This window comes from Rattus norvegicus, chromosome 12, assembly GCF_021556685.1.
Source record: "Rattus norvegicus strain SHRSP/BbbUtx chromosome 12, alternate assembly SHRSP_T2T, whole genome shotgun sequence".
Lineage (NCBI taxonomy): Eukaryota > Metazoa > Chordata > Mammalia > Rodentia > Muridae > Rattus > Rattus norvegicus.
In genome coordinates, this window is record NC_141545.1 from 15,929,664 (window position 1) to 16,001,752 (window position 72,089).

At 43.0% G+C, this 72,089-nt stretch overlaps 2 protein-coding genes and 2 pseudogenes across 2 annotated transcripts; 3 read left to right on the forward strand and 1 right to left on the reverse strand.

The window, feature by feature from the left end:
* Window positions 1-4,624: 4,624 nt before the first annotated feature.
* Window positions 4,625-33,406, reverse strand: Cyp3a23-3a1 (cytochrome P450, family 3, subfamily a, polypeptide 23-polypeptide 1). Its single transcript, NM_013105.2, has 13 exons — window positions 33,257-33,406; window positions 31,211-31,304; window positions 28,595-28,647; window positions 25,430-25,529; window positions 23,693-23,806; window positions 23,531-23,613; window positions 23,102-23,250; window positions 21,421-21,548; window positions 20,472-20,541; window positions 15,283-15,443; window positions 13,329-13,555; window positions 11,759-11,921; window positions 4,625-4,821 (listed from the first exon to the last, which is right to left on the reverse strand). Exons 1-13 carry the CDS (start codon window positions 33,325-33,327, stop codon window positions 4,726-4,728), a joined length of 1,509 nt encoding a protein of 502 aa, NP_037237.2. The 5' UTR covers window positions 33,328-33,406; the 3' UTR covers window positions 4,625-4,725.
* LOC108352421 (60S ribosomal protein L29 pseudogene) lies at window positions 26,256-26,770 on the forward strand (annotated as a pseudogene).
* A 1,108-nt stretch (window positions 33,407-34,514) lies between the features above and the next one.
* Dppa4l1 (developmental pluripotency associated 4 like 1) lies at window positions 34,515-35,460 on the forward strand (annotated as a pseudogene).
* Window positions 35,461-41,468: 6,008 nt separating this feature from the next.
* On the forward strand, window positions 41,469-42,173 carry LOC148002189 (serine/arginine-rich splicing factor 3-like). The gene has a single exon (XM_087579656.1). It carries the CDS (start codon window positions 41,589-41,591, stop codon window positions 42,081-42,083), a length of 495 nt encoding a protein of 164 aa, XP_087435782.1. The 5' UTR covers window positions 41,469-41,588; the 3' UTR covers window positions 42,084-42,173.
* The last annotated feature ends 29,916 nt before the right edge of the window (window positions 42,174-72,089 follow it).

The window sequence follows — 72,089 nt, forward strand, 5'->3', positions numbered from 1 at the left end:
CATGCCATTCTTGCAGAGGAACTGATATGACTCCTAGAATCCAAAATGGTGGCTCATAACCATATACAACTCCAGTTCCAGAGAACCCAATGTCCTGCTAGTTCTGTGGACAGACATGATGCACGTACATATGTACAAGTGAAACATTCATCCACGCATTTTTTTCCTCAGACACAGTTTCTCTGTAGCCTTGGCTGTTCTGGAACTCACTCTGTACTCCAGGCTGGCCTTGAACTCAAAGATCAACCTGCCTCTGCCTACTGAGTGCCGGGATTAAAGGTGTGCGCCACCACTGTCTGGCTATATTTTTATATAAAGGAAGAGGAGATAATGCAGGAGACACAACCAGATATAACTCCTGCTTAGCCCACTGGTGCTCATGATGTTCTACACCTCACACACACATCAGCAGTTGATACAGATGCAGGGTTAGGATGAGAGTTGATTCCTGGTTAGCTACACAGATGCATGGAAAGGATCATAGGGCTTCAGACAGGGTTGTAGCTCCAGTAATTCCAATGGTATCTGAGGATGATAACCATATCTGACTCTGGGTGAAGCCCACAGAAGAGAAGAGAGGGAAAGCTGCAGACCCAGGCAAGTGTCAACAAATTCATGAAACTGAAATCACACCCACAATCTATCTGACCACCCCAGAATAAAAGTGGATATCAGTAAAGGCAGAAACTACAAGACAGCACTCAGCCACATGGAAACTAAAAAGCACATGTTTGAGTGGCAGTTGGGCCAAAGAAGAAAGCAAGAAGGAAACATTTGAATTAATACAAATAAATAACAATGAAAACATAACACATCCAAATAGACAAAATGAAAAGACAACATGCCCAAAGTTATGAAACACAATCCAGTCATCCTATAAACACTGAAGTATATGCAACAAAATAAGGAGATCCAAAGAGCCATGTTTTCAACAATGGGTGCATACATCAATACACTGAATACATATAATATTAACAATTAAATGATGCACTGGAAGTCCTGGAAAGAATAACAAATTTGACCCAAGGACAAAGAAGAGTAGACAGAAAGAGATCATCAAAATCAGGGCTGGACTTAAAGAAATAGTAATATATGTGCACAAACTAGAAGTTTAGAGAAGAAAGTTACTAGTAGCCAATCTTGTCTGCAGGGTCATGCACCTGACAAGCTTTAATAAGCAGAGTAAATCATAAAGATGAACCTACACACAGCCTTTGCTTTGAAAAGACAAATGTAGACATAGGGAAATGCTAAGATTGAGGTGGTAGGATATGACTGTAACCCCAGGACTCAGGAGCTAGAGGCTGATGGAGCTTAGTGAGTTCAAAGCGAACCTAGTTTTCATAACAAGTTCTAGGCCAACCAGGGCTAAATGAGGAGATCTTGTCTTAGTGAGAAAGAGGAGTGGGGTGGATGTATTGAGATTTATTGCAAAGCAAAGATATGGTCTATCACATGCACTTACAGCCTTTTGAAGGCTTTTTAGAAAAAAATTATACATATTATATATTGAAACATAAAGTGCTATACTTTGGTTGTACTTTGTTCCATGAGAGTTGGTATATTGGAAGTTTAATTCCAAATCTGATAATCTCAAGATATAGTGAGACCTTGAGGGCAGGAGAGCCTAAGTAGAAGCCATTCCTGGAAGTCCCTCAGCTATGGCCTCCTGCCTTACCCAGTGAACACCATAAGATAGCTTCCTGCTATCCAGCTGATCAATTCTCAGCTGCATCCACAGTTCCCATGGCCTCAAGCAGAGATGATGTGGGTGGCAGGACAAAGCATCTGCATGGTGTTTGCTTTTTTCAGACACACAGACCAAGATTGTTGGAGTTGGAGGGGAGGCTTCCATCAAGATTTCCAAGTTATCTGGTAGGTCAGAGATGTTTGCTGTACAATTAAATATAAATTATATGCATATAATATACACATTGTAAAATATATACATATAATATATTCATATTCTAAGTCCTGTGAAGTCCATTTACTGATGCTTGTGTGTAATGCTTCTTATATGACCACTTGTAGGTGAGTCAACTCATGACCCACAAAACACATGTACCCAGAGTAATTCTGAATGTAGCCCAACACAAAACCATAAACTTATTTAAAGACGTTATAAGCTCAGGGGTTAGAAAGGAAATCAAGGGGTTGGGGATTTAGCTCAGTGGTAGAGCGCTTGCCTAGGAAGCACAAGGCCCTGGGTTCGGTCCCCAGCTCCGAAAAAAAGAACCAAAAAATAAATAAATAAATAGAAAGGAAATCAAACTTCTTGTCATTCAATATATGGTCTGTGGCATGAGTTTTATAAATGACAACATTTTGTCACAAGATCAAACAATTCAATGCACTGTTAAGGCAATTTTAACGTTAGCATTTTCAACTCTTTTCTTTATGAAATCTCCAGGGACACAATTAAAGTCCTTAGGTTTGGCAGCAAGTATATTTACCCTCAGAGCCACTATTCTCATACTTTTGTTTGTTTAGGTGGTTGGTTTGGTCTGGTTTGGTTTAGGTCTTTCCAGACAGGGTTTCTCTCTGTAGCCTTCACTGTTGGAACTCACTCTGTAGAACATAATGGCCTTGTACTCAAAGACTACCCTGCCAGTTTTCTTATGACTTCCACACAGGCACTGTGGTGGATCTGCATGTGTGCACACACCAAAATGTAAATTTAAATGCTAATAATAAAATGGAGAACCACTGAGGAAAACATACTGATGTCAACCTCTGGCCTCTATACATATCCACACACATAAACATGAAACACACACACACACACACACACACACACACACACACACACACTTCATGGTGAAATGAGTGTATATATTTCCAAGCAATTGGAAAAGTCAAGGACGATTAGATCTCTTCTGTCCTAACAATAGAGACCAGAACTAAACTAGATTCATACAACCACTGACTATAAAGGCCAGAAATATTTAGCTCTTTATTTCTGATAGACATGACACCATTACACCCATATAGTCACAGAAGCTCTGCTTACTGACATAAGACCCACCCAAGATCAAGCCAGTCAACATCCCAGCAGGGGCTGCCCAGACACATGAACCCTCACCATATAGCTGAGGAGTTTGTGATAGTTGATGACTGTCAGAGGATGGAGAATCGATCTTTCCTCCAGGCATGTAGCCCTCTGCTGAACTGGATGGTCCCAAGCTATGCATATAGGGGCAGCACTAATTAAACTCAGTGGGTTATAAGCAGAAAGAACAAATAAAGCTGGGTGGAAGATTTTGGAGGTCATTCAAAGGAATTTGAGTGGAGAGTAGGTGATATATATAAATGTGTACATAAAATACATTGTATGCACACATGAAATTCTCCAAGAATAAAACTTTTTATTATATTTTGTAAAACTATTTTGTTTCCTAGTCCCCTTGATTCATACCTCTTGATATACGTCAAACCCTTAGGTCACTGGGTCATGTTCACAGTACTGGAAAGTGTTGTGCACAATACTGGATGGAAAAAGTAATTATCACTCTCATCCATCTGTGGTCCTTTGAGCTAGAGTAATGACCTGCCTAAAGGCCATGCCCACTAGAAATATTATGGGAATAAACAATGATGTTGTAAGTTGGATTTTAGACCCACTCTATGAGGTGGAACTTAAAACTGATAGGCCACAAACCTAAGACTAGATATATCATGTGTCCTAAGAAAAACCTACTGGTATTGATCTATTAAATGGATGTAGCAATAAAAAGATTCTCCTGAAATACTGCCATATCCATAGAATAGTGCATTACTCATTAGAAAAGCTTCTTCGTGCTGTAGTCAACAGTTAACAAAAAAACAACTTGTCGACATGAAGAGACTTTGAAATGCACAACTCTAAGTTGTATGATCTAAGTAGATCATATATCTCTCCTCAAAGCTAAGAGATCTATACAAAATGGAAAGAAGAAAGATTGTAAGAGCCAGAGATAGTGGATGAACTCCTACTTGAAAGGAGTTCAAGGTCCTATCCCTAGCCAAGGGGATATTGTCAGTTGAGAGCTCCTGTGAGAAGAAAGGGGATTTTTCTTCAATAGGAAGACACTGGGTATATGAACTACACTCCAAGGTAGGCCTCACACCCAGGAATAGCTATCTAACACAAACTGGACTCCATTGTTTTTGTATTGTTTTGAAATAGTGTGAGAGATTATAAAGTAGGTGGGAAATGAGATGGGATAGAATCTCAGAATAGTTAGGGGAAAGGAATTAATATCAAAATACATTCTATAAAGCTCTCAAAGAATGTGAAAGCACTTTTAAAATGGGGATTTTTAAAGAAGTGTTTATTCACATTTTTTCCATGTAACATTTAGTGTAGAATAATGCATCTAAAACATCTGATACCAAATCTACAATTAAAGTTGTCACAATAGTTCACATTTTCATGAAAAATTCTTGATCAAATTACAGAGACAAGGTTACTATCAAAAGAAATTAACAGAGACAACCAGATGTGGATGGAGGTAGTCCCATGAGAATCACCAAAGGTTAAGTTCCTGTTCTGTCACTGACTTGTCATTTCCTTTATATTAGATGGGTACATTGTAGACACTGAGAAAGAGCAAAGATGTACCAAATCAAAACAAAGTCGATTAAGCCCTAATTTCATCTGAATTTTATTCATGACATAAATTAAAGGGTCTGGTGTTCTTAGACACCACATTTCTGAAGAATTCAGCAGAACTCCTTGAGGGAAAATCATGATCCAGTTATGATTTCATCCCGTGGCACAACCTTTAGAATAATGGGTTTTGTTGGTTGAAGAAGTCCTTGTCTGCTTAATTTCAGAGGTATCTGCAACAGGGGACAAAGAATATTAAGAACTAGTGAATAAACCAACAACATCACCAAAAGAAAAGTAAAAAAAAAAAAAAAAGTGTTTGGGATAATATGCTATGCAGGGGGTGGGGGGCTGCATTTAAAGTCATATGTTCTCACTTCCTTATCCTCCAAGCTGTCTCACTTGAATGGTAAGAGTATGTATTCAAACATACATTATGTAAAATGGTGACTGAGAATTTAATGTATCCAGGACCCAAAACACCTTCATGCTGATTTATACAACGTATGTTCTGTGCTGATTTAGGATAAAACAGGTAAGTTTCTCATGTCTACCTTTTTCTTAGTCTTTATTTCCTATTAATTTTTTAAGTCATGAAAACTTATTTTGGTTTTCAAATGTGGGAAATAACCATATGAGGATACATTCCAATTCTATTAACAATCCTCAGCTCCAAGATCATGTATCACCAATACGGTTCAACATATTCAGGGAAATTCTTCTGGAGGAGACATATGTTACTTGCTTTTCTAGCATCTATTCTTGGCTTCAAGGATGTGTGTGGTGCATAGGAATTTCTGACCCCACAGGGTTTTCTGTAATGCATTGTACACTTCAGTAATGAATGTGGAAAACTTCCAATAGATAAATCTTATAATCATAAGAAAGGGTAGGGAGCAATTTTTCATGGAAGCAGAGACATGTCAATCTTAAGATGAGTGGAACCTGAAAGAGTATCTGCCCCAGGCCAAGCGTGACATGGAGTCTCAAAACAAGAACTGTGTTTTGTCTCTCTAAATCCCTGTGCATACTTTAAATGCTTTACTGATAACGTCTGAAAATAAGTGAGGTTTGGTGTAGATAAAGCTATATAACTGCCTTAAGGAACAGATGAAAGAATAAACACATCCGTCCATCTGTCAAAAAAATTCCCATCAATACAGAGGAGCCACATTCTAATTGTCCAAGTCCTATAATTTCAGCAAAGCCTTTACATGAAACAAGGACAAGTTATTCAGGAAAATACAATGTAAGTGCTTTTTCTAAATGTCTGGTTTTACTCTTTTATAATTTTAAGTACTACAGACATGTTTTTGATGGAGGCATACAAAAAATATATACATATAAATATTTACATGAATGCTCCTGTTAAACTTTAAATTACTGTTTTTATGAAGTAAAATTTTAACTGTAAGCCATACTTTCAAACATTCCCTCTATTTTCAATGTGAAAATTGAATGAAACCAAAAGAGAGAGACACACAAACATAATTCCACCTCTAACAACAAAAATACTGGAAGCAACACTGACTATTCCTTAATATCTCTTAACATCAATGAACTTAATTCCCCAATAAAAAGACATAGACTAACAGGCTGGATATGTAAAGAGGAACCAGCATTTTGCCTCATACAAGAAACACACTTCAGAGACAAAGACAGAAACTACCTCGGAGTAAAAGACTGGAAAACAACTTTCCAAGCAAATGGTCCAAAGAAACAAGGTGGAGTAGCCATTTTAATATCGAATAAAATTGACTTTCAACCAAAAGTTATCAAAAAAAGATAAGGAAGGACACTTCATATTCATCAAAGGAAAAATCCACCAAGATGAATTCTCAATCCTAAATATCTATGCTCCAAATGCAAGGGCACCTACATTCATAAAAGAAACCTTACTAAAGCTCTAAAACACATATTGCACCTCACACAATAATAGTAGGAGATTTCAACACACCACTCTCATCAATAGACAGATCATGGAAACAGACACTAAACAAAAACATAGGGAAACTAATAGAAGTTATAAACCAAATGGACTTAACAGATATTTACAGAACATTTCATCCTAAAACAAAAGAATATACCTTCTTTTCAGCACCTCATGGAACCTTCTCTAAAATTGACCATATAATTAGCCAAAACAAGCCTCAACAGATACAAGAAGATAGAAATAATCCCATGCATCCTATCAGATCACCACGGACTAAAGCTGGTCTTCAATAACAACAAAAATGAGAGAAAACCCACATACACATGGAAGTTGAACAACGCTCTACCAATGATAACTTTGTCAATGAAGAAATGAAGAAAACAAGTAAAGACTTTTTAGAATTTAATGAAAATGAAGACACAACGTACCCAAACTTATAGGACACAATGAAAACAGTGCTAAAAGGAAAACTCATAGCTCTGAGTGCCTCCAAAAAGAAACAGGAGAGAGCATACATGAGCAGCTTGACAGCACAACTGAAAGCTCTAGAACAAAAAGAAGCAAATACACCCAAGAGGAGTAGAAGGCAGGAAATAATCAAACTCAGAGCTGAAATCAACCAAGTAGAAACGAAAAGGACTATACAAAAAAAATCAACAAAACCAAGAGCTGGTTCTTTGAGAAAATCAACAAGATACATAAACCCTTAGCCAGACTAACAGAGGACACAGACAGTGGATTCAAATTAACAAAAACAGAAATAAAAAGGGAGACATAACAACAGAATCTGAGGAAATTCAAAAAATTATCAGATCCTACTACAAAAGCCTATATTCAACAAAACTGGAAAATTTGGAGGAAATGGACAATTTTCTGTACAAATATGAGTTACCAAAGTTAAATCAGGAACATATACACCATATAAACAACCTCATAACTGCTAGAGAAATAGAAGCAGTTATTAAAAGTCTCCCAACAAAAAAGAACCCAGGATCAGATGGCTTTAGTGCAGAATTCTATCAGACCTACAGGAAGACCTCATACCAATGCTATCCAAACTATTCCACAAAATAGAAACAGAGCACTTCATTCTATGAAGCCACAATTACACTCATACCTAAACCACATAAAGACCCAACAAAGGAAAAGAACTTGAGACCAATTTCCCCAATGAATATTGACGTAAAAATATTCAATAAAATTCTGGCAACCTGAATCCAAGAATACATAAAAATCATCATCCATCATGATCAAATAAGGTTCATCCTAGAGATGCAGGGATGGTTCAACATACAGAAATCCATCAACGTAATCTACTATGTAAACAAACTCAAAGGAAAAAAACACATGATCATTTCATTAGATGCTGAGAAAGCATTGACAAAATTCAACACCTCTTCATGATAAAAGCCCTGGAAAAATCAGGAATTCAAGGCCCAAATGTAAACATAGTAAAACCAATATACAGCTAACCAGTAGCTAACATTAAACTAAATGGAGGGAAACTTGAAGCAATCCCACTAAAATCAGGGACTAGACAAGGCTGCCCACTCTCTCCCTACTTATTCAACATAGTACTCAAAGACCTAGCCAGAGCAATCAGACAAGGAAAAGAGGTGAAATGGATAAAAATTGGAAAAGAAGAAGTCAAAACATCACTATTTGCAGATGATATGGTAGTGTACTTAAGTGACCCCAAAAGTTCCACCAGAGAACTACTAATCCTCATAAACAATGTCACCAAAGTAAATGGGTATAAAATTAACTCAAACAAATCAGTAGCCTTCCTCTACTCAAAGGATAAACAGGCTGAGAAAGAAATGAGGGAAATGGCACCCTTCACAATACTCCCAAAACCATAAAATACCTCGGTGTGACTTTAACCAAGCAAATGAAAGATCTGTATGACAAGAACTTCAAGTCTTTGAAGAAAGAAATTAAAGATCTCAGAAGATGGAAAGATCTCCCATGCTCATGGATTGGCATGATTAATATAGTAAAAATGTCCAGTTTGCCAAAAGCAAAATGCAATACAGATTCAATCCAATCCCAATCAAAATTCCAACTCAATTCTTCATAGAGTTAGAAAGAGCAATTTGAAAATTCATTTGAATAACACAAAATCCAAGATAGCAAAACTATACTCAACAATAAAAGAACTACTGGGGGAATCAACATCCCTGACTCAAGCAGTATTACAGAGAAATAGTGATAAAAAACAGTATGGTATTGGTACAGAGACAGGCAGGTAGATCAGTGGAATAAAATTGAAGACCCAGAAATGAACTCACACATCTATGATCAAGTGATCTTGGACAAAGGAGTTAAAATCATCCAATGGGGGAAAAGATAGAATTTTCAACAAATGGGCACTGGGGAAATTTTCCTGAACAAAACATCAATGGCTTATGCTCTAAGATCAAGAATCAACAAATGGGATCTCATAAAACTGCAAAGCTTCTGTAAGGCAAAGGATACGATCATTAGGACAAAACAACAACCAACAGACTGGGAAAAGCTCTTAACCAATCCTACATTGGATAGAGGCCCAATATTCAAAATATACAGAAAAACTCAAAAAGATAGACTCTAGAGAACCAAATAACCCTATTTTAAAATGAGGTGCAGAATTAAACAAAGAATTCTCAGCTGAGGAATATCGAATGGCTGAGAAGTACATAAATAAATGTTCAACATCCTTAGTCATAAGGTAAATGCAAATCAAAACAACCCTGAGATTCTACCTCATACCAGTCAGAATGCCTAAGATCAAAAACTCAGGTGAGAACACATGCTGGTGAGGATGTGGAGAAAGAGGAACACTCCTCCATTGTTGGTGGGATTGCAACCTCTCTGGAAATCAGTCTGGAGGTTCCTCAGAAAATTGGACACTGTACTACCTGACGACCTAGGTATACCACTCCTGGGTATATACCCGAAAGATGCTCCAACATATAACAAAGACACATGCTCCACTATGTTCATAGCAGCCTTATTTATAATAACCAGAAGCTGGAAAGAACCCAGATACCATTCAAAAGAAGAATGGATAAAGAAATTGTGGTACATTTACATAAAGGAGTAATATTTAGCTATCAAAAACAATGACTCCAAGAAATTCATAGGCTAATGGATGGAACTAAAAAATATCATCGTGAGTGAGGTAAACCAATCACAGAAAAATACGCATTCACTCACTGATAAGTGGATATTAGCCCAAAATCTTGGATACCCCAAGATACAATCCACAGACAACATGAAGCTCAAGAAGAAGGATGACAAAGTGCGGATGCTTCACTCCTTAAAAGGGGAACAAAAATATTCACAGGAAAGGATATAGAGGCAAAGTTTGGAGCAGCCATTCAGAGCCTGCACCATATGTGGCCCCACCAAAACTAGATAAGATTGATGAAGCTAAGAAGTGCATGCTAACAGGAGCCGGATATAGATGTCTTCTGAGAGACACAGTCAGAGCATGTCAAATATAGAGGCAAATGCTAGCAGCAGACTATTAAACTGAGAATGGGACCCCCATTGGAGGAATTAGAGAAAGGATTGAAAGAGCTAAAGAAGCTTGCAATCCCATAAGAACAACAATTCCAACCAACCAGAACTCTGAGGGACTAAACCACTACCCAAAGAATATACATGGACTGACCCATGGCTCCAGCTGCATATATAGCAGAGGAGGACCTGGTTGAACACCAATGGAAGGAGAAGTCCTTGATCCTGGCAAGGTTGCACCCCCAATGTAGGAGAATGTCGGGGGGTAGGGTATGAGAAGAAGGGTGGATTGGGAGGGGAACACCATTATAGAAGAAGGGGAGTGGGATGGGTTAGGGGGCTTATGTCCAGGAAACCAGGAAAGGAAATAACATTTGAAATGTAAATTTAAAAATATCCAATAAAAGAAAAAATGTTTTAAAAGAACCATTTGGAGTATGTGGACAGAATAATATGAGGTGATATGCAAAAGAGAGGGAATATCCTTCGATGCAGAGAAACAAACATTAAAAAACTGGAGGTTTAATGACATATGTGTGATGAAAACAGTGTTCAAAACCCAAAAGTTGAATATGGAGTAAATAAGGAGAGAAACCTAAGAGGAAGACTAATTTACAGAGTGAACAAGAACTTGAAGCATGAGAGCAGAATAAAAGATACATAATTTATGGAAATACAATGACTACCTATTTTCTAGAGCAGCTATCCTGAGAAATCAGTCAAAATCATTAAGATGTCCCATTAAGTTAAAGTTCATCATAACATGCAACGTTTTTAAAAACTAATTATATGTATAGAAGCATTTTGCCTGCACATTGCATATGTCGCAAGTGGGAAATGTCAAGAGAAGCCAGAGTAGGCCAACAGACACCCTGGAACTAAACTTACAAATGGTTATGAGCCACCATGAGGGTACTGGAAACTAAATTCAAGTCACTTCAAAGAGCAGCAAGTGCTCTTATCAACTGAGCCATCTCATGAGACCCAGCAAATGTCTTTTAAAATATTGATTCTCAACTTGTCATCACATGGGAAATCAGAGGTGAACTTTTAAAGCCACACTCTGGGTAAATTATATTAGAATTTCAAAAAAAATCAGACATCTTGAGTTTCTGGTTTCTTTTGGAGACACATAGCCCATGTTGGCTTCAAATATGCTAAGTGGATAAGGGCTTCTTGAAATTCTGATCCTCTAGCCTCTAACTCCTGACTGCAGGGTTTACAGGTATATAATATCATAGCTTGTTCATGACATTAGATTAGAAACATAGATTTGTTTATGACAGGTAAGCATTTTGCCAACAGAGAAACATCTCAGATACCATGTTTTAAATAGATTCTAATCTACATAGACTGGTTGAAAAGACTGTGAGAAGGGGGTTTCTGTGAGCTCTGAAAGAAGAGTGCAACATGCAACAAACATTGAAGATATGAGCATTGCACCTATGAATATTACATGACATACCATTCTCCAATGGACATGACTAGAATTTCAAATATAATGCATAGAATCCTGTCCCACTGACCTACACTAACTCTTTGTAATATTAAGTTCTATTCTATACAGACATAGGACCAAAGGCTCCTTAGTTAATACCTGGATACAATAGCCCATTTGGCCAGAAAACAAATTATTAAACCTCAAACATACATTATCATTTTTATGCACAGAACATTCTGTTGGAAAACTTCCTACCATAAAACACTATTTGTAGAAATAGTTTTGCCCTCACCTGTGTTTCCTTACAAGGCTGGAAGGAGAAGTTTTGCAGAACTTTAGTGAGAGCGAGTTTCATATTCATGAGAGCAAACCTCATGCCAATGCAGTTCCTGGGTCCATTTCCAAAGGGCAGATATACATAAGGATCAATGCTGCCCTTGTTCTCCTTGCTGAACCTGGAAACATAACAATAGAAGACAAGTTGATATAGGATAAAAGCATAAGAGCTACACATGTGAAGTTACCTTTTGGCATCTAATCAGTAACACGCAGGTGGCTTGGGAAAGGTTCATTGAACGTCTGCTTGCAGATATTTGGCACTGAGAATTTTACACTAAATACCCTTTCCATTCCAGTTATCTTAAAAGTGTCTCCATATGGTTGAGATAAGATAAATGCTGTTTGAAAACAATGCATCCTTGTATGGGCACACACTAGTAGAATAGGGGTATTATGGGGTAGGGGGAACCAACCATTTTCTGGTTCTTTAGAGGGTCAATTAATGCCTAGCACTGAAAATCTAGTCAAAATCCCATGGCTCCAGACATTATAGAAAAGAATGTAGTACTATTGTTTTGCTAAATGGACATGGGACCAAAATGCCTTCTAAATATTTATCTTTACACACAAAACTTAGTGCTGATCTCAGCCTTTGCCAGAAAAGCTTCAGTTTGCAATGAGATGCAGTGAACACAGAAACTCTTGACTGGTCATACTGCTGAGAAGTGGTGGTGGAGTGCTCACCCCCTCCAAAGCTCAGGAAACATCACAGAGGGAGGGGCAGACAGAATGTTAGCGCCAGGACAGGAAATGGGTGTTGTGAAGTACTGCCTTTCAGACATGACACACCTATTGCACTCATCAACTCACAGCAGCTGTGGGTGCCTACATAAGACTAGACATATCATCAATTCCAGCATGGGTGGGAAAGGGAGCCCATGAGATGCCACCTCCCTCAGGAGCTGTTTAAAATAAATGCTTGGTGGGTGAGGGATTTTTCCTTCACTAGTGCAGCCACTGGTGAGTTGACCATTCTCCTTAATAGAACTCCAACACATATGCTTATGTAAGCAACCATAAGTAAACTCAAAAGTTACAATAAATCACAAGAAAGAAAAACCAGCAGGAGGACTGGTTGAAGACAGACAGGGATTCCAAATGAATGGGAGGGAGAAAAGACAGGGCAGTGTGAGGTGAAAATGACCAGAATCCATTATCCATTCATGTAATTGTCAGAAAGTAAAAAGAAACAAGAAAGGAACCACATCTTTAAACACTAAAAATCCATTTAGGATGATGTTCTGTCACAACCCTGAGAAGCGCATTTCATTTCCACTACAAGAAAAGTGAGTCCCTGCTTCACATTGAAGTTGTTCATTAACTACTTAAGGAAGAAGGCAGAAAACATCCTGTATTTAATTGGTCTTATTTCCTTCCCATCTCACTTCCCCTCTTCTCTCTCTCTTTCCCTCTCTCTGCCATTCTCCTCACAGAGTGGATGCAAAATCAAACTTGGATCATCTTCCTGTAAGAGACATCATAGCATACACAGGCCTGCATAGTGCAGAATGCGGTTCTGGTACCTTTCTGGGCGAAATTCCTCAGGCTCTGGCCAGTGCTGTGGATCACGGTGAAGAGCATAAGATGGAATCATGACCACTGACCCTTTGGGCATAAACACACCATTGATTTCAACATCTTTTTTACAGACTCTCTCAAGTCTATTACCAATTGGATACAATCTGAGGGTTTCATTCAACACCATATCCAGGTATTCCATTTCCATCACAGTATCATAGGTGGGAGGTGCCTGGGAAAAAGAAAAAGACTTGTGCTGAGATCTTAGATTAACTTTCAACTGTGTCTAGTGTTGAATTCTCAGTGGGCCCAAAGTCAAGCTCAGCAACTCACGGGATCTTAGTTAGTACTTACAATAAATTTTAAAAGGTTTGTTAAACTGTTTTATTTTATATATGTAGGTGTTTTGCTTCCATATGTTTATGTATGCCAGTTGAGTAACAGTGCCCACAGAAGCCAAAGGAGGAAATCAGATCTCCTGTAACTATGGAGAGCAGTCATTTTTATGCTGGGACTCAAGTATGGATACATCCTATGGAATAGCAGCCAGTGCTCTTAATCGTTGTGCCATTTCTCAAGTTTCTTACAAAGTGATTTGAATAACTATCACTTGGTACCTGGAAGATATCTCAATTATTTAAATGTCTAGCATTCAGTCTTGTGTGCCAAAGTTCACATATAAATCATCCATAAATCCTGACACTGTGGCACCCATCTATATTCCCAGCAGTACGTAGACTGAAATAGAATGTGACTGATGCTCATTGGCTAGACAGCCTAACCAAGTTGATATGTTCCAGGTTTACCAGAAGAGCCTATCTCAAAACACATGGTGAAAAGGGATTTAGAAATATACCCAATGTAGGTCTGTGACCTACACACACACACACACACACACACACACACACACCTGTGTGTACACATTTACATACATACAGAGAGAAATAAAGAGATGGATACCAGGTTCACACCTTGGCTTCTTTACCTATAACTATAAATAGATAGGGGGAACCATGGCACAGAGCTGAGTCAATCCATGCAGCTTAATCAAGGCCCAGGCTAGTCTTACTCGTTGCACAGAAGCTGGGACACAACAGATCCAACAGGAAATGCAGAGAGCTGAATGATAACTGTATATCCTTAACATCACACAGTTTATGTGGATGTTGCTTGCTTGGAACTCTGTGGTTCTAGATAATAGACACACCAGTCCAAGCCCTGTGTCACAACAACCTTCTGTTGCCATGAGAGGACTTATTGCTCATTTCTCCTTTTGGGGCCCTTTTATGATAATTACTAAATGGTGCTGGGAAAAAATAGCACTTATGTTCTTGTTACAAATTATCAAGGGCTGCTGAGACAGCTCAATGAGCAAAGGCACCTGACCAGATTTGGACCCCTAAATTTTACATAGTGGAAAGAGAAAACCAGTTTCTTCAAGTTGTCCTTTGAACTCCACACACATGATGCAGCACACATTCCCACATATGTATATACACTCATGTACATACATACATACACACATACATGTATACATACATACATACATGTAAAAAATACTGGAATTGGAAAGATGGCTCAGTGATTTATGTGCTTGCTATGCAAGTATAATGACCTCAGTTCAGGATCTACTTAAAAATGACACATACTAACACACACACACACTCACAAATATACACACATTTGTAATCTTAGTGCTCACACAGCAAAGAAAGAAAGTGACAACTGGAGATTCCATAAAGTTCAGGGGCCAGAATGCCCGGTATATACAGTAACAAAACAATGAAACCCTGTGCAAAACAAGGTAGAAAACAAGGACCAGCCTCAAAGATGTCCTCTAACCTTTACACACACACACACACACACACACACACACACACACACACACACACCATTGCAGGTGACAAGAAAGGGTCTTTGTTGAGGCTTTTCCTTTTCCCTCCTATACCATCCTCTCACCTTATTGGGCAGAGCCCTGTCGATCTCCTCCTGCAGTTTCTTCTGTGTATCTGGGTGAGTGGCCAGGGAATGCAGGACAAAGGAAAGTGTGCTGCTGGTGGGTTCATATCCAGCAAAAATAAAAATGATTGACTGGGCTGTGATCTCCATATCGGATAGGGCTGGATGTAAGAAAACATCTCAGGTGAGTCATGTCAGAATGGACCATAACAGAGGAGATGAGGAGAAAATCATAAGTCATGTCAGGATGTCTCCTAAACCTAAACTGGACTAGAAACCCACACTCAGTGACTATCTTTAAAATTAATATTTATTTAAGCAATCTAAAATAAAACAGGCCTCTGGCTTCAATTTGCACCTCAGAGTTAACCATGTGGCACAGTTCTCTGGACCCAAATACCGCCCTGAGAGAGCTGGTGTCCCATGACTGCTGTACTCCTAAGTTTACAGATGAGACAAACACTTTTGCTCCAATAACTGGCCAAAGAGTGACCAACCAGGAGACCACAGGGCTCAGGAACTGCAGACAAATGGGGACAGGATCCTTCCGGTCTCTATCTGCATCCCAAAGTTAACCCGAGGCAAAGATCTCCAGACCCAAAATCTGCCAAGAGAGAGCTGGTCTCCCAGCAGCACTGACACTCCTAAGTTCACTGGCTCACAGGAGGAACTGGCTCTCATTAGAGACAGCAAGACCAACTAACACCAGAGATAAACAGATGGTGAGAGACAAGCACAAGAACCTAAGCAACAATCCCATATACAGCCACCAAACCCAGACAATATTGCATCTGCCAAGGAGTGCATGCTGGGAGGCTTTGGCAGAATCTGAACAAATGTTTACAGCCAACCATTGAACTGAGAACAGAGTCCACAATAGAGGAGTTAGAGAAAGGACTGAAAGAGCTGAAGAGGTTTGCAACCCCATAGGAAGAAAAACAGTATCAACCAGCCAGATGCCCCAGAGTTCCCAGGGACTAAACCACCATCCCAAGAATACAAAAGGATGGACTTATGGCTCCAGTCACATATGTAACAGAGGATGGCCTTGTTGGATATCAATATGAGGAGAAGCCCTTGGTCCTGTCAAGATGTGATGCCCCAGTGTAGGGGAATGCCAGGGCAAGGAGGTGGGATGGAGTGGGCAGGGGGAGCACCCACACAAAAGCAGAGGGAGATGGCAGGTTTCTGTGGGGAAATTGGGGAAGGGGATAACATTTGAAATGTAACTTTAAAAATATATAATAAAAGAGAAAAATGTTTAAAATAAGAAAAAATAAAAAGAAAGATAAAAGAACCTAAGCAACAAAAACCAAGGCTATTTGACATCATCAGAACCCAGTTCTCCCACTACAGCAAGTCCTGGATTCCCCAAAACACCATAAAAGCAAGATTCAGATTTAAACTCATATTTCATGATGATGATAGAAGACTTTAAGGAGGACTTAAATAACTACCTTAAAGAAATACAGGAGAACACAGATAAACTGGTAGAATCCCTTAAAAAGGAAGCATAGACATCCCTTAAAGAATGACAGGAAAAATACAACAAAATGGGTGAAAGAATTGAACAAAACCATCCAGAATATAAAATTGGAAATAGAAACAATAAGTAAATCACAAATGAAGAAAACTCTGGAGATAGAAAACCTAAGAAAAAGATCAGGAGTCGTAGATGCAAGCATCACCAGCAGAATATAAGAGGTACAAGAGAATCTCGGGTGCAAAAGATATCATAAAAAAAATTGACACAACCATCAAAGAACATGCAAAATGCAAAAAAAAATCCTAACAAAGCATCCAGGAATTCTAGGACACAATGAGAAGACCAAACCTAAGGATAATGGGTACAGAAGAGACCAAAGACTCCCAACTTAAAGGGACAGTAAATATCTTCAACAAAATTGTAGAAGAAAACTTCCCTAACCTAAAGAGATTCCCATGAACATACAAGAAATTCCTCCCATCACATAATAATCAAAACACCAAATGCACAAAGCAAAGAAAATATTAAAAGCAATAAGGGGGGAAAGATCAAGTAACCTATCAGAATTACACCAGACTTTTCACCAGAGACTTTGAAAGCCAGAAAATACTGAGAAGATGACATATGGACTCTAAGAGAACACAAATGTCAGCCCAGGTTACTATATTCAGCAAAACTCTCAATTAACATAGATGGAGAAACCAAGAAATTCCATTACAAAACCAAATTTTTACAATATCTTTACACAAATCCCTACAAAGGATAATAGATGGAAAAGTTCAACACAAAGAGAGAAACTACACCCTAAAAAAATCAAGAAAGTAACTTCTTTCAACAAACCCATAAGAAGAAACCGACACAAATGTAATTGAAACTCTGAGAACAAAAAACAAGAAACAATGATCACTTTTCCTTAATAACTCTTAACGTGAATGGATTCAATTATCGAATAAAGAGACAAAGACTAACAGACTTAATACATAAACAGGACCTGGCATTTTGCTGCATACAGAAACTGTACCTCAGTGACTAAGACAGACACTACCTTAGAGTAAAAGGCTAGAAAACAATTTTCCAAGCAAATGGTACCAAGAAACAAGTTGGAGTAGCCATTCTAATATTAAACAAAATCAACTATCAACCAAAAGCTATCAAAACAAATAAGGAAGGACACTTCATACTCATCAAAGGAAAAATATACCAAGATGAACTCTCAATTCTAGACATCTATGTTCCAAATGCAAGGGCAACCACATTTATAAAAGAAACTTTACTAAAGCTTTAAGTACACATTGTACCTCACACAATAATAGTGGGAAACTTCAACATCCCACTCTCATCAGTGGACAGATCATAGAAACAGAAACTAAACAGAGACACAATAAAACTAACAGTAGTTATGAACCAAATCCATATAACAGATCTATAGAACATTTCATCATAAAACAGAAGAATATATCTTCTTCTCAGCATCTCATGAGACTTCTCCAAAACTGACCATAAAATCTGTTACAAAACAGGCCTTGACAGATACAAGAAGATTGAAATAATCCCATGCATCCTATCAGATCACCGCAGACAAAGGCTTGTCATCGATAACTACAAAAACAAAAACAAAAATAAAAACAAAAACAAAAAAAGCCCACATACACATGAAAGGTGAACAACACTCTACTCAGTAATAACTTGGTCAAAGAAGAAATCAAAGACTTTTTAGAATTTAATGAAAATGAAGGCAAAACAGACCCAAACTTATGGGACACAATGAAAGCAGTGCTAGGAGGAAAACTTATAGCTCTGAGTGCCTCCAAAAAGAAACTGGAGAGAGCATACACTAGTAGCTAGACAGCACATCTGAAATCACTGAACCAAAAAGAAGCAAATACACCCAAGAGGAGTATATGGCAGGAAATAATCACACTCAGGACATAAATCAACCAGGTAGAAACAAAAGGAACTATACAAATAATCAACAAACCAGGAGCTGGTCCTTTTAGAAAATTAACAAAATAGATAAACCCTTAGCCAGACTAAGAGCAGAGCACAGAGAGAGTAGCCAAATTAACAAAATCAGAAATGAAAAGGGAGGCATAACAACGGAACCCAAGGAAATCCAAAAAATCATCAGATCCTACTGTAAAAGCTTATACTCAGTAAAATGGGAAAATATGGAAGAAATAGACAATTTTCTAGACAGGTACCAGATACCAAAGTTCAATCAGGATCAGGTAAACCATCTAAACAATCACATAACCCCTAAAGAAATAGAAGCAGTCATTAAAAGTCTCCCAACCAGAAGAAGCCCAGGATCAGTGCAGAATTCTATCAGACCTTCAAAGACAGTCTAATACCAATACTCTTCAAACTACTTCACAAAATAGAAACAGAAGGAACACTATCCAATTTGTTCTGTGAAGCCACAATCATACTCATACCTAAACCACACAGAGACCCAACAAAGAAAGAGAACTTCAGACCAATTTTCCTTATGAATATCGATGAAAAAATTAATAAAATTCCTGCAAACCAAATCCAAGAACAAATCAAAAAGATCTACCATCATGATCAAGTAGACTTCATCACAGAGAGGCAGAGATGGTTCAATACACATAAACCCATCAAAGTAACACAGTGTATAAACAAACTCAAAGAAAAAAAAAACATGATCATCTCATTAGACCCTGAGAAAGCATTTGACAAAATTCAACACCTCTTCATGTTAAAAGTCTTGGAAAGATCAGGAATTCAAGGCCCATACATAAACGTAGTAAAAGCCATATACAGCAAATCAGTAGCCAGAATCAAACTAAATGGAGAGAAACTTGAGGCAACCCCACTAAAATCAGGGACTGGCAAGGCTGCCCATTATCTCCATACCTATCCAATATAATACTCAAAGTCCTAGCCAGAGCAATCAGTCAACAAAAGGAGGCCAAAGAGCTACAAATGGGAAAGAAAAGTCAAAATACCACTATCTGCAGATATGATAGTATACTTAAGTGACCCCAAAACCTCCACCAGAGAACTACTAACCCTGATAAACAACTTCAGGAAAGTGGCTGGTTATAAAATTAACTCAGACAAATCAGTAGCCTTCCTCTATCAAAGGATAAACGGGCTGAGAAAGAAATTAGGGAAATGATACCCTTTGCAATAGCCATAAATAATATAAAATACTTTGGTCTGACTCTAACCAAGCAAGTATGACAAGAACTTTAAGTCTCTGATTTTTGAGTGCATAAAAAAATAAAGAGAACCAGTGCGTTTGTTCAAGAGGGTTTCCCCAGAAGCTATTTACACATCACGCAAAGGAAAAGTAAATCTTTACCACGGATTAGGGTAGAGAAAACATGCCCAACAGGGTCTCGCAGAAAGGTTCAGCACCCTTTGGGTACATGCCCCCTGACAGGATGATTAGACATAGAGTCTAGGCAGAGCTCTGAGACTGTGTGCTGGGAAAGACACAAACTACACCTGTGCTCATGCAGTTAACACGGAGACCACTGGAGATGTCCATCATGACCACACTTTATGTTAGGAGCTAAGTTATGCCCATGTGCATCCAGAAAATTCCATGTTGATAACAGCCATGTCTGTCTTTCAGTAACTCGGCAGAGGTATCATTCTACTTAGAAAAGCACTTGTACAGCCCATCTACTTCCCAAGAGCTTCCTTGCCCACGAACCAGGAAGGACTTGCTTACCTGTATGAGATTCTTTGTCTTTAGAATCATTATGAGCATTCATCATCAGCTGAAGAAAATCCACTCGATGCTGGAAACAGAAGGAGAATTGCAAAAGTGGAAGGGCAAGGGCAAGGTCAGAGGTCAGAGGTGGATCAGAAGTGCAGAAGCATAATTCTCTCCTGCCTGAGAACATGGCTCCCATAAATTCAAAACTGTGGCTATGATTGCTTTAGTCATCAAGGAACAAAAGCAGGAGTGGCTAAATCCAGAAGTTACTAGCTTCCACATCAGCCACTTTTACAGTAAACTACAAGAGATAGGACTTTAAGCAATTACTCTAAATTTTTGAAAATGTTTTTGAAGGAGAAGAAAATAGCATTTCCCCTTTTTAATCATTTTTATTTGTTATTGGAAAGTTTCATACATGTATACAACCAGATACAGTCATCTCCACCCCATTATTTCCTCCATCGAATTCCTTCTCTATCATCTGTAGTCTGTAATATTTCTTTTCCACAGTCCGGGCCCTCTTCTAAATCACTCACTGAGTCCAAATAGTCATGCACACACATGCAGGGCTGTGGGACCATCCACTGACACATGGGAAACCTACCAGTGTCCACACCCTCCCTTCACAACTATCAACTGCCAATTGTTCCTCAGCAAAGGATAGAGTTTGGAGAGATCCTGTTACATCTGTGCTCTTGGTCAGGCCTTATGCCATGCTGATTTTTTTTTCTTTATTTCAGTCCTTATGAAAAGTACTCTCTCTTTCATTCCTATTGCTAAGGGTTAATTCCTGGCTTATTCTCAATCAACATTTTAAAAATCTAACTCCTCCTCCCCCAGAAAATATAAATATTCTTTCTAAGTCTAGCCTTATCTGTCTATCATTAGCGCACATTACCTATTCACAGCCCAACATGTTGTCAAAATGTGAACCTCTCATGAAACCACCACTCATTACCTTCTGCACAGAATCCAGGCGGGTTTCCTTCATTCTGTACACAAATTTTTTGAAAAATTCTATTGAATCTTTTGGGAACATGCAGATGTTTAACATCTCATATACTGGCGTGAGGAATGGAAAGAGTACTGGAAAAGAAAAAATAAGGTTTAAAGGAAATGCAAGTTTCATTTAAATAAATCATAAAGCAATCCCAAGAACAAGTCACCAGTGTCTCAACAAGAAGCCATCTCTCCAGGACCTGGCTCACGCTGGGTCAGAACTATACTGCTTCCACACGTTGGAGTAACCAAAGCTGCCATGTGATGCTTAAGTTTAACTCGACTCCTGGAGTTCATGTGGATTCACAAAGAAAATACAAGGGCCATTAGGATGGCACAATAGCTAAAGGTTCCTGCAGAGAAGACCGACTACCTGTTTGATCCCTGGAACCCACCCTGTGAAGGGCAGAACCAACTGCTGCAAGTTATCCTCTGATCTACACATGACACAAAAACACCAAGTCACACAGACACAAAACGAACAGTCAGGGCTATACAGTGAAACTCTGTCTCAAAAAAATTAAAAAAGAAAATTTTAAAAAGCCAAGCTCAAGGACAGGTGATCAACACTCAGAAAGAAAAAAAATCACAAACACTGGACATAGTAACATTCGCTTTATTTAATATTGTGCTAAATGAAAGAGGCCTGTACAGATACCCCATAGTCTATGATCTCATTGATGTGGAATGCCCAGAATACACAGATATAGAAGAAGTAAACTGATGGTTGCTTAGGTCAAGATTCCGGGAAGGTTACAACATAGCTAGAACAGAATACACTATGACTGACATTGGTAATGGACTAGGTTGGCCTTCAGTCAATGTTGATCCCTAAGAAATGAGAGTACTGAGAATGAGGGGCTGTTTAGTGCTGTACCCTAAATGGAGCATCTATATTAGCACCTCACACATCAAGGCCCAAGGAACATCATGAAGGCAGGAGTGGAAATAAAGTCAGAACCAGGAATGGGGAGCAAGGAACCATTCCCTGGAGATGGCATGGTCCTCACCTGAACTGACAGCCTGCACGTAGCAGGCAGCACTGAATTGTATGGACTGGATACCGAAGCAAAGAAAGAGACAGGAAATGGGGAGGAAGATGTGTCTCAGTATCTAAGTGATATGGGAAGTTAGAATTAGGGGTGGGTGTAGTCAATATCGTGCCTTATAATCTTGCAACCATGGAGAGTTCTGGATTTATAGAGAGCCAAATTTGTATTTATCCAAATTTCTATTTATACAAATTTGTATTTATACAAATGAAAGAATTCTAAAATAAAACCAGGACTCAGAAGTGAACAATGTAATCCCAGCACTCAAGAGGCAGAGGTAGAGGGATCACTTTAAGTTCAAGCACAGCCTGGTATACAGAGCAATTTTCAGGCCAGCTAGAGCAAACGGTGAAAACCTGTCTCAAAGAAAAATGTTCAAAAAGAGAAGTAATTGGTCTACATGCCTCTGAATGCACTGAAAATACTGAACTGTGCCTTTAGGGGATGAATTACATGGCAGATGAACTATACACCACTAGAGCCCTACAATCAGGGAAGTGAGGAAGAGAAAGGCAGAACTGACAAACATAATCACTGACAAACATGACAAGGGCAATGGAACACAAGGCAGAAGAACCACCCACATACCTACTGACAAGAACAACGGATCAAAAAAATCAATTCTTAAGAGCTTCTTGGCTTTCTCCACAAAAGGATCCTTCGGGTTGTTGAGGGAATCAACATTCACTCCAAATGATGTGCTGGTGATCACATCCATGCTGTAGGCACCAAACACTCTGTGGGGAGACAGGTGTGGGAGTGTAACAGATGCATCAGGGCGTGGGAAAGTATTCATATTCTCAGGAGACAAGCAAAGCCTTGTGAATATGGATCAAGCCCTTCCCAGCCTACCCACCCTCTACCCCTGCAAACTTCTTACTGTCACACTTGTTCCTTTTTAAACTGTATATAATGTCATCTGGTGTCCAAAGGGACAGGGACAAGTGGCTAGACTGTGTAAGCAGCACCCCAGTTACCCTTCATCTCCCAGAACCACAGGAATGGACCAGCACTCACTCTTTCACAGGGACAGGTTTGCCTTTCTCTTGCCTCAAGTATTTTACCAAAATGTCTCCATACTGTTCGATGACAGGGAACATCTAAACAAAACAAAAAACCATCCGCAGTTATGATGGGGACTCCAGTCACACAGGCTGCACTTAAAAGAATTTCACTCACCTCCTTGAGTCTTCCACTGGTGAACGTGGGTGACAGCAAGGCTCTATATCTCTTCCACTCCTCATCCTTAGATACAGAGATGGCTTTCCCCATAATCCCCACTGGGCCAAAATCCTAGAGTCCAAACAAAAAGCCAATGTCAGAATGCCTCACAGGCTATGAGAAATTAGGTGCCTTCTCAGATGGTTCCATCCCTTTATACTCCAGGATTCTTTTAAATGTAAATTTCTCTGTAGTTGGAAAACTAGTTCTATGGTTAGGGAGAAGATGAGAACAAGCCTTAGTCAAACTCCAGAGCTATACCAAGGCATTAGGCTTAGAGAGAGATAGAAAGTGAACTTGGCATCAGACAAGTTCTCCAGGTCTGTATTTACAACATGAGCTATATGTAAAGGATGTCTTTATATGGTGTGTGTCTGTCTGTGTGTCTGTGTGTGTCTCTATGTATATGAGTGTACGCATGAAGACTAGTGCACATGCCCATGTATGCTCATGTGGGAACAGGCATCTTTCTCTATAACTCTCTATGGTATTTTTTGAGGCAAGGTCTCTCCTTGAATCTAGAAGTCTAGGGTTTGGCTAGAATTGCTAGCAAGCAAGCTCCTAGGGGGCAAATGGACTGAAGTAGAAAATATCCTCAGTGAAGTACCCCAGATGCAAAAAGACTCACGTGGGATGTAATCTTATGAGTGTATTTTAGCCGAGGAGTACAGGGTGACCACCCTAAAGTCTACAGACGCAAAGAAACTAAGTAATAAGAAAGACGCAAGGGAGGAAGACTGAGTCTCACACAGAAGAGGAAATAAAACAGACATGGGATGGCATGGAGGAAGGAAACTGGATGGGAAAGGGGTTGGGGAGGGGAACAGGGATGAGGATAAGGTGTGGGTGGGTTAGAGAGGGCTGGGAGATAGAATAGGAATCTGGGGGGGGGGGGGAGGCACCTCTGTGACTAGCCAGAAACCTGGTAAGGAAGAGGTCCTGAGAAGTCTTTGGGGGTAACCCTACCTAAGACTCCTAGTAGCTAGGGATATGGAGACTGAAGTGTCACCTCCTGTAGTCAGGCAGGACTACCAGAGGAAAGAGGGGACAGAGCAGTTCATACACAAAACCATCCACCCAAAAGATGGATCTTGCTAAAATATGTGCAGGGATAAAAGAGTCATGTGGGCTGGGGATTTAGCTCAGTGGTAGAGCGCTTGCCTAGCAAGCACAAGGCCCTGGGTTCGGTCCCCAGCTCCGAAAAAAAAGAAAAAAAAAAGTCATGTGGAAGAGTAGGGGTTAGGATTGAGTAAGCCAGGAGTGTCGAGAACACCACAAGAAAACCTACAAAAGTCAACTAACCTGGGACCTTGGGATTCACAAAGACTGAGCCATAAAAAAAGTGATTACAGTGTCTGGACTTAGGCTCCCTGAACATTTGTAGCAGATGTGTAGCCTGGTCTTCGAGTGGGTTCCCTACCAACTGGAGATAGAGCTGTCTCGGAATTGGTTGACAGCCATTGGATCTCATCCCCCTAGCTGGACTGTCTGGTTGGGCATCAGTGTGAGAGGATGCCCTTGGTCATGATGCTACTGGATATCCCATGGCAAGGTGGTTCACAAGTGGGACTTCCCCTTCTCCGAGGAGAAGAGGAGGGATCAGTAAGGGAGGGACTGGGAGGAAAGGAAAGATGCAATCAGGATGCAAAGTGAATGAATAAATAAATTAATGAGTGAGAAAACAATATGACCTACCCGCCGGTTTGTGAAGACAGAAAAGCATTCCTTCACTAGCACATTCTTGATCATTTCTGTGTCCGTGATGGCAAACAGAGGCATTTGACCATCAAACAACCTGTGTGGGGAAGACAGCTGATGAACCAGGTTCTGAAGTGAGAGCCACACACAGACTTCGATCCTAATGCTGCAGGGCCCTCACTCTGCTTATACAATACACGGTCACAGGAGTTCCCAGTTCAGCTTTGGGGTTCTGATCAGGGAAACAATGGAGTCTTTGTAAATTAACAAGTAACGTCATTCAAGACACAATGAGTTGGTTTAAGACAAAACGGCCCTGAAAGACTTAGAAACAACAAGTGGAAATTTGCCCAGTCTAGATGTATATACATGAGAGTTACCTATACAATTTTCTATGAATTTGAATATTTGAAATACTGCAAGGGGCTGAAGAGATTGCTCCACAGTTAAGAGCACGTGTTGCTCTTGCAGTGGACCCAAGTTTGGTTCCTAGGATGACTTACAACCACCTGTAACAGCAGGTCCAGGGATATTCAATACAATCCTCTACAATCATGTACACACACATGAACAGAAACAGAATTAAAAGTATTGAAAGTAGAGGCTTAAATATTAAATACAGGGCTGGAGGGATGGCTCAGCGGTTAAGAGCACTGACTGCTCTTCCAGAGGTCCTGAGTTCAATTCCCAGCAAGCACATGGTGGCTCACAACCATCTGTAATGAGATCTGATGCCCTCTTCTGGTGTGTCCGAAGATAGTGACAGTGTCATATACGTTAAAAATCAAATACGGCCCAGGCGCTGCGGGAGCCGTGGCTTACCATGGCCAAATCCAAGAACCACACCACACACAAAACCGGTCCCGCAAATGGCACAGAAATGGCATCAAGAAACCTCGGTCACAAAGATACGAATCTCTCAAGGGGGTTGACCCCAAGTTCCTGAGGAACATGCGCTTTGCCAAGAAGCACAACAAGAAAGGCCTGAAGAAGATGCAGGCTGACAATGCAAAGGCCGTGAGTGCACGGGCAGAGGCCACCAAGGCCCTCGTGAAGCCTCAGGCCATCAAGCTCAAGATGCCAAAGGGCTCCAGCTGCAAACTTAGCCGTCTGGTTTTCATCGCTTGCCCCAAGCTTGGGAAGAAGATTCGAAGCTATGCGGCCAAGGGTCAGAGGCTCTGCCAACCAAAGCCCAAGGTTCAAACCAAGGCAGAGGCCAAAGCTGCAGCTAAGGCCCAGGCTTCAGCTCCAGCCCAGGCTCCCAAGGGTGCCCAGGCCCCTGTGAAGGCTCCATAGAAAAGGCGCCTGCCAGTGTGAAGACAGACGACTGCTGTGACACACCCACCTACACACTATTTGCAGATGACCAGTGTCCTATGCTATTTTTACAAATAAACTTGAGACAAGGAAAAAAAATAAATACGGAAGTAAAAATTAGTAATTAAATCTTTACAAGAAAATATTAATGTTAAATATTTTAAAGTATAAATAATAAATCTTTAAAATAAAAATTTAGATTTAAACATTATTCTACCCAGGTGCTAGTTTCAGACAACTTTTAATCCCAACACACAGAAGGCAGAGGCAGATGGATCTCTGTGAGATTAAGGCCAGTCTGATCTATAATGTGAAACCACAACAACCAGGGCTACACACAGAGAAACCCTAACTTGAAAATTAAACAAAAATTTTAATCTTAAGAATAATAAAGGGCTGGAGAGATGACTCAGCGGTTAAGAGCACCCGACTGCTCTTCCAGAGGTCCTGAGTTCAATTTCCAGCAACCACATGGTGGCTCACAACCATCTGTAAAGAGATCCGATGCCCTCTTCTGGTGTATCTGAAGACAGCTACAGTGTACTTACATATAATAAATGAATAAATCTTTTTATAAAAAAAGAATAATAAAATATGCCAACATCTGGTGTTGAAATGCAGCTCAGCGTCTGGAAGCCTGCCTAGAGTACAGACCCTAAATTTACACAGAATTTAACTGAGACGCCTGTGTCTACTTCTCCAAGGATCAGGTAGTCTAGAAGACTGGACTGGAAAAACATGAGGGCCAGGAAGCAGAGGGCAGAGCTACACAGGCTGTCTTCTGTACTCTTGTATTCACAGCAGCTGGGATCCACCTCACATGCCCTGAGCATGATTGTCAACGTTCCAGCTGAAGGTTTAAGGTCCTGACCCTGCCTGAGTATTTGCTCACAGCTACTTCCTAGAGTGGGGAAGCAAAATGGCCCAAAAAAGTACGTAATGATGTCAGCTCAGTCCCTGGGATCTATGTGGTGGAAAGAGAGAACTGACTGTCACAAGCTGTGATCTGATACACACTTTTACCAAAACCCTTGGCAGGGGCTGAGGAAATGGCTCAGTAGATCAAGGCACCTGTACCAAGCCTGATTACCTGAGTTCGGTCTCCTAGAAGTAGAGAACTAAATTCCACAGGTTATCCTCTGACTGACACATATGCACCAGGATGCATGTCCCCATTCCAGGAAAAAAAAAGTTGATTTAAAATACAATATGGACAACAACTAAGTCTCTATAAGAGCAGAGAAAGATTTTTAAATGCTAAGCATGAATCTTTTACCAAGCCCTTAGCTAGATCCTCAACCCCAACCCCGTACTGTCAAAGGACATACTAAGTTAACAATGAGGTGAAAGAATGTGGTCTTCTGTAAGGAAATGGGCCAGTGTGGCAAAGAGATGTAACAAGATATTTGTCAGAGCAGAACAGAGGAAACTGAAACAATGCATCGCATATCTGGGAAAGGATGTTTCATAGGAGAAAACAAATTAGAAGATGACACTGGATAAAACAAGAGGCCTGGGGAGTTCCCAGGGGCCCCACCTTTTCAGAGGATAGAGGAGGGGTGAGAGGGAAGGAGCAGGAACTGTGTGGGGGCATGGAGGGGGCAGTGACTGGGTTGTGAAGTGAATAAATAATAAAAAAAAACAACTCCATGGAACATCAAACCTGTCAAAAAGCCACAGTCTGCAATGTTCTCGAATCACTTAGACATTTGAACCCTGGCACTTAATGACATACAGTATCACCTTTACACACAGAGGTGGATGGCTTCAATTCATTGTCCTTTCACAAGTGGAGTGCCTCATCCTAAAGAGGGTCAACTCAATGGAACTTTCCAGAATACTCACCCCCATATTTTTCCATACTTTTTATGGCACTCCACATCGAATTTCCATAAACCCTGAGAAGAGAAATGGCATGAAATTCATTGCTGTCCTGTATGTATCAACCCTTTTGTAGCCAGAGCACCAAAACCCTCAGATCCCATGAAGTCAGGTTTATTGTCTCTGAAACACACACACACACACACACACACACACACACACACACACACACACACACACAAACTCTCATTGAAAAATTTTGAGACAGAATGAGAGAGAAGGACATGTGACACCTTCCGGTGGCCTCTGCATGCCAATTCACAGACACAGATATGTACATAGGCATAACATACACACCACACACACACACACACACACACACACACATATTAAAAATGATGATGATGATAATTATATTAAATAGAATTGTTTTCAAATAATATGCACAGAGCCTGTAGAAAGAAAATCCTGAGCAGAGAGCAGCACAAACTTTGCCACTCGCCTCTGGGTGTGAGCTTGGGAATGTATGTGTAGGGGACTGACAATGGACCAGGTACCAAAGCAGGAAAATCACAATCAGTCCACCTGGACTTAGAGCCTACATGCCACATTACATTCTCATTACTTGATTTTCTAATATTTTTTAAATCATCCTTTCCCTAGTGGCTTCACTTTTAACAAACTTTTAAAATAAATTTTAAAAAAAGATATAAGTAAGGATCTATCTGAGACAACCATCATCCTGTCTCAGATAATCTCACTCACTACTCAGACTCACACATAAGATTGCTGCCTTTAAAGGAAGAGAGGCAGGGTTGGGGATTTAGCTCAGTGGTAGAGCACTTGCCTAGCAAGCGCAAGGCCCTGGGTTCGGTCCCCAGCTCCGAAAAAAAAAAAAAAAAAGAAAAGGAAGAGAGGCAGCTGTAGGTACATATCAGCATTTACAGTAGAGCAGTTTGCCTAGCATATATAAGGTTTCACAGTTAAGAGCATTGGCTGGGCTGGAGAGATGGCTCAGAGGTTAAGAGCACGGACTGCTCTTCCAGAGGACCTGAGTTCAATTCCCAGCAACCACATGGTGGCTCACGACCATCTGTAATGGAATCTGATGCCCTCTTCTGGTGTGTCTGAGGACAGTGTACTCACATACATAAAATAAATAAATCTTTAAGAGAGAGAGAGAGAGAGAGAGAGAGAGAGAGAGAGAGAGAGAGAGAGAGAGCGCATTGGCTAACCTTACAGAGGATCCAAGTTCCATTCCCAGAACCCACTTCCTACATCTCATACTCATCTCTAACTCTAGCTCCAGGAAATCTGTGACCCTCTTCTACCTCCATAACTACTGCACTCACACGCGCGCGCGCACACACACACACACACACACACACACACAACCTTGTACACATAAAATCTTTCTAAATGAATCAATCCCTAACCAGGACCCCAGTACCTAAAGGAAGAGAGAAAGTAAATGCCCTAGTTCTGAGGACCCAAATATTCCATAATAGTGTAAGCAGAGTCTAGCACCATACAAAAACATCCTGGGTTCAAAGATTAAGCAGAGAACTCAAGTATATGAAAACCCTCCCAAAGGTGTGGACTGAGGGGCCCACGTTAAGTTGATGCTTCAGAAATGTTCAGCAAAAAGAACAAAAGCATCACTCACAGGAACTCACACAAAGACAATTTTAATCTAGTAAATACAGATTTGTGTCCTAGAATTTAGAACCTCTTCAAGATTTTCTCCAAACAACTATAGCAATGACTTCCTGGACTCTACAGTGAGATATAAAAACGAAACCAAAAAAAAAAAAAAAAAACTCTTCTATTACTGCTCACAAGGTCAGAGCACAATGTCCTCAGTATCAAGATTGAATGAGATCTGGGAACTTCACCTAAGGTTAATTTCAAAAAACTGATACTAGGGCCAGTGGCATGACTTTGAATGAAAAGACACTTGCCAACAAGCAGATAACCTGAGCTCTATCCCTAAGACTAAGATGTCAGCCTGAGCAGACTGACTCTCCCAAACTGTGCTCTGACCTCCACAGGCCTACTGTGGCATATACACACCCTCAACATAAATAAATAAATGGGGGGGGCGACAATGGCAGCTATGGAGATGCTTCAGTGGGAAAAGCATCCTGTGGAAACCAGAATTTGAGTCCCCAGGATCTATGTAAATACCTAGCAGGAGGTAATAGAACCAGATCACAAGAATCAGAGACAAGGAAACCTGAGAGCAAGCTGGTGACCTAAACTAGTCAAGTCAGAGAGCGCCAAGTCAAAATGAGAGACTCTGCCTTAAAAGATGAAGTGAATGGCAATCAGGAAGATACCTAGAGTCAACCTGTCTTCCACATACATACACATACACATGCATATGCCCCTGCACACACGTGTGGACACTCACACACATGCCAAAGCCTGGATACACTCTATAAAAACACATACAATCTTACTATTAAGTTTTAAGTTGGCAATAGAGACCCAGGGGACTCGCAAACATTGTCAAGAATCAAGAGGACACACAGTATGAGGGCCTGATGTCTCAGGGTTTCCTCATAAGGAGCATTTAATAGAACTAAGACATTATTGGCCACAAGCAGAAACCATTTGGAAAACTGAGCCAATACTCACCATATAGTAATTCAGCACAGTGCCAAAAAAAGGCAGAGGTTTGGGCCCAGGAATCCCCTGTTTCTTGAAAAGTCCATGTGTGCGGGTCCCAAATCTATAAAGGGAAAAAGAAAGACTTATGGCCACACACAGAGAGAAGACAGGAGACAAGCAAGACCATCATCAAACACTGAAACAAAGCAATAACTTGGCTGCCCCTCCAGTTCCCAGAGAGCTTTGGGAATGGTGAGGGGCCAGTGTGCATGCCATCCCATTGCTGGTATCTATGTCTGCTGAGTTCTCATGGAACTAGGGATAACTAGAACTAAGTTAAGTCAAACCTATTCTAAGTGTTATCAGTAAACTACTGGGGGATGTTTTTGTGCACTGTGTAGTCATTGCTGATTTCTGTGCCCACATATCTAGTTATAGATCTCTGGTTCAGACTTTGGTATTGTTGTTATTATGAAGCATCTCCTGAGTTAATATTTTGTAAAGCATTGTTCTCCACCATCTGATTGGTCAAATCAAGGGTAGAACAGCATATGCCTGGGCAAGAGAAAAAAGGTGGGACCTCTGTTCTCAGAGAGAGGGAGAGAGTCACAGGTGGGACCTGGGGACCTGGCAGTGAGGACACAATGACGAAGGAGGTGCCAGGGTAATGCTATAATGTCACGTAACAGGCCTTGTGCTTAGGAAGTAGGCTGAAAAGTGAGCCAGGCCAGCACAGTTATTCAGGTTAGAATAGCTCAGAATCTGTCCAGCTTAGTGCCTGAAGCTTTCAAAAAGTACAAAGTTCTCTGCGTTGTTATATAAACCAATGGTGGCATAGAAAACTCCTTACTGTTACAGTAAACCTCAAAAGAGGGAGTTGAAGAAGGGTTGGGGTTGGGGTGCCCAGCAGATCAGCACAGCATCAGTAGGACCTTTACTAAGAGTCAGTACCACTGGAACTATAGCTCAGAAATAAACAGTTTGCCTAGCATAGATAGACTCTGGCTTGATCCCCCATGCTGCCAAAACATTAAAATGCAAAATTCACTCTGTCATCGTTTCATTTTGGGCCTTGGAGATGACTCCACTGACTGCTAACGTTGATTATCTGAGTTTGGTCTTCAGGACCCACATGATAGGAGAAAAGTGACTCTGAAAAGTTGTCCCCTGACCTACACACACACACACACACACACACACACACACGCACGCACGCACGCACGCACGCACATTGTAGTACTGCCCCTAATGACAATAAATAAATAAAACCATGAAATTTTGAAAACTTTTTACAAGAATTAATTTCAACTTCTGCTTTCTGTTGAAGGAGGGTCTTTGTGCTCTGTGTATTCTGATGCTGGTTTCTGTGCCCTGAGACATGGAGATAGTCCAGACATGGGCAGTGTCTTCAGTATTGAAGAATCTCGGTATCAATGTGGTATAAAGAATGCTCCCCTATTATCCCTGATTAGTTAAATAAAGATTGGACAGAGGAGAAGAAGCTGTTGGCCACAAGGCAGGTGAGGGTCCAGAAGAAGAAGGGCCATGAGGAAAGTAGAGGAAGAACAAGGACACCACAAAAGCAGGCATGAGAAGGATTCACCAAGGGAGCTTACCATGAGGACACACACGGAACAGAGCAACCCAGGGAAAAAGTCACACTGCAAGTATTTGGGGACTATGGTTGAGAGAGCTTTGTGGGTAAGAATAGCTTAGAACCTGCCCCGTCATAGTCCTTAAAGCTTGCTAATAAACTTAATAGTCCTCTCTTTTAATTATTTAGGAGTTAGCCAGATTAGAAAACTGCCGCCTTTCAGTCCCATCCTAGCTTGCCTGTGGAAGGTGTCAGATCACCTTTAGCCATAGTTACAGATGACTGTGAGTTGCATGTGGATGTTGGGGTTCAAATAGTGATCCTCTGAAGAGCAGCCACTGGCCTTAAACACGGAGCCATCATCACTCCAGCCTGATTCTGGTACCAGTTTGAGCCACCCAATAATAAAAAAGTTCAGGTCTGAATATAACTTCAAACCCAAGAACCTGGTCGCAGGGGGAACTTCTGAAGTCACTCACCCGTAGAGGAGCACCAGGACGACTGCCAGGAGGACCCAGGTTTCCAGTGTGAGAGCTGAAAGCAGGTCCATCCCTGCAGGTCTGTCAGCAAATTACTCCTCTGTGTTGTCCCTCTAGCTGGGCCTCTGATGCTCTGCAGGGCTTCCTTTCTGCCCACACCGCTGCACTGAGGCCAGCCTGCAGTACTTATATGCTGGAAAGATGGGTGGCACCAGGGATCCAGCCAGTAGATGGATCACCTCTGCCTCACGTGGACTTTGGTACTCTCTTCCCCTAGACAGTTCATGAAGTTCATCTACAGCCTATTTTGACCTCCTTTGAGTTAACATTCTGGGTGGCGTCAGTGAACAACAGTGCCATATAAGTAAGACCAAAGTTTCTTAGTTTGTTTCTATCAGAAATTCAAGCAAATTCGATAATATAAAATAATCTCTCACCAAGGCTGACTTCATTCAAATCTTCATGAAATTAAGCCAAAACTGTGTCATCTGCACACCATTACAGAAGGACTTTCTCCTTCACTGAAAAATACTGGAGCTGCTCAAGGACCTATATCTCCACTGTAATGTCTAGGAATCAAGCACCAGTTCTCCAGAAGTGCAAAAGCCCACTCAACCCCTGAGGCAACTGTCCAGCACTCATGATGAGTGCTTCTTTGTGAAAAAAGAAAAAGAAACGCTAGGAGTAATGATAAGGATCAGTTGGTGGAGAGACATTCTGCTTAGCAGTCACAGAACTCTGGCTCTATCCCCAGTGTACTATCATAAGTAATAGACTTCTGCAATCCTGCACTTACAGAGCAGAGGCAGGGGCATCAGAAGTTCAAAGACAAAGTTCAAAGCAACATAGAGTGTTTGAGACAAGCCTGGGATATGGAAGACACAGACTCAAAAGAAATATTCCTCTACTATATCTATCCACCAAAATTCAACACCTGCCACCCTTTGGTGCCAGTGAGAAAGAGACAGGGCCTGACACTCATTGCTGCCTAATGAGAGAAGGAGGAATTGTACTCAGTTGTGAACCCACTGGTGACCCGCAGGCTTCCAAACTCACAGTCACGCACCTGGCACTAGATAATGTCCTTAGGACATGAAACAAGTCGTGAATGTGGGAAGAAGATTTGCAGGGAAGAACTGAGGTTTACGGGGGTGGGATAAGAGGGGGGTGAAATTCATTCCACACAGAGAGAGGTGGGGGAACTGAGATACAGAGAGCCACAGTCAAACATCAGGGAAGCTCTAAGACTCCTGTGGAAGGGAAGCTAGGAGAACTTTCTTTCGGAGGTCTCATCTAAATTCAAGATGGAGCCGTCTGGAAGCAAGAAGGGGCGTGCAGAGGAGCCAAGGGAAGAAGTGGAATGCCAGATGTCTAGCCAACCGAGCACGTCTTCTGCAAAGACTAAAGCAACGGGGAAGAAACAAAGAAAGTCAGAGAAAGATGACGGTTGTAAACCAGAGGAGAAAAGTGCACAAGATCCTGAGACTCCAGGGCACACTCGTAGGAAGGTACCTGTTCCTCCTTTTCCACAGCATCTGCCCCCCGTGAACCTGATTCACCGAGACGTTTTGCGGGCCTGGTGCCAGGAGATGAAGCTGAGCAGCAAAGGCCAGAAATTAGATGCTTATAAACGACTCCTTGCAAGGGCTTTCCCAGATCAAATGCCCGAGTTGAAGAATGTTCCTGACTCAGCCAAAGAGGCCAGGTTGAAGATGCCTCGGAAAAAAATGAAGACGGAACCTGGGGAAGAGTCTCAGGTGACAGTTCCCCTGGAGATCGTCACTGTACCAGAGGAGCAGATACCTGCTCTCGTTGATCCTCCTGTGCTCTATGAGGAAGTCAGCACCACGGTGGTAACTACATCTGCCTCAGAGGCAGTGTTGGCATCTTGGGCCAGAATAGCAGCCAATGCTAAGAAGTTGGAGGCAGTGCCTTCCAATGCAACATCGGAGACCTATGGGGAAATGTGGTGTGTGGTGCATGGGACAAGCCTTCCCGCAACCTCAAGTGGTTGGGTTCGACTACAGTTCCATGCTGGATAAGCCTGGGTACCTGATAAGAAAGGGAAAGCGATTGCCCTCTTCCTGCTTCCGGCCTGCACATTTCCGCCCCCACACCTGGAGGATAACATGCTGTGCCCCAAGTGTGTTCATAGGAACAAGGTCTTAACTAAGAGCCTTGAAGGATAAAGGACGGATCTCTTAAGGTTGGACAGGCTACTGGCATCACTCACTCTTGTGGCGTGATCGGCAGAACTGCAGCTGACACTGAGACTGATGGAAACCCACACCTTTGAAGGTGCCCATCTCACCCAGGAGTGATGGGATATTGTAAGTTAGTTGATGCTTAAGTACAAGCAGTTTAGACAGAGCCAGGGAGGCCACCAAAAGGTCCTCTGCTCATTGTGATGACTGAACACTGGGAGTGGCCTCTTACTCTTGTGTGAAAATAAAGTGTTCTATGTGTTTGCTGCAGGTAAAAAAAAAAAAAAAGACTCCTGCGGAAGAGCAGGGTTTAGGACTGAGCAAGTGGGAGATGTCAAGGACACCACAAGAAGACCAACAAGAGTCAACTAACCGTAGGGCTCACAGAGAATGATCAAGACAGCATGCAAGGTCTGACCCAGGCCCCTTACAGATTTGTAACAGATGTGCTGCTTGGTCTTCATGTGGGTTTCCCAACGATTGCAGCAGGAACTGTCTCTGACTCTGTTGCCTGCCATTGGACCCCCTTCCCCTAACTAGCCTGCCCGGTTAGACCTAGGTGGGAGAGGATACACCTAGTCCTGCTGAGATCCAATATCTCAGAGCAGGGCTTCACCTTCTCTGAGGAGAAGGGGAGGAGATACTGTGAGAAGGATTTGTGAGGTTTTGACTGGGAGGAGAGGATAAGGGGATAGCTGTGACCAAAATTATTATTTTCAAAAATTAAGTAGAAAAAAAAAAAAACAACAACAAAATCCCTAAGCCCAACCAGGATCCATGGGCTCCTGAGTGCAGGAGGGAGTACTAAAAAAGAAGATGGACTTGAGAAACATCAAACAACCAACACTGTGTAATTGAGGTCTAAAAATTCATTGATTTCTCAACTGGAACCCCTGATTGCCAATATTTACTGTTCTGAGCACTTTGCCCACACTAGCTGATATCATTCGCTCTACAACCCTATGAGAAATAGCTCTGTCGTGGGTAAACATGCCCCCAATGATAACTGATTCAATCAAAATTACATAATAAATCCCTAATACAACCAGGATCCAAGAGATCATGTAGCTCTAAAATTCAAGATCTCCATCATTTTGGTTTTAATTATTAATTAAAATAAAATTAGATCATCCCCCCTCATCTCCTCCCTCCCATTTCCCCCATGCCCCTACTCCCTCTCAAATTCGCCTCTTTTTGATTAGTATTTTTGTTCCACATATATACATATAAATATATAACTGCAACCTGCTGAGTCCATATAGTTTGCCTTAAATGTTTTCTGGGTTAACACTTGGTGTGGGCAGTCAGTCAATTAAGGGACTCATCCCTAGGAAAGATTGAGTTTCCATCTCTCAGCAGTCAGTAATTGCCTGGAGTTCTTCATCTAAATGAAGGGTCTTGTGAGATTTCCCTGCCCTCCTTCGTATGTATATTCGAGATTTCATTGTACAGATCTTGTTGACATTTAATGGGTCTGGCTCCCCCCTCATTTCTGGGAAATACCATGTGGGTAACAGAATTCCAAGTTCTCTGTCTCTTAAAATCTTACTGCTCCTCTTCCTGAGTGTTCCCTGAGACTTAGTCGTGGGGGTTGTGTTGTAGATGTCAAGGTCTCACCTTTAACAGACTCACCTTCACCTGATGCCATACAGGATTAATGGGGGAAACAGCACCTCGCTCCAATTCGGATGCTCCCCAATAAGCATCCAGCCCTTGCCCTTCTAAGGAGGGACAAGGTAATGGTGGCCAGCAAGCTGACAATGAGGGCTGGGGAAGGTGAGACAAGAATTCAATGTTGCTCTTCTTGCCCTAAAGGATAGCCCTACTGTTGATTTTATAGCAAAGAAAACTGACAAGGATTTCCACATGATGGTTACTTTCCAATCCTTCCAAGAGATTCTTTAGGTTAGCTCGTCATTGATACACTCACGGCAGGTCATAGCTTATAAGTGCCTTTACACTCTCTTTGTGGCCCGCATGGGAAGTCCCTGAGATATGTAAGCTATTGTCCCCATGTTGGAGTTGAAGCCAAGGCTCAGCAGTGAGTGTCATTGTCTACTCTTGTAAAGGACCTGGGTTCAATTCCCAGTCCGCTTCTAGTGGCTCACAGGGTCTTTAACTCCAGCTCCTGACCATGTGTAGCTGAATAGCGCAGTGTACTTTCCAGCAAGACCCCCATACACATAAAGATTCCTTCTTAAATCTCTAATGCCCATGTTAGAGAAGTGGGGGGCTTAGAGCCAAGGGATGAACTAGTAATAGTAGCAAACAAAAGCCAGTGACAGGGGTCACAAGAGGACATTCCATGACAACCTCGATTCAACCCAAACTCAGAATTCCTAGCACAGGAAACAATGTGGATATCAGCTGTAACACTAACCATGAAAGAAAAAGTTATAGGCTCTCAAGGTAGCTCAGAGAACAAAGTCACCTGTCTCCAAACATGACAAGCTGAGTTTAATCCCCAGCATCTATGTGATGGAACAGAAGAATGACTTCACAGGCTGCCTCTGGTCTCTTCAGCCCACACACATATACACTCACACATAAAAACTCATGCTCCTTGATGTCATGAAACTTGCTCTATGGACCAGGCTGGCCTGAAACTTGTAGAGAGCTACCTACCTCTGCCTTCTGAGTGCTGGTATTAAAAGCATGTACCCAGGAATGTGGGTGAAGGGAGCATGGGGGTTCAGGATAGGGTGTGGGGAGAGAAGAGAGAAAGCCAGAGGGCCAGGAAAGGGAATGGAAACCTGCAGCTGCTGGGGGTGAGGGGTTGGAGCATCTCTAGGGGATGGCAGAGAGTTGAAACAGAGAAGGACCTCAGGAATCAATGTGGATGACCTTAGCTGAGAAGCATAGCAATGGGTATATGGGACCTGATGAGGCCACCTCCTGTAGTCAGGGAGGACCCCCAGTGGAGGGATAAGGACACCAACCCACCCACAAAGCTTTGACCCAAAATTTGGCCTGTCTACAAGAAATTCAGGGACAAGGATAAAACAGAGACCAAGGAGATGGGCGAACAATAACCGGCCCAACTTCAGAACCATCCCAGGGACAAGCATCAACCCCTGACACTGTTACTCTGCTAAGCTTGCAGACAGGAGTCCAGCATAACTGCCCTCTGAGAGGTTCCACCCAGCAGCTTGCTCAGATGAATGCACAGATTCACTGGAAACACTTGATGCAGCTCAGGGCCTCTTAGTGGGAAACTGGGGAAATGATTGAGGGCCCCCTCAGGGGATAGGAACTCCACAGGAAGACCAACAGAGTCAACTAACCTGGACCCTTGGGGACTCTCACTGAACCACCAAACTAAGAGCATAGATGGGCTGGACCTAGCCCCCCCCCCCAAACATGTACATATGTAACAAATGTGCAGCTCAGGCTTCATATGGAACCCCAACAACTGGAGCGAGGGTTGTCCCTAAAGCTGTTGCCTGTCTGTTGTGAGTAGTTTTATAAGCATTCCCTGCTTTTGCCCAGGAACTCTTGCCCAGGCTCTGTTCTCTCCTGGCACTCTTTTGTTCGGCGTTGCCCTGGAATCTGTCAGAACCAGCCCCACTCCTGGCTTCCTTTTCTACCCACCTTTGCTCCTGGAGGGGTCGAGTTACAAAGCCCCTCCCAAGACTTGAATCCGTGGATAAAAGACATACACACACGCACATAGCTCCTTTGCCTTTAGAACCTGCTCTGGGCACAATTGCTGAGTGCAGATACCTCCTGTCTGGAAAAGCACGCCCTTATAAATTTATGATCTCCATCTCTCCCTCTGCTCTAAACTTAGTAGCTTGCATCAGCTAGCTGCTACCAACATCATTGGTCCCCACTCGTAGCAGAGGCCACAAACCCTAGCTGCGCCAAGACCTTACATGACTACTCTACTATCTACTCATTCCAAAGCAAGACAGAAAAACCCCTATCTCTTTCCCTGCGTCTCCTTTTCCTCTTAGTACCCAGAAGTCCCACCTGTACCTTACTTCCAGCAAATAGCCCCCAGCCTTCTTTATTGACAAGTCAAGAACCAATTGGGTAACAAGATCTTAGAGACAGGAATTCCCGTTACACTTGTCTGTAGAAACTGCTCCCCTAACTGGTCTGCATTGTCTGGCCTCAGTGGGAGAATAGCACCTAGCCCTGCAGAGACTTAATGTACCAGGGTTGGGGGAGAGGCAGGAGGGCGTCCACCCTCTCAGAAATGAAGAGGAATAGGCAAGTGACTGTGGTAGGGGACCAAGAGGGGGCAGCAAACAGGATGTAAAGGAAATACATAAATTAATTAATGAGGGGGACAAAAAAGTGAGTACCACTATCACCACCAGAGGTTCATAGCTACTTTGTAACCCTAGTTCCAGTGGATCCCTTTTCTGGCCTCTGCAGGCATGGCACAGAAACACACACACACACACACACACACACACACACACACATACACAAAATGAGTCTTGAAAAAAAGAAAAAGTCGTGTCTTCCCAGAAGTCTGGAAATAAATATGATAGAGAAGAACTATTTCTGTAAAGAAACATTAAACTATTAGATTTCATGAACCTAACAAAAATATTCTACAAAAATATAAAGAAAACATTATCTTTCTTTTTTAACATTTCTTCAGAATGTTATAAAAGCATAATTTATTTCATCATTTCAACATTTTCTGGCCCACTCCATCTTCTCCTATTACCACACCCCTCTCAACTTCATATATGTACACTTACACATACACATATGCATACACATGCCAAGTCCATTTAGCACTGTTTGTGTGTATATCAGTTTAGCAATGACCACTTATATGTTGACAACTCACAGCACACAAGCCACATGTACCCAGAGTCACTCTGAATACAGCCCAACACAAAACCGTAAATAAATTTAAAACATTTTAAGCTCAGGGGTTGGTAGAAAGATCCAAATTTCTTGTAACTCAATGTATCTATTGCATGAGTTTTGTAAATGACAACACTTTGTCACAAGGTCAAACAGTCAACTTTTTGACAATTTGAACATTAGCATCCAACTTTTTCCTCTGAACCTATCCCACTGCAAAACTTTACAAAAATAGCACATTATTTCAGAACAGAGTCCCTCAGTTGACTTTTTGCTGGTGACACTTGTCTTCCTTTCACAAGGCCCACTTGTGCATCTTGGAGTAATCAGGAGGTGTAGTGGCTATTCCTGGTTGTCAACTTGACTGTATCTGGAATGAACTACAATCCAGGATTGAAAGGCTCACCTATAATCCTGATCTTGAGACTGGAAGAAGCAAGTTTCTGACCTAGATCTTGGCATGGAGATCTTGAGGCATAGTGGCTATAAATCCCATGAGAGACAAAGCAAGTCTCAGATCCAGGAGTGGTGGTACATACTTTAACCTGGGACAGACCTTCAGCTGGAGACCTACATAAAAACGTTGGAAAGGAAGAGTCTCTCTTCTTCACCTGCCTGCCTTGTAGGACTGAGCTACTGCTAGATCCTTGGACTTCCATTCACATCTGCTGCTAACCATTGTTGGGGAGTTGGACTACAGTCATCAACAAATTCCCTTACTATATAGAGACTGCCCATATGTTCTGTGACTCTAGAGAACCCTGACTAATACAGAAGTTGGTGCCAAGAGTGGGGTGTTCCTGTAACAACCTGACCATGTTTTGGGGAGGACTGTGTAAGGACTTTGGAACTTTGGGCCAGAAGAGCCATTGGGTGTTAAGAGCTCTGTGGGATGTTCTTAGGAGCTTGGAAGATAATGTTGAGAACAGTGCAGAAGATTGAGGCCTGGCTTGTGAAACTTCAGAGGGAAGATTAAAGACACTTGTCAGGGCCATGTTGTTTTGATTGTGAAGACTGTGGTTTTTGTTAGCTGGGGCTGAAGCATCAGGTGTGATTAATAAGATACCAGAGGGGCTGGGGATTTAGCTCAGTGGTAGAGCGCTTACCTAGGAAGCGCAAGGCCCTGGGTTCGGTCCCCAGCTCCGAAAAAAAAGAACCAAAAAAAAAAAAAAAAAACAGGCCATTTCGTGGACGCCGCGGGAGAGAGAGCATCTTTGGAAGCAGTGCCAGAGGGAACCGGGTGGGCCTGTCGGAGCGTTAGGATTTGAGCTTGGGCCTTTTGAATCTAGGATCTCGAAATGCATCGTGATTCCTGTCCCTTGGACTGTAAGGTTTATGTAGGTAATCTTGGAAACAATGGGAACAAGACTGAATTAGAACGGGCTTTTGGCTATTATGGACCACTCCGAAGTGTGTGGGTTGCTCGAAACCCTCCTGGCTTTGCTTTCGTCGAATTTGAGGATCCCCGAGATGCTGCTGATGCTGTCCGAGAGCTAGATGGAAGAACACTATGTGGCTGCCGTGTAAGAGTGGAACTGTCGAATGGTGAAAAGAGAAGTCGGAATCGTGGCCCACCTCCCTCTTGGGGTCGTCGTCCTCGAGATGATTACCGCAGGAGGAGTCCTCCACCTCGGCGCAGATCCCCAAGAAGGAGAAGCTTTTCGCGAAGCCGGAGCAGGTCTCTTTCTAGAGATAGGAGAAGAGAAAGGTCTCTGTCTCGTGAGAGAAATCACAAGCCGTCTCGATCCTTCTCTAGGTCTCGTAGCCGATCTAGGTCAAATGAAAGGAAATAGAAGACCAGTTGGCAAAAGTGGTGTACAGGAAATAACTTCATTTGACAGGAGTATGTACAGGAAATTAAAGTTTTGTTTGAGACTTCATAAGCTTGGTGCATTTTTAAGATGTTTTAGCTGTTCAAATTTGTTTTGTCTCTTGGAACAGTGACACACAAAACGATGTAATTCTCTATGGTTTCAAATGGATCATATGAGGCATGTGATATTAAGAATTGTTACTTTACAATGTTCCCTTAAGCGAGATTGAATTTTCTTTGAATTTTAGTTTTTCATAGACTGAAATAAACCTAGATCCTGCCCAGTTTGAAGTGATGTACTGATGACGTCAAGCACCTAGCGGAAATGGACTAAAGCTGTAGTTCCCCTAGTGGCTGAGACACAGTGTGGCACTGTGGGTGAAATGGTGAGCAGCCTTTAAAGGCTGCTGTGAACACAACCAACAGATAAAGGGTAGGAACCACACTCTGAAGGTTTTCACAGTGGTTCCTTCCTGGTTGCTGTATGGGGATGCAGAGCTGTCTAACATCTTTATTTGGAAATGTAAAACTAAGATACCAGTGTCCTATCAGTTTAAGGGTACATTGTAGAGCTGAACTCAGTTACTGTGCAAGATTTTTTTTCATGCTGTCATTTGTAATATGTTTGTGAGAATCCTTGGGATTAAAGTTTTGGTTACAAATTGTTGTTTAACTTGAAAAAAAAAAAAACAAAAACAAAAACAAGATACCAGAACTATTAGAGCAAACCTTGCATTACGGCTACTATTGATGCTGGTTAGCTGGTGCTAAGAAATTAGTGGTAAGCAAGAAGAAACCAGCATCATTGAGGTGAAATCCTCTGGGGGGGGGGGTGTTTTTTGAGAGTTGTGTTTCAGAGATAACTAAGGTTGTACCTCATGCTGTGGCTGGACTTTGTAGTGTGTAAGAGTCATTCGGGTGGTACTGGTTTTGAAGGCATGAAGGAGTCATGAAGAGCCGATGAGGCACTGTTGAGAGGCCATGGAAGGACATTGGTGAAGGTGCAACCTCAGTTGCAATTGATGGCCCAGCACTGAAGGGGTCATGCAAAGAAGTTGAGGTTTGGCACAATGAAGAGAGCCTACAGGAGGCTATTGGTGAAGCCTAGTTGCAGCAGAAGACAGCAGTGTTTTGGAGATGCCAGTACCATGAGATGACCACCAAGAACAGCAGCAGCAGTGGAGAACAGGCATCTAGAGCCTAGAAAACAAGCTGTGTGCTACAAAGATTAGAGCTGGAGAAGTGACCCAAGCCCTTGGAGAAACTTAGAAGATCGTGAGTGGAACCTAGACATTGGATGGTTAGAGTTTGATTTTGTTTTTGGTTGTGACTGTGCCATGATAGTTTTCCCTCTTGAAGGAAGAAAGCAATTTAGTGGAGCCCACAGTTAAAAGACTTTGAATTGAAAAAAAGACTGAATTTTAAAAAGGATTTGGTATTTTTAAAGGGATTGAAATTTTAAAATGTAAGAATTTGTAAAGACTGTGGGACTTTTAAAGTTTTTTAGATGATGGGGATGACTAAGAAAGTAAGGTTTGAGGCTTAATAGTGATGTGTTTGTATGTCAAGTGGACAAGGGGTCAATTGTACTGGCTGGTTTTGCGTGTCAACTTGACACAAGCTGAAATTATCACAGAGAAAGAGGCCTCACTTGAAGAAATGCTTCCATGAGATCCAGCTGTAAAGCATTTTCTCAATTAGTGATCAAGATGGGAGGGCCCAGCCCATTGTGGGTGGTGCCATCCCTGGACTGGTGGTCTTGGGTTCTATAAAAAAGCAAGCTGAGCAAGCCAGGGGAAGCAAGCCAGTAAGTAACATCCCTCCATGGCCTCTGCATCAACTCCCGCTTTCTGACCTGTTTGAGTTCCAGTCCTGACTTCCTTTGATGATAAACAGCAGTGTGGAAGTGTGAGCTGAATAAACCCTTTCCTCTCCTACTTGCTTCTTGGTCATGATGTTTTGTGCAGGAATAGAAACTAAGACAGGGGGCAAAGTTTGAAGATAACTGAAGAAAATAAATATTTGTTGGACCTCCCCATTGAACTCAATGAATGTCAATAGTACCAAGGGGAGGGGAAATGAGTGTATGCAAAGGTTCATTTTCCAGGATCAAGTGAGTTCACCTGTTAGAGCTCTACAACATTAACTGAGACAAGGGCTTCCTCGATCACAGAATGAATCTGCTGCTAAATGCCAGTAAGCATACTTGTTTTGTGTATTGGCTTTAAATTACATTTCTCGTGTATTGGAAGAGCATGCCACACTGTAGATGAGGAGGTCAGAGGACAATGTTGAGGACCTAGTTCTTGATCTACAGGGACACAATTAAAATCCTTAGGTATGGCAGGAAGTATCTTTACTCTCAGAGGCACTACCTCACCCTTTGTTTGTTTGTTTGGTTGCTTGATTGATTGATTGATTGATTGATTGATTGATTGATTGGGTTGAGTTGGGATAGTTTGTTTTGGTTTGGTTTGGTTTGGTTTTTCTAGACATGGTTTCTTTGTGTAACCCTGGCTGTCCTAGAATGCTCTGGGTAGACAAGGCTGACCTCAAACTCAAAGACCCTCTTTCCTCTGCCTCCAGAGCACTGGGATTTAAGACATGTAGCACAAAAGGCTGTACTCCCACCCTATTTAATGGGATAAAATTATGCTATAATCTACCTATCCTGATGAACTTTAACTGTCAATTTGGCACAGCCTAGAAACACCAGAGAAAGGAATACAAGTAAAGGGACTGTCCACAACACATCAGTCTGCAGACATGTCTTGTGGGAATTGTCTTGATTATTAAATAATGGAGTAGGGTCCAACCAGTTTAGGGAAGCCTCCTTCCCTAAGCACACAGTCATGTGCTACATAACAAAACCAACTAAATATAAGCATGAGCACTCCAACAAGAAACAAGCAGCACCCTCTGTGGTTTCTGCTTGAAATTCCTGCTTCAGCTGCTGCCCTGACTTCCTTCAGTGATGAGCTGTATCTTACTAATGGAAACAAAAGCCATGTTTCCCTTTAATTTGGTCGGATTGTTCTATCACTGGAACAGAAAGACAACCAGAAGGATAGCCCAGAATAATGAGCTGATTATGTATTCCAACCTCCACTGGAACTTGTGGTCCTCTTACCTTCACCTATCAGATGCTGGGATTATCAGCCTATGGTAGCACAACAAACTTACACCCCTTTTGCATCTAGTAGTAAAGGATATCTAAGGGAGCAAGTGGCTATGGTGCCTGCCATCCAATCTGATCTTTTTCCCAGGGATTCTGCTAGCCTAGATCAGCTCCTGGTACCCTAGCCTTATCTCAGACTTCTCCCTAGAATACTGAGGCTCTTCCATTTGCCCAACTAAGCTTTCACTTGCCCAGGACTTGGACACATCTGTCAGAGACCAAGCAGTAAGATGAGACCTGAACAAGACCAGCACAGAGACACTGATCCAGGGATTGGGGTACAAGCCTTTAAGCCCAGCACCAAGGAGGCAGAGGCAAATGGATTTCTGTGAGTTAGAAACCAGGTCTACATAGGGAGTTCTAGTACAGCCAGAGCTACATAATACAGAGATCCTGTCCAAAAACGTTGGTTGGGAGAAAGCAGTGAAAGCCACAGGGTATATAACCCACTGCAAGAACACCAAGAGCTTAGGGAAGGTAGAAAACATCTGAAGTGCCCTGAGAGTGTCAGGACTCACCAACATGTCCCTCCACATATGTGCTCAACCATAGAATACTAGAGCAGAAGATCAATAGAGAAGTCATTCCAAGGTGGTGAGACAACCCACTTTAATTATCACTGCTGTCTTGGTTCATTCTGTGTTGATGTCACAAGTTCATTGAGGCTGGTTACTTACTTATCAAGAATAGACAGGGTTAGTGACTGTTGCCAAGATGTTATAGTGATGGGGTGAGCGGGAAGGCACTCAGGAGTGCACAGAGGGAGAAGAGTCCAAAGGGAGAAGGAAGGAGACACCTGGGCGAAATGACACAGGGGGAGGGGGTGTTATAGGGGGCAGAAACTGAACTAGAAAGGATGAGGGATTATGGAGGGGGGAGTGGACATCTCTGCTTAATGACACAGAAGTTTACTCACTATGACTAATAAAAGAAAATGGTATTTGTTCCTCTTGAGCATGTAGGAGAATAAAAAAGAAAAGACAAGGAACCTGTTCTTCCTCTTGTAAAATAAACCTAAGGATAATAGGTATAGAAGAAAGTAAAGACTCCCAACTTAAAGGGATAGTAATTATATTCAACAAAATTATAGAAGAAAACTTCCCTAACCTAAAGAAAGAGATGCCCATAAACATAAAAGAAGCCTACAGAACTCCAAATAGATTGGACCAGAAAAGAAACTCCTCCTGTCACATAATAGTCAAAACACAAAATGCACAAAACAAAGAAAGAATATTAAAAGAAATAAGGGGAAAAGGTCAAGTAACATATAAAGGCAGACCTATCAGAATCACACCAGACTTCTCACCAGAGACTATGAAAGCCAGAAGATCCTGGACTGATGTCATACAGACCCTAAGAGAACACATATGCCAGCCCAGGTTACTGTATCCTGCAAAACTCTCAATTAACATAGATGGAGAAACCAAGATATTCCATGACAAAACCAAATTTACACAATATTTTTTAACAAATCCAGCCCGACAAAGGATAATAAAGGGTAAAGCCAAACTTAAGGAGGCAAGCTACACCTACAAAAAGCAAGAAACTAATCATCTTGGCAGCAAAGCAAAGAGAAGAAAAGCACACAAACATAATCTCACATCCAAATAGGAATATGACAGTAGGCAATAATCACTATTCCTTAATATCTCTTAACATCAATGGACTCAATTCCCCAATAGAGAGATATAGATTAAAAAACTGGATACACAGTGAGGACCCTCCATTCTGCTGCCTACAGGAAACACACCTCAGAGACAAAGACAGACACTACCTCAGACTAAAAGGCTGGAAAACAATTTTCCAAGCAAATGCTCTGAAGAAGCAAGCTGGAGTAGCCATTCTAATATAGAATAAAATCGATTTTCAACCAAAAGTCATCAAAAAAGATAAGGAAGGACACATCATATTCAACAAAGGAAAAATCCACCCAGATGAACTCTCAATCCTAAATATCTATGCTCCAAATACAAGGGCACCTACATACATAAAAGGAACCTTACTAAAGCTCAAAACACACATTGCACCTCACACAATAATAGTGGGAGATTTCAACACCCCACTCTCATCAATGGACAGATCATGAAAACAGAAATTAAACAAAGATATAGACAGACTAAGAAAAGTCATGAACCAAATGGACTTAACAGATATTATAGAACATTCTATCATAAAACAAAAGGAAATATGTTCTTCACACCACCTCATGGTACTTTCTCCAAAATTGACCATATAATTGGTCATAAAACAAGCCTCAATAGATACAGAAAGATAGAAATAATCCTATGCGTCCTATCAGACCACCACTGGCTAAAGCTGGTCTTCAATAACAATAAGGGAAGAACGCCCACATATACGTGGAAGTTGAACAATGCTCTACTCAATTTCAAGGAAGAAATAAAGAAAGAAATTAAAGACTTCTTAGAACTTAATGAAAATGAAGGTACAACATACCCAAACTTATGGGACACAATGAAAGCTGTGCTAAGAGGAAAACTCATAGTGCTGAGTGCCTGCAGAAAGAAACAGGAGAGAGCATATATCACAGCACACCTAAAAGCTCTAGAACAAAAAGAAGCAAATACACCCAGTTTGATAATCAAACTCAGAGCTGAAATCAACCAAGTAGAAAAAAAAAAGGACCATAGAAAGAATCAACAGAACCAAAAGTTGGTTCTTTGAGAAAATCAACAAGATAGATAAACACTTAGCCAGACTAACGAGAGGACACAGAGAGTGTGTCCAAATTAACAAAATCAGAAATGAAAAGGGAGACATAATTACAGAATCAGAGGAAATTCAAAAAATCATCGGATCCTACTACAAAAGCCTATATTCAACAAAATTTGAAAATCTGCAGGAAATGGACAATTTCCTAGACAGATACCAGGTACCAAAGTTAAATCAGGAACAGATAAACCAGTTAAACAACCCCATAACTCCTAAGGAAATAGAAGCAGTCATTAAAGGTCTCCCAACCAAAAAGAGCCCAGGTCCAGATGGGTTTAGTGCAGAATTCTATCAGACCATCATAGAAGACCTCATACCAATACTATCCAAACTATTCCACAAAATTGAAACAGATGAAGCACTACCCAATTCCTTCTATGAAGCCACAATTATTCTTATACCTAAACCACACAAAGACCCAACAAAGAAAGAGAACTTCAGACCAATTTCCCTTATGAATATCAACACAAAAATACTCAATAAAATTCTGGTATACCGAATCCAAGAGCACATCAAAACAATCATCCACCATGATCAAGTAGGTTTCATCCCAGGCATGCAGGGATGGTTTAATATACGGAAAACCATCAACATAATCCATTATATAAACAAACTGAAAGAACAAAACGACATGATCATTTCATTAGATGCTGAGAAAGCATTTGAAAAAATTCAACACCCCTTCATGATAAAAGTCCTGGAAAGAATAGGAATTCAAGGCCCATACCTAAACATAGTAAAAGCCATATACAGCAAACCAGTTGCTAACATTAAACTAAATGGAGAGAAACTTGAAGCAATCCCACTAAAATCAGGGACTAGACAAGGCTGCCCACTCTCTCCCTACTTATTCAATATAGTTCTTGAAGTTCTAACCAGAGCAATCAGACAAAAGGAGGTCAAGGGGATACAGATCGGAAAAGAAGAAGTCAAAATATCACTATTTGCAGATGACATGATAGTATATTTAAGTGATCCCAAAACTTCCACCAGAGAACTACTAAAGCTGATAAACAACTTCAGCAAAGTGGCTGGGTATAAAATTAACTCAAATAAATCAGTAGCCTTCCTCTACACAAAAGAGAAACAAGCCAAGAAAGAAATTAGGGAAATGACACCCTTCATAATAGTCACAAATAATATAAAATACCTCAGTGTGACTTTAACCAAGCAGGTGAAAGATCTATATGATAAGAACTTCAAGCCTCTGAAGAAAGAAATTGAAGAAGACCTCAGAAGATGGAAAGATCTCCCATGCTCATGGATTGGCAGGATTAATATAATAAAAATGGCCATTTTACCAAAAGCAATCTACAGATTCAATGCAATCCCCATCAAAATACCAATCCAATTCTTCAAAGAGTTAAACAGAACAATTTGCAAATTCATCTGGAATAACAAAAAACCCAGGATAGCTAAAACTATCCTCAACAATAAAAGGACTTCAGGGGGAATCACTATCCCTGAACTCAAGCAGTATTACAGAGCAATAGTGATAAAAACTGCATGGTATTGGTACAGAGACAGACAGATAGATCAATGGAATAGAATTGAAGACCCAGAATTGAACCCACACACCTATGGTCACTTGATTTTTGACAAAGGAGCCAAAACCATCCAATGGAAAAAAAGATAGCATTTTCAGCAAATGGTGCTGGTTTAACTGGAGGTCAGCATGTAGAAAAATGCAGATCGATCCATGCTTATCACCCTGTACAAAGCTTAAGTCCAAGTGGATCAAGGACCTCCACATCAAACCTGATACAGTCAAACTAATAGAAGAAAAAGTGGGGAAGAATCTGGAACACATGGACATTGGAGAAAATTTCCTAAACAAAACACCAATGGCTTATGCTCTAAGATCAAGAATAGACAAATGGGATCTCATAAAACTGCAAAGCTTCTGTAAGACAAAGGACACTGTTGTTAGGACAAAACAGCAACCAACAGATTGGGAAAAGATCTTTACCAATCATACAACAGATAGAGGGCTTATATCCAAAATAAAAAAAGAACTCAAGAAGTTAGACCGAAGGGAGAAAAATAACCCTATTAAAAAATGGGATTCAGAGCTAAACAAAGAATTCACAGCTGAGGAAGACTGAATGGCTGAGAAACACCTAAAGAAATGTTCAACATCTTTAGTCATAAGGGAAATGCAAATCAAAACAACCCTGAGATTTCACCTCACACCAGTGAGAATAGCTAAGATCAAAAACTCAGGTGGGGCTGGAGAGATGGCTCAGCGGTTAAGAGCACCCGACTACTCTTCTAGAGGTCCTGAGTTCAATTCCCAGCAACCACATGGTGGCTCACAACCATCTGTAAAGAGATCCGATGCTCTCTTCTGGCGTATCTGAAGACAGCTACAGTGTACTTGTATTTAATAAATGAATAAATCTTTAAAAAAAAAACTCAGGTGACAGCAAATGCTGGAGAGGATGTGGAGAAAGAGGAACACTCCTCCATTGTTGGTGGGATTGCAGACTGGTAAAACCATTCTGGAAATCAGTCTGGAGGTTCCTCAGAAAATTGGACATTGAACTATCTGAGGACCCAGCTATACCTCTCTTGAGCATATACCCAAAAGATGCCCCCAACATATAACAAAGATACATGCTCCACTATGTTCATAGCAGCCTTATTTATAATAGCCAGAAGCTGGAAAGAACCCAGATGCCCTTCAACAGAGGAATGGATACAGAAAATGTGATACATCTGCACAATCGAATATTACTCAAATATCAAAAACAATGACTTTATGAAATTCATAGGCAAATGGATGGAACTGGAAAATATCATCCTGAGTGAGGTAACCCAATCACAGAAAAACACACATGGTATGCACTCATTGATAAGTGGCTATTAGCCCAAATGCTTGAATTACCCTAGATGCCTAGAACAAATGAAACTCAAGAAAGATGACTAAAATGCAAATGCTTCACTCCTTCTTTTTTTTTTTTTTGAGCTGGGGACCGAACCCAGGGCTTTGCGCTTCCTAGGTAAGCGCTCTACCACTGAGCTAAATCCCCAGCCCCGCTTCACTCCTTCTTTAAAAGGGGAACAAGAATACCCTTGGCAGGGAATAGGGAGGCAAAGTTTAGAACAGAGACAGAAGGAACACCCATTCAGAGCCTGCCCCACATGTGGCCCATACATATACAGCCACCCAATTAGACAAGATGGATGAAGCAAAGTAGTGCAGGCCGACAGGAACTGGAGTATATCTCTCCTGAGAGACACAGCCAGAATACAGCAAATACAGAGGCGAATGCCAGCAGCAAACCACTGAACTGAGAACAGGACCCCCATTGAAGGAATCAGAGACAGGACTGGAAGAGCTTGAAGGGGCTCGAGACCCCATATGTACAACAATGCCAAGCAACCAGAGCTTCCAGGGACTAAGCCACTACCTAAAGACTATACATGGACTGACCCTGGACTCTGATCTCATAGGTAGCAATGAATAGCCTAGTAAGAGCACCAGTGGAAGGGGAAGCCCTGGGTCCTGCTAAGACTGAACCCCCAGTGAACATGATTGTTGGGGGGAGGGTGGTAATGGGGGGAGGATGGGGAAGGGAACACCCATAGAGAAGGGGAGGGGGAGGGGTTAGGGGGATGTTGGCCCGGAAACCAGGAAAGGGAATAACACTCAAAATGTAAATAAGAAATACTCAAGTTAATAAAGAAAAAAAAGAAATACTCAAGTATTAAAAAAAAGAAATGTAAATAAGAAATACTCAAGTTGGGGCTGGGGATTTAGCTCAGTGGTAGAGCGCTTACCTAGGAAGCGCAAGGCCCTGGGTTCGGTCCCCAGCTCCGAAAAAAAGAACCAAAAAAAAAAAAAAAAGAAAAAGAAATACTCAAGTTAATAAAAGATAAAAAAGAAATGTAAATAAGGAATACCCAATTTAATAAAGATGGAGAAAAAATGATATTTATCTGTACTTTGACCAGATAAATATATAGATATAGATATAGATATGGATATGGATATAGATTATAGATATAGATATAGATATAGATATAGATATAGATATAGTTATGGTATCTTGATATCCCATCACCTCTTAAAGGTTCCATCCTATAGCTTGGAGAGTTAATGTTTCTTTTTTTTCGGAGCTGGGGACCGAACCCAGGGCCTTGCGCTTGCTAGGCAAGCGCTCTACCACTGAGCTAAATCCCCAACCCCGAGTTAATGTTTCTTACTTGGAAGTTTGGGGAATACATATAAGCCAGAGCAATTACTCATTATGCATGTCACTTCATGGTTATATGCTATAGCTTCTGATCTAGAATTTTAGTTGTTCCTAATAATAAAAAATAATCTAGTTACAACAAGCCAGGTTTTATGTTCATGAATGTACACATACACAAACACACAAACACACACACACATAGGGGGGTGTGATTTCTGTATATGAGTGCACATATATAATATGATTCAGGTATATGTGCACATGTTAGAGTTTGGAGATCAGAGGACAACCTCAGATATTCTCTCTCTCTCTCCCTCTCTCTCTCTCTCTCTCTCTCTCTCTCTCTCTCTCTCTCTCTCTCTCACTGATGTGGAACTCACCAAATCACTGGAATTGGCTACTCACTGAGTCCCAGAGCTCTGCCTGTCTCTGTCTACCACTTCATTGATTATGAGCAAATGTCCCTATGCTACCCAGGTTCATGTCAACTTGACACAAGCAAAAGTCATCCAAAGGAGGGAACCTCAATTGAGAAAATTCCTCCATAAGGTCAGACTGTAGGCAATCCCAGTGATTGACAGGGGAAAGCCCATCACATTGTGGAGGTAGGCATGCCATCCCTGGGTCAGTAATCCTGGATTCTATAAGAAATCAGGCTGAGAAAGCCATGGGGAGCAAGCCAGTAAGCACCATTCCTCCATGGACTCTGCATCAACTCCTACCTCCAGGTTCTTGTCCTGTGTGAGATCCTGCCCTGGCTTCCTTCAGTGATAGACTACAATGCAGAAGAGAAAGTCAAATGAATCCCTTTCTCCCTAACTTGCTTTTCTTTCATGGTATTTTGACACAAAAAAATAGTAGCTCTGACTACGTCAGTCACCAAGGCCACTTTTTTCTGGTGGATTTTGGTTATTTAACCAAACTCCTCAAACTCTCAAGGCAAGGACTTTACCAAATGATCTCTTTCCCCAGGTCCCAATCTGTGAATTTGGTGCTATTGATGTTACAGGTCAGGCCTTGGAGAGTCAGCAGGAGGCTCTATCATAAGTAGGCTCCTTGAACACATCATTGCTAAGTGAGATAGAAAGGCCCATCTTCAGTGGTACCATCCCAGGGGCTAGTGTCCTGAATTGGGGGGGAGGAGCTGATGCCCCCCTCTCTCTCTCCTTCCCACCACCTCACCCATGGCTTCCTGATTGGATGCATTATGACGCTCTCTCATGCTCCTGACACCATGACTCCTCCACCAAGATGAAGTGAAGCTTTGAAGTGAAAGCTAAAGTTAAGCCTTCTTTCTCAAGTTGTTCTTGTCAGATATCTTGTCCCAACAACAAGGGCACAAAAGAAGTGGTGGTGGGGTTCAGGTGTTGGCTGCTCCTGGGTTTTCTGTGAACTCTGAAGACATCTGTGATGTACTTATGCTGGCAAGTTCACATCCAAGAATATAATTGATGGAAATCCCCTTAGGTGATGGAAGCTTCCTCATCCTCAGTTGTCTAATAATAAAAATGGATCTTATAACATTTATTCCTTTCCCTTCCAATGGTACCCAGAACAAATCATTCCCTGGTCTGTGATGCGTACTGGACCTTGGGCACTGGATCCATGAACCTGGCCATGCTGCCCATTAGTAGGAAGAATGGTGAACCTGCTCACCATTTAACCCTTGTGAAGTGAGTTCAGTTAGTAGTTCAAAGGGGACAAGTTATAGAGTAACATCGAATTGCCTAATAGGTCTTCTTTGTCAACAAGATAAGATGTGGAAGCTGAAGAGATAGCTCGGCAGTTGAGAGCACAGGTCACTCGTGCAGAGGAACTGATATGGCTCCTAAGAACCTACAATTCTGGCTCCCAACCATATGTAACTCCAGTTCCAGAGAAACCAGTGTCCCCCTCTGACATCTGCTAGTTCTGTGCACAGACATGATGTATTTACATATGTACAAGTGAAACATTCATCCACCCACTTTTTTTCCTCAGACACAGAACAGCCTTGGCTGTTCTGGAATTCACTCTGTACACCAGGCTGGCCTTGAACTCAAAGATCAACCTGCCTCTGCCTACTGAGTGCCAGGATTAAAGGTGTGCGCCACCACTGTCTGGCGATTTTTTTTTTTTTTTTTTTGGAGCTGGGGACCGAACCCAGGGCCTTGCGCTTCCTAGGTAAGCGCTCTACCACTGAGCTAAATCCCCAGCCCCTCTGGCGATATTTTTAATATAAAAGAAGAGACAAAATGGATACAGAAAATGTGGTACATCTACACAATGAAATATTACTCAAATATCAAAAACAATGACTTTATGAAATTCATAGGCAAATGGTTGGAACTGGAAAATATCATCCTGAGTGAGGTAACCCAATCACAAAAAAACACACATGGTATGCACTCATTGATAAGTGGCTATTAGCCCAAATGCTTGAATTACCCTAGATGCCTAGAACACATGAAACTCAAGATGGATGATCAAAATGTGAATGCTTCACTCCTTCTTTAAAAGGGGAACAAGAATACCCTTGGCAGGGAAGAGAGAGGCAAAGATTAAAACAGACACAGAAGGAACACCCATTAAGAGCCTGCCCCACATGTGGCCCATACATATACAGCCACCCAATTAGACAAGATGGATGAAGCAAAGAAGTGCAGGCAGACAGGAGCCAGATATAGATCTCTCCTGAGAGACACAGCCAGAATACAGCAAATACAGAGGCGAATGCCAGCAGCAAACCACTGAACTGAGAACAGGACCCCCGTTGAAGGAATCAGAGAAAGAACTGGAAGAGCTTGAAGGGGCTCTAGACCCCTTATGAACAACAATGCCAAGCAACTAGAGCTTCCAGGGACTAAGCCACTACCTAAAGACTATACATGGACTGACCCTGGACTCTGACCTCATAGGTAGCAATGAATATCCTAGTAAGATCACCAGTGTAAGGGGAAGCTTTGGGTCCTGCTAAGACTGAACACCCAGTGAACATGATTGTTGGGGGGAGGGCGGCAATGGGGGGAGGATGGGAAGGGGAACACCCATAAGGAAGGGGAGGGGGAGGGGTTAGGGGGATGTTGGCCCAGAAACCGGGAAAGGGAATAACACTCGAAATGTAAATAAGAAATACTCAAGTTAATAAAAAAAAGAAGAAGAAGAGACAATAATGCAGGAGACAACCAGATATAACTCCTCCTTAGCCCACTAGTGTTCATGATATTCTACACCTCACAGACACGCCAGCAGTTGACACAGACCAGTGATAGGACAAGCGTTGATTCTGAGTTAGCGCCACAGATGCGTGACAAGGTCCACAGGGCTTCAGAGGGGGCTGCAGCTCCAGTGACTCCAATGGTATCTGAGGATTGAGGATGATAACCACATCTGACTCTGGGTGAAGCCCACAGGAGAGAAGAGAGGGAAAGCTGCAGACCCAGGCAAGTGTCAACAAATTCAGGGAACTGAAATCACATCCACATTCTATCTGACCACCCCAGAATAAAAGTGAATATCAGTAACCACAGAAACTACAAGACAACACTCACGCTCACAGAATCTACACGGCACATTGCTGAGTGGCAGTTGACCCAAAGAAGAAATCAAGAAGGAAATGTTTGAATTCCTACAAATGAAGAACAATGAAAATATAACACACCCAGATATACGAAATGAAAGCACGACATACCCCAAGTTATGGAACACAAGGAAGGTAGCCTACGAACACCCAAATATGCACAACACAATGGTTTTCAACATCAACACACTGAAGAAATCTCATATTAACAACCTAATGATACACTTGAAGTCCTTGCCAAAAGAACAAGTAGGACCCAAGCACCAAGAACAGTAGACAGAAAGAGTTGATCAAAATCAGGGCTGGACTTAAAGAAACAGGAATCTGTGTACACAAACTAGAAGTTTAGAGTAGAAAGTTACTAGTAGCCAACCCTGTCTGCAGGGCCATGCACCTGAGAAGCTTTAATAAACAGTAAAACAGAGATGAACCTACACACAGCCTTTGCTTCAAAAAGACAAATGTAGACATAGGGAAATGCTAAGATTGACTTGGTGGGATATGACTGTAACCCCAGGACTCAGGAGCTAGAAGCTGACGGAGCTTAGTGAGCTCAAAGCCAACCTAGTTTTCATAACGAGTTCCAGGCCAACCATGGCTAAACAAGGAGATCTTGTCTTAGAGAGAAAGAGGGGTGGGTGGATGTATTGAGATTTATAAACCATTTTCTGTGCTCTGTCAGCCTACCTAGCATGCTGGGAGAATTTGTAAAACAAATTGCCCCCACTTCCAAGTCTCTATGTCACCAGTACTCATATTGTGAAGCAAAGATCATGATCTATCACATGCACTTACTACCTGTTGAACGCTTGTTATAAAAAAAGAAATTATACATATTATATATTGAAACTTAAAGTGCTATACTTCATTTGTACTTTGTCCCATGAGAATTGGTAATATTAGAAGTTTAATCCCTAATCTGATGATATCAATAGTGCAACATTGAAAGTGGGAGAGCCTGAGGGGGAAGCCATTCCTGGACATCCCTGAGCTCTGACCTCCTGCCTTACCCAGGAGATGCCATGAGATTCAGCTCCCTGCTTTCCAGATGATCAGTCCTCAGCTTCAAGCACAGTTCCCATCCACTCAAGCAGAGTTGGCCTGGGTGGGAGACCGAGACATCTGCATGGTGTTTACTTTTTCAGACTCAGAACGAGAGTGTTGGAGTTGTGGGGGCTTCCATCAAGATTTCCAGGAAAGCCTGGGAGGTCAGACAGATGTTTGCAGCAGTGTTAGAGCCCCTAAGGAGAGCCCCAAATAGATGATGTCTGTGAGAGGTAGACAGATGAAGCTGACGTTGATACCTAAGTAGAGGTAGAGTGACCCGTAGTGCCCACCTAGGTGTAGGAAGTGGCTAATCAAGTGAGCAACTATGAAGCCTCTGACGAGTGATGTCACTGAGGCAAAGCTATCCTATGAGGTGTGGCCCTGCTGCAATATGCCCAGATTGTCATGCTTGGACCCTTAGGTTTTAATGCTTTTGTTGATAGCTTTCAGTCTCGTTTTGGACCAATTTCTCCAATTTCTTTTCTTTTTCTTTTTCCTTCTTTTTTTTATGTTTTTGGTTTTGTGTGTTTTTGTTTGTTTGTTCATTTGTTTTTCAAGATGGGGTTTCTCTGTGTGCCCCTGGCTGTCCGGAAACTCATTCTGCAGATCAGGCTGGCCTTGAACTGAGATCCGCCTGCCTCCAAGTGCTGGGATTAAAGGAGTAAGTAAGTCGCTACCGCCTCGCAATTTCTACATTCTCTCACCCAACTTCTTATTATTATTATTTATTTTTATTTTATTTTATTTTAATTACATAGTTCATAGTTTTTTTTTTTTCCAAACAGGGTTTCTCTGGTCCTGGAAGTCTCTCTATATATAGACCAGGCCGGCCTTGAGCTCACAAACATCTGCCTGCTTCCACCTGCCAAGTGCTGGGATTAAAGGCATGCACCTGCTCTACCTCTCCCCTTTTGAATAGGAATGTAACCTTACATGCCTGTCCTTGCTCTGTACCTTAAAATATGCAACAGCTTGTTTTTCAGTTTTCAATTTGTTTGGTCCAAGCTTCAGGGGAGACTTTGAACTTTGACCTTTTGAGTAATGTTAGAATGAGACAAAACTTTGGCACCACTGGCATAAAATGAATGTAGTCTGTGATCTGATATTAGCACGGACTATAAGGACCAAGGGTAGAATGTTAAGGTTTAGTAGTGGTTTGTTCCTCCAAGAGCCCATGTATTGAAAGCCTGGCTCCAGTGTCCCAATGCTAAGAAGTAGTAGGACCATTAATAGACAGAACCGGGGACTGGAGAGATGGCTCAGTGGTTAAGAGCACTGACTGCTCTTCCAGAGCTCCTGAGTTCAATTCCCAGCAACCACAAGGTGGCTCACAATCATCTGTAATGGGATCTGATGCCTTCTTCTGGTGTGTGAGGGCAGTGACAGTGTACTCATATACATAAAATAAATAATTCTTTTAAAAAAAGAGAGAGAGAGAGAGAGAAAAGAGAGAGAGAGAGAGAACCTATTGGTCCTAAATTGGACCTCCTCAAAGACTCCAGGAACATCAAAGAAAAGGCGGCACAAAGTCTGTAAAAGTGGGTGGGAAGGAATGCTATGTATGAAACCCTGTATTCTAGGCATGATGTGGCCATTGCATTCATGACTTCACAGCAGTTGTGGTTACCTCCACAAAACCTGTCACTGCCCATTCACATCCCATCATGGGGAAGGTGGGCTGGGTCTCAGGAGGCCCCACCATTCCCTAAGGAGCTATTGGCAGTTAGTGATGGCTAAGGGAAGAGGAGTCACTTTCTTCTGTGCTGTAGTAATTATTCAGTTGTGGTTGCTCAAGTAAATAGCCTTCCACCTACACTCACACAAGAAACTAACCAAGGGGTTGGGGATTTAGCTCAGTGGTAGAGCGCTTGCCTAGCAAGCGCAAGGCCCTGGGTTCGGTCCCCAGCTCCGAAAAAAAGAAAAAGAAAAAAAAAAAGAAACTAACCAAACTCAGTGGGTCCCACACACAGAAACAGACATGGAAGTGGAAATCAGCTAGAGAGAAAGAAGTGGTTTATCAGGAGAGAGAGAAAGAGGTTAATCAGTGAGAGAAGTGACCACGGTTCATTAAACGCACGTACAAAATTATACAAAGTATAGATACTATTTTTAAATATTTTATTTGATCTAATATACATATATGCATTATGTCCCCCCACAACTCTTTTTCAAGTTCATGGCCCTGTTTCTCTACAATTATTATTTACACACACACACACACACACACACACACACACACACACACACACACATCCTACTAAGTCCATTTAGAGTTGTCTTATCTCTATGACAGAGTACCTGACAGAAGCTATCTAAAGAAGACATGTTTACCTGGCTCACAGTTCCAAAAGGTACTGTTCATGGTGGTGGGAAAGCATGGCCATTACAACAGTTTAGCCATAGTGACAGGAGTCTGTGGCTAGTCATACCATGGAGGCAGTCAGGAAGCGGAGAGCTAGCCTAGAAACAGAACTGGCTACAACACTCAAGGCCAGCCCTTAGTGCGCTCCATCTACCTGCTAGGCTCCACACCCCAAAGTTTCCATGACCTCCCAAGATAGCACCACCAGCTGAAGACGAAGTGTTCAAACATGTGTGCCTGAGAGTGATGGTTCAGTTGTAGACCATATCATCCAGTTAGGAAAATAAATGAATTGTGGGCTCAGAAGAATATCTTAGTGGGGAAACACTTGCTGCACAATCACAAGAGCTGAGTTTCGAGCCACAGAGCTCATGAAAGATGGGCATGTTGTGAAGTCTATAATCCCAGGGCACCTACAGTGAGATAGAAAACAAAGACAAGAGAACCCCTGGAAGCTTGGGTGTTGGTTAGCCTGGTGTATGCAGAACAGGGTAGAAGGTCTGGGTCAACGCCAGAGGTTGGCCTCTTCTTGCGTGCTACAACATATATACACCTGCACACATGCCCATACATATAATACACATGTGCATGCACACAGGCTATCTTAGGCTGTTGTAGGCGATGCACAGTGTACACACACCAGTTAGTTGGTCTTATGAGTTCTTGATTGTGCTGAGACAGGGGAATGTGCAGGGAAGGGTGAACACAGTCTGGGCTGTCCAAACCGTTCATACTCCAAAAAAAAAAAAAAAAAGACTAGAAACTGAATATCCAAAATCAGACAAGTGTGTACTCCATATGAGGTAGTGCCAAAATACTTGAATATTTGATACTTAGTTGGTGGCTGTTGGGAGATTAGTAGATATAGACTTCCTGGAGGAAATATGCCACTGGAGACAAGCTTTGGGGGGTCTCAAACAATGTGTGCCATTGGTCATTCCGAGCTGTTTGGGGTTGCTTTAATGCTTTTAATGTGATTCCCAAAATCACATGGAAATCTACGTGTCCAGATGCTGAGGGTCTGTCCCCAATTGGTTTTTGATTGATCAATAAAGATCCAGCGGCCAATGGCTGAGCAGGGTGAAAGAGGCAGAATTTTTAGGATTTCCAGGCAAGAAACACAGGGAGAAGAAGAGATTCTGCAACGAGAGGAGTATAGGATGGACACACACCATGAAGGAACAGGAAGGTGAAACTGACTGAAATGTAAGTGCAAAGGGAATGGGACCCCATGGGAGGGCTGCCCTGTAAGAAACAGGGCAGCAAGATAAAATATAGATTTAGAAACTGTTAACTCTGGAATACCAGAGGGAACATGTGCTAGTCGCTGGAAGGTGTGGAAGTGCCCAACCATTGAGCTAGTCAAGGCACATCAAAATATACAGTGTGTGTGTGTGTCTGTGTGTGTGTGTGTGTGTGTGTGTGTGTGTGTGTGTGTGTGTGTGTGTGTCTTTCGTTCTCGAATCCAGAGAACTCTGGCAGGTGGTGAGAAGTGCACACCTGCCAGGAGTTCACAGCAGATAAACTACCACTACCCAAGCTAGCTCTCCCTGCTTCCTGTTTTGTCGATGGAGATGTGAACTCTCAGCTGCTGCTATAGCACCATGCCTGCCTGCCTGCCTGCTGTCTGCCTTCCTGCCTGCCTGCTGCCTGCTGCCTGCTGCCTGCCTGCTGCCTGCTGCCTGCCTGCTCTCTGCCTGCTGCCTGCCTGCCTGCTGCCTGCTTGCCTGCTGCCTTCCTGCCTGCTGCCTTCCTGCCTGCTGCCTGCTGCCTGCCTGCTGCCTGCTGCCTGCCTGCTGCCTGCTGCCTGCCTGCTGCCTGCTGCCTGCCTGCCTGCCTGCCTGTCTGCTGCCTGCCTGCCTGCCTTCCTGCCTGCTGCCTGCCTGCTTGCCTGCTGCCTTCCTGCCTGCTGCCTTCCTGCCTGCTACCTGCTGCCTGCCTGCTGCCTGCTGCCTGCTGCCTGCCTGCTGCCTGCTGCCTGCCTGCTGCCTGCCTGCCTGCCTGCCTGTCTGCTGCCTGCCTGCCTGCCTGTCTGCTGCCTGCCTGCCTGCCTGCCTGCTTTCCTGCCTGCTGCCTGCCTGCCTGCCTGCTGCCTGCCTGCCTGCCTGCCTGCTGCCTGCCTGCCTGCTGCCTGCTGCCTGCTGCCTGCCTGCTGCCTGCCTGCCTGCCTGCTGCCTGCCTGCCTGCCTGCCTTCCTGCCTGCTGCCTGCCTGCCTGCCTGCTGTCTGCCTTCCTGCCTGCCTGCTGCCTGCTGCCTGCTGCCTGCCTGCTGCCTGCTGCCTGCCTGCTCTCTGCCTGCTGCCTGCCTGCCTGCTGCCTGCTTGCCTGCTGCCTTCCTGCCTGCTGCCTTCCTGCCTGCTGCCGCTGCCTGCCTGCTGCCTGCTGCCTGCCTGCTGCCTGCTGCCTGCCTGCTGCCTGCCTGCCTGCCTGCCTGCCTGCCTGCCTGCTGCCTGCCTGCCTGCTGTCTGCCTTCCTGCCTGCCTGCTGCCTGCTGCCTGCTGCCTGCCTGCTGCCTGCTGCCTGCCTGCTCTCTGCCTGCTGCCTGCCTGCCTGCTGCCTGCTTGCCTGCTGCCTTCCTGCCTGCTGCCTTCCTGCCTGCTGCCTGCTGCCTGCCTGCTGCCTGCTGCCTGCTGCCTGCCTGCTGCCTGCCTGCCTGCCTGCCTGCCTGCCTGCTGCCTGCCTGCCTGCCTGCCTGCCTGCTCTCTGCCTGCTGCCTGCCTGCCTGCTGCCTGCTTGCCTGCTGCCTTCCTGCCTGCTGCCTTCCTGCCTGCTGCCTGCCTGCTGCCTGCTGCCTGCTGCCTGCCTGCTGCCTGCCTGCCTGCCTGCCTGCCTGCCTGCTGTCTGCCTTCCTGCCTGCCTGCTGCCTGCTGCCTGCTGCCTGCCTGCTGCCTGCTGCCTGCCTGCTCTCTGCCTGCTGCCTGCCTGCCTGCTGCCTGCTTGCCTGCTGCCTTCCTGCCTGCTGCCTTCCTGCCTGCTGCCTGCTGCCTGCCTGCTGCCTGCTGCCTGCCTGCTGCCTGCTGCCTGCCTGCTGCCTGCTGCCTGCCTGCCTGCCTGCCTGTCTGCTGCCTGCCTGCCTGCCTTCCTGCCTGCTGCCTGCCTGCTTGCCTGCTGCCTTCCTGCCTGCTGCCTTCCTGCCTGCTACCTGCTGCCTGCCTGCTGCCTGCTGCCTGCTGCCTGCCTGCTGCCTGCTGCCTGCCTGCTGCCTGCCTGCCTGCCTGCCTGTCTGCTGCCTGCCTGCCTGCCTGTCTGCTGCCTGCCTGCCTGCCTGCCTGCTTTCCTGCCTGCTGCCTGCCTGCCTGCCTGCTGCCTGCCTGCCTGCCTGCCTGCTGCCTGCCTGCCTGCTGCCTGCTGCCTGCTGCCTGCCTGCTGCCTGCCTGCCTGCCTGCTGCCTGCCTGCCTGCCTGCCTTCCTGCCTGCTGCCTGCCTGCCTGCCTGCTGTCTGCCTTCCTGCCTGCCTGCTGCCTGCTGCCTGCTGCCTGCCTGCTGCCTGCTGCCTGCCTGCTCTCTGCCTGCTGCCTGCCTGCCTGCTGCCTGCTTGCCTGCTGCCTTCCTGCCTGCTGCCTTCCTGCCTGCTGCCGCTGCCTGCCTGCTGCCTGCTGCCTGCCTGCTGCCTGCTGCCTGCCTGCTGCCTGCCTGCCTGCCTGCCTGCCTGCCTGCCTGCTGCCTGCCTGCCTGCTGTCTGCCTTCCTGCCTGCCTGCTGCCTGCTGCCTGCTGCCTGCCTGCTGCCTGCTGCCTGCCTGCTCTCTGCCTGCTGCCTGCCTGCCTGCTGCCTGCTTGCCTGCTGCCTTCCTGCCTGCTGCCTTCCTGCCTGCTGCCTGCTGCCTGCCTGCTGCCTGCTGCCTGCTGCCTGCCTGCTGCCTGCCTGCCTGCCTGCCTGCCTGCCTGCTGCCTGCCTGCCTGCCTGCCTGCCTGCTCTCTGCCTGCTGCCTGCCTGCCTGCTGCCTGCTTGCCTGCTGCCTTCCTGCCTGCTGCCTTCCTGCCTGCTGCCTGCCTGCTGCCTGCTGCCTGCTGCCTGCCTGCTGCCTGCCTGCCTGCCTGCCTGCCTGCTGCCTGCCTGCCTGCCTGCCTGCCTGCCTGCCTGCCTGCTGCCTGCCTGCTTGCCTGCTGCCTTCCTGCCTGCTGCCTTCCTGCCTGCTGCCTGCTGCCTGCCTGCTGCCTGCTGCCTGCTGCCTGCCTGCTGCCTGCTGCCTGCCTGCTGCCTGCTGCCTGCCTGCCTGCCTGCCTGTCTGCTGCCTGCCTGCCTGCCTGCCTGCTGCCTGCCTGCTGCCTGCCTGCTGCCTGCCTATCTGCCTGCCTGCTGCCATGTTCCCGTTGGATGGTGATGGACTCCTAGTCCTCTAGAACCATGAGCTCCAAATAAACCCTTCTTCCTTAAGTTGCCTATGTCACAGCAATAGAGAAGTAACTGAGACAATATACATACATTATACATAACCAGTAAGATTCCTGGACACCAAAATTAAGGTGTCAAGATTCTGCTGTAGATGTAAATGTCTTCTCCAATGGATGTGTACCAAGTGTTTCCTTTCTGATGGTCTGTTTTGACTGGAGTATATTTTCACAAACCCCATAGGAAAATGAGTTTTGTAAATGAAAAGCTGAAAATTGGAGCTGGAGAGATGGCTCGGCAGTTAGGAGCACTGTCTGCTCAGCCAGGGGACCTGAGTTTAGTTCCTATCATCCATGTTGAGCTACACACAACTGTTTCTACCTCCAGCTCCAGGGCATCTGAGAGCACCTACACTCATCTGTATACACACACATTCAAAGAGAGAGAAATATATCATGTTTTTAAAAAAGAAAGAAACTGAAAGGTTTGGGGGTTTTGGTTTTGGTTTGGTTTGGTTTTCTTTTGTTTTGTTCTGAGACAGGGTCTCCTACCTGCACTGGCTTTTAAAAATCACATGTTGTAGAGAATAACCTTCAACTTCTGATCCTCCTGCCTCTACCTTCTGAGTACTAGGATTCCAGGCATGCACCACCACACCCCGGCTTAAGCAGTGCTAAAGAAGTGACTTAGAGGGCTGGAGAGATGGCTCAGCAGTTAAGAGCACTGACTGCTCTTCCAGAGGTCCTGAGTTCAATTGCCAGCAACCACATGGTGGCTCACAACTATCTGTAATGGGATCCAATGCCTGGTGTGTCTGAGGACAGTGACAATGTATACATAAAATAAATTAATCTTTTAAAAAAAAAAGAAGTAACTTAGACCTTCTCATGTGTACTGGCTAGTTTTATGTGTCAACTTGACACAAGTTGAAGTTAACACAGAGAAAAGAGCCTTAGCTGAAGAAATGCCTCTATGATACCAGATGTAAGGCATTTTCTCAACTAGTGATCAAGCAGGGAGGGCCCAGCCCATTGTGGGTGGTGCTGGACCTGAGCTGGTAAATTTGGGTTCTATAAGAAAGCAAGCTGAGCAAGGCAGGGGAAGCAAGCCAGTAAGTAACATCTCTCCATGGCCTCTGCATCAGCTCCTGCTTTCTGCCCTGCATGAGTTCCAGTCCTGACTTCCTTTGGTGATGAACAGCAATGTGGAAGTGTAAGCTGAATAAACCCGTTCCTCCCCAACCTGCTTCTTGGTCATGATGTCTGTGCAGGAATAGAAACCCTGACTAAGACAAATTGGTACCAGCCTAGTGGGGTATTCCTGTGACAAACTGACTGTGTTTTAGGGAGGACTGTGGAAAGACTTTGAAACTTTGAGATAGAAGAGCCATTGGGATATTAAGAGCTCTGTGGGATGTTCTGTAGGAGCTTGGAAGATAATGTTGAAAACAGTGCAGAGGATGGAGGCCTGGCTTGTGAAATTTCAGAGGAAAGATTAGACTGTTGCTGTTTTGATTGTGAAGATTCTGTGGTTTTGGTTAGCTGGGGCTGAAGAATCAGCTGTGATGAACAAGATACCAGAGCTACTAAAACGGAACCTTTGCATTACTGGAACTATTGATGCTGCTCAGCTGGAGCTAGAAATTAGTGGTGATAAAGAAGAGACCAGCATCATTGAGGTGAAATCTTCTGGGAAGTGTTTTCTGAGAGCACAAAGAGGCTGTGGTCCAGAGAAAGCCACGGTTGTAACTTGTGGTGTGGCTGGACTTGGTAGTGTATAAGAGTCACACAAGTGGGGCTGGGGATTTGGCTCAGTGGTAGAGTGCTTACCTACGAAGCGCAAGGCCCTGGGTTCGGTCCCCAGCTCCGAAAAAAAGAACCAAAAAAAAAAAAAAAAAAGAGTCACACAAGTGGTATTGGTGGTGTTGAAGGCATGAAGGATTCATGAGGAGCAGCTGAGGCTGGGCACTGTGAGACGCCATGGAAGGCCATTGGTGAAGGTGCAGCCTCAGTTGCTATTGATGGCCCAGGACTGAAGGGCTCATGCAAAGAACTTGAGGCCTGGCACCATGAAGAGAGCCTGTGAGAGGCTATTGATGAAGCCTAGCTGCAGAGGAAGACAGCAGTGTTTTGGAGATGCCAGTACCATGAGATGACCACCAAGAGCAGCAGCAGCAGTGGAGAACAGGCATCTGGAGCCCAGAAGACAAGGTGTGCGCTACAAAGGGCAGGGCTGGAGAAGTGAACCAAGCCCTTGGGAGCTCAAAGGATCTTGTGTGTGGATCCCAGACATTGGACAGTTAGAGTTTGATTTTATTTTTGATTGTTGACTGTGCCCTGATATTTTCCCCTCTTGAAGGAGGAAAGTATTTTAGTGGAGCCCACAGTTAAGAGACTTTGAATTGAAAAAAAAAACTTTGAATTTTAAAAGAGATTGAATATTTTAAAGGGATTGAAATTTTAATATGTAAGAATTTGTAAAGACTGTGGGACTTTTAAAGTTTTTTAGATCTTGGGGATGAATAAGAAAGTAAGGGTTGAGTCTTAATTGTGATGTGTTTCTGTATCAAGTTGACAAGGGGTCAATTGTACTGACTAGTGCTATGTGTCAACTTAGCACAAGCTGGAGTTATCACAGAGAAAGTATCCTTAGTTGAGGAAGTTACAGCTAGTTGAGGCTAGCTGTAAGGCATTTATTTTCTCAACTAATGATCAAGGGGGGAGGACCCAGCCCATTGTGGGTGGCGCAATCCCTGGGCTGATAGTCTTGGATTCTATAAGAGCAAGCTGAGCAAGCCAGGGAAGCAAGCCAGTGAGCAACATCCCTCCGTGGCCTCTGCATCAGCTCCTGCTTCCTGACCTACTTGAGTTCCAGTCCTGACTCCCTTCGTTGATGAACAGCAATGTGGAAGTGTAAGCTGAATAAACCCTTTCCTCCCCAACTTGCTTCTTGGTCATGATGTTTGTGCAGGAATAGGAACCCTGACTAAGACATCATGTTTCCTAAACATTTTATCAACTGAGCCCCATCTCCAGCTCCTAACATAATCCTTTTTATTTCTCCATGCACTATGCCTGCTAAGAGATTCTTGGGAGGGAATCTAACTAACCTAATTGGGAATGCTAACCTAATTGGACATCAATGTGGACTATACTGCCTGCCAGTTGCCTCTGTTTCTTCACCTACAGCCGTAGATCTTTCTGCAATCTGTTCCCTTGAGTTAAGGCTCCCACTATGGACTCCAGGACATTCTCGGGAGTATACTCCTCCAGGACAACAACAGGCAGAGTTGTCAAGTATGAAAACAGAACTTCGATTAGCTCTAGGCAAATGAAGTCACAAGGAACAGAAAGTAGCTTGCAGGAACCTCCAACATCATCTGGAGGACACTCTGCCCTTCTTCATCAGCTCTTCACAGAGGTGTGATGCTATTCTAAGTTCACTCTGCTGCTGCATAAAATCATTCTAACCAGAAGCAACTTGGGAAGTAAAGGGTTTGACTTAACACTTTCAGGTCACAATCCATCACTGAAGAAAGTCAGGGCAGGAACCTTGGAGGAACACTGCCTTGCTGGCTTGCTCTCTAGATTATTTGGTCACAAGATCTCATTTATCTAGCCCTCTTATATTGCCCCAAGACCACCTGAATAGGAATGGTGCCACCCAAAGTGGGCTGGGTACTCCTGCATCCATTAGTAACCAAGACAACCTCCTACAGATAAGCCCAGAGACCAATATAATCTAGGCAATTCCTCAACTGAAGCTTTCCTCTCAGATGACTCTATATCTCAAGATGACAATAAAAGCTAACTAGGCCAAATGAGTCTTAGAAGGTAATGCCACATGGTTAAGGCACATTAGTTTCATCCAAAGCAGAGTTGTACAGTGAGACTATCCATTCATTCTGTGAATAGTCTCAGATTCACAGAGGATCTTTGTAACTTTCAGAAGAAAACTTTGAAAAGGACAGGGTACCAGGCAGTGGTGGTACACACCTTTAACCCGAGTACTCAAAAGGGAGAGGCAGGCAGATCTCTGAGTTCAAGGCTTGGCTGGTCTACAGAATGAATTCCAGGGCAGCCAGGGCTACACAGAGAAACCTTGTCTCAAAAAAAAAAAATGAACAAAAGAAAGAGAGAAAGCGAAAGGCAGGAAATCAAGGGAATGGCAAGGTCAGACAGCACAGGAAAAGAGACAGACGACAGTCAGACGGAGGAGACAGAGACAGAAAATAAAGGGGCAATTGTAATAGGATTGCCGTTAAGAAATAGCAGATGATGAGTCTAGATCCCATGGTCCTACTCCAGATCCATCACTCACTTTTTTAAATTTTTTATGTGTATCAGTCTGTGTGTGTATATGTGTGTGCATGTGTATAGATGTGTATGTGTGTGCGTGTGTGTGTATGTGCATGTGTGCATGTGTAGCTGGAACTACGGGTAGTTGGGAGCCATGGGAAGTAGATGCTGGGAACCAAACTTAGGGAAGAGCAGCAAGGACTCTTAAAGAGAGAACTATCACCCAAGTCCCTTGTCTCTCATTCACATGACTGTGAGAAGCCATTTGCACTCTTGGTTACCTGGCCTGGCCCTTGGAACTACCTATTCTTGGTTTTCGGATCCTAGGACTCTGTGAGGCAAACTAAAATTCCAAGGTTGCTGAAACAGAAGAGACTAAAGGCGGGACTAGTGACTGACAGGATAAAATAAACTAGTGATGACACACATGTGGTACTTCCCCACAGGCTGGCCAAATATTAACCCAAGACCTCAACTGACCACATGAACTTAGGAAGTCCAAACTACACTCAGATGACCTCAAGTAGGCTAACAAATTTGTCACGCTTTAGGAATAACATATTGTTAGGAAGAATCCTCAGACCTGTCACATAACACTGACATTTCTTGAATGGTTCTGTTTTCTCATGATATATATGGCTGTCAAACTGAAACCTAAAATAGCCATTTCTTTCAAGCCAAGGATGGCATACCTGATCCCAGCCCTACCTCCAGTCCATGGGAGTCAATACCTTCTTCTGACCTCCTGAGGTACCAGGAACACACATGGACATACATAACGGCAGGCAAAACATGTATGCACATAATTCTTGCTAGATATTAAACAAAGACTTTAACTGACTGCATAAGTCTTAGAAAATTCCCACAATTGCAGCTGTTTTCAAGGAGTTACTTGGATACCCCAAAAAATATATTTACCAAAAGAAGATCTTCAGTGGGGGTTGGAGATTTAGCTCAGCGGTAGAGCGCTTGCCTAGGAAGCGCAAGGCCCTGGGTTCGGTCCCCAGCTCCGAAAAAAAGAACCAAAAAAAAAAAAAAAAAAAAAAAGAAGAAGATCTTCAGTGGAAGCTTCTGAAGAAAAATAGGTTTATATACGTAAATTATTTGGGGAGCAAGTTGTGGTGATGTTTTCCTTTAATTCCAGTACCAAGGAGGCAACAGCAGACAGGTCTCTGAGTTTTGGGCCAGTCTAGTCTATAGAGCAAGTTCCAAAACAGCCAGAGCTACACACGCACACACACCAAAAAAAAAAAAAAAAAAAAAAAAAAAAAAAAAAAAAAAAAAAAAACTCTGTCTCAAAAAATAATTATTCTGGGGAACTTTAATGAAGAATGCTCACTTCTGTTTTGCCAGGAGGCAGAAACAGGAGACCCCAGGAAAGCTGAGTAGCTAAGGTTAGCAAAATCTGTAAAAATCTTTCTGGGTTCAGAAAGGCAACATCAACTCAACACACATGCACATGTGAACACACACACACACACACACACACACAAAATTTATTTTTATAAAGCCAAATTAAAGAGGCTTCCATTAGCTGGTGATGGAATTTATTGAGAATCAAATTCTGTAGTTGTGTGGACTGTTCAATATCAAATGTTTGAACCCATGAATGCACTATAAATTATTTTTATAAATCATTGCCTATGATTAGGAGTGTACCACCCAATATGAGCAAGGTCCTAGATTCCATGCCAAGTTCTAAATGAAAGCGACTGCCCTGACAGAAAGCAAACATCAAATGACTAGTTGAATATTGAGAAACAGGTCAGTAAAGGTTAGAACTCAAACTTCAGCCCACATTTTTCTTTCAAAAGATTTGTGTGTGTGTGTGTGTGTGTGTGTGTGTGTGTGTGTGTGTGTCTGCATGCACGTGCATACATACATGTGTAGGTACCCATAGAGGCATCAAATCCCCTAGAGCTGAAGTTACAGTGGGTGCTGGGAATTGAACTTGAGTCCTCTAGAAGAGCATAAGAACTCTTAACTGCTGAACTATCTCTCTTGCCCTTTACCCCTCATTTCTTTTAAGAACTGAATCTAAAGGCTAGAGAGATGGCTCAGCAGGTGAGAGCACTGGCTGTGCAAGCATCAGGAACTGAGTTCAAATCCCCAGCACCTAAGTTAAAAGCTGAGCAAAACTACATACACATTTGTAACCACAGTTGTGTGGTGTGGTGTGGTGTGGTGTGGTGTGGTGTGGTGTGGTGTGGTGTGGTGTGATGCAAACAGGAAGATCCCCAGGCCTTGCTGGCAAGTTCCAGCTTGGTGGGTTCCAGACCAGTGAAAGGTCCTGTCTTAATACGGAGGGCTAGAAGACTCAGTGGTTAAAAACACTTACTGTTCTTATAGAGACCCTAGATCCAGTTCCCAATATGTGCTACATGGTAGCTCATACTCATTTGGAATTCCAGTTCCAGGGGAGTCAATGTCTTCTTCTGGCCTCCAGAGGTACCAGGCACATACATGGACATACATAAAGGCAGGCAAAACATATATACTCACATAAAAATAAATAAAATTTAACATATATTTTTGTTCACCAACAAGATAGGGACATCAAGACGCCTCAGTCAAGCCTTGAAGACCTGGGTTTGATCCTTCGGACTTACATGGTGAAAGGGGAAAACCAACTCCTTCAGGTTGTCCTCTGATCTCCACACACATACATATAAAATAAATAAACACATTTTGTTTTTAAAAATACTTTTTTTAGTTCCATTTGCCTGCAAACTGCACGATGTTGTTGTTTTTAATAGCTGAGTAATACTCCATTGTGTAAATGTACCACACACTTCCTTTATATATTCTTGGGCTGAGGGAAATCTAGCTTGTTTCTGGCTATTAGAAATAAATCTGCTATGAACAGAGTTGAGTCCTTGTGATAGGATGGAGTACCCTTCAAGTATATGCCCAGGAGTGGTACAGCTGGGTCTTCGGGTAGATAAATTCCCAATTTTCTGAGGAATAGACATACTGATTTCCACAGTAGAGGAGTGACCCCTTGCTCCACATCCTCCCCAGCCTGTGCTGTCACTTGGTTTTGGTCTTAGCCATTCTTTTTTTTTTTTTTTTTTTATTAACTTGAGTATTTCTTATATACATTTCGAGTGTTATTCCCTTTCCCAGTTTCCGGGCAAACATCCCCCTCCCCCCTCCCCTTTCTTATCGGTGTTCCCCTCCCCACCCTCCCCCCATTGTCCCCCTCCCCCCAACAGTCTAGTTCACTGGGGGTTCAGTCTTAGCAGGACCGAGGGCTTCCCCTTCCACTGGTGCTCTTACTAGAATATTCATTGCTACCTATGAGGTCAGAGTCCAGGGTCAGTCCATGTATAGTCTTTAGGTAGTGGCTTAGTCCCTGGAAGCTCTGGTTGGTTGGCATTGTTGTACATATGGGGTCTCGAGCCCCTTCAAGCTCTTCCAGTTCTTTCTCTGATTCCTTCAACGGGGGTCCTATTCTCAGTTCAGTGGTTTGCTGCTGGTATTCGCCTCTGTATTTGCTGTATTCTGGCTGTGTCTCTCAGGAGAGATCTATATCCGGCTCTTGTCGGTCTGCACTTCTTTGCTTCATCCATCTTGTCTGATTGGGTGGCTGTATATGCATGGGCCACATGTGGGGCAGGCTCTTAATGGGTGTTCCTTCTGTGTCTGTTTTAATCTTTGCCTCTCTCTTCCCTGCCAAGGGTATTCTTGTTCCCCTTTTAAAGAAGGAGTGAACCATTCACATTTTGATCATCTGTCTTGAGTTTCATTTGTTCTAGGCATTTAGGGTAATTCAAGCATTTGGGCTAATAGCCACTTATCAGTGAGTGCATACCATGTATGTCTTTCTGTGTTTGGGTTAGCTCACTCAGGATGATATTTTCCAGTTCCAGCCATTTGCCTACGAATTTCATAAAGTCGTTGTTTTTGATAGCTGAGTAATATTCCATTGTGTAGATGTACCACATTTTCTGTATCCATTCCTCTGTTGAAGGGCATCTGGGTTCTTTCCAGCTTCTGGCTATTATAAATAAGGCTGCAATGAACATAGTGGAGCGCGTGTCTTTTTTATATGTTGGGGCATCTTTTGGGTATATGCCCAAGAGAGGTATAGCTGGATCCTCAGGCAGTTCAATGTCCAATTTTCTGAGGATCCTCCAGACTGATTTCCAGAATGGTTGTACCAGTTTGCAATCCCACCAACAATGGAGGAGTGTTCCTCTTTCTCCACATCCTCGCCAGCATCTGTTGTCCCCTGAGTTTTTGATCTTAGCCATTCTCACTGGTGTGAGGTGAAATCTCA

Excerpts from the sequence above, each read along its gene's own strand:
- Cyp3a23-3a1 (NM_013105.2), bottom strand. The coding sequence starts at position 33,327 with ATGGACCTGCTTTCAGCTCTCACACTGGAAACCTGGGTCCTCCTGGCA. Across the intron at positions 23,614-23,692 it reads CCAGTGGAAGACTCAAGGAG|ATGTTCCCTGTCATCGAACA; the intron begins GTGAGTGAAATT and ends TGTTTTGTTTAG. Across the intron at positions 4,822-11,758 it reads AGCCTTGTAAGGAAACACAG|ATACCTCTGAAATTAAGCAG; the intron begins GTGAGGGCAAAA and ends CCCCTGTTGCAG.
- LOC148002189 (XM_087579656.1), top strand. The coding sequence starts at position 41,589 with ATGCATCGTGATTCCTGTCCCTTGGACTGTAAGGTTTATGTAGGTAAT.